Genomic DNA, 54,500 nt, shown 5'->3' on the forward strand with positions numbered 1-54,500 from the left:
AAAAAAAAAAAAAACCCACAATCGGCGGTGGCAGTTCAGCTGCAGGTCCTTCACTCCTAGAGGGAGTGAGGGACCTGCCGCCCCCAAATTGCCGCACATGCCGCCCCTCTCCCTTGGCCGCCCCAAGCATCTGCTTGTTAAGCTGGTGCCTGGAGCCGGCCCTGTTCATGCCAGACTCTAGTCTCCAGACCCCCAACCACCACCTCCTCCACCAAGCACATCTACCTGGCTCTGCATTCGGTTCTAGATGAGGGCTATTATCTGGTTAACAGGGTGAGAAGGTGGCAATGGATGAAGCTCATGCTGTCTGACTCTGGTTGTTCCAGCAAGGTGCCCTATGCAGCACAATCCCAATTAGACTAGCAGCCAGTGGAACTGGGACCAGTTTATTCATGCTGACAGATGAAGAAGTTAAACTTGTGTTATCCTACACATGAAAGGGATACAGACCCCACCGTAGAAATGGGGTTGGACAGTGGAAAGCTCCCTGTAGGAAGGGGGCTGTAGGTTGAGAGACAAACCCCAGAGAGACTCCTTAGGAACGGGTAGATTGAGGGAAAGACCGCCTCAGAATGGTGTGTACTTGCAGGAAGGTACCCCCAGGAACAATAGTGGATAGTGGAGATTCCCCCTTAGGAACAGTGCCACATAGTGGGAGAGACCTAGGAATTGGGGCAGACCCTCTAGGAATTGTGCCAAATAGGGGGGACAGACCCGCTAGGAATGGTGCCAAATTAGAGGACAAACCCCCTAGGAATGGTGCCAAATGGAGGGACAGACCCCCTAGGAATGGTGCCAAATTGGGGGACAGAACTCCTAGGAATTGTGCCAAATAGAGGGATCAGACTCCCTAGGAATGGTGCTATACAGTGGGAAAGATGGCCTTTAGTGGGGGTGGAGGAAGCCCATTTATCGGGAAATAGGACTAGTATTTTACCCATCAAGGTACCCCTGGAATGGGAGGAGGAGGAGAGCTGCTCTCTGAAGCAGTCTGCATGCCAAGCTCTTGCACCACACACAGACTCAGTTTCACGGGCCCCATCGACTGCCGGAACTCCTGTACGTATGGAAAATGGAAGAAACCCAAGAGCCCAGCCACGGAGTGTTTCAATCCCTCTTTTCTTCCCACACGAGCAGCCTGCCAGCCAGCAGTGTGCCTAGGTGGCGATGCGCAGTCTGGCTCAGAGCAGGACTGTACCCTCTTTGTCTGGAGCGCCGGGATTCCTCATTAGGGCTGAAGCTATAAATAACGCCCCCCTTCCTGCAGCTCTGTTCTGTATGTATGTCTGAGCCAGGGCTATGGATGCTGTCAGGCCTGCTACAAGTAACCCAGAGGTCTCCTGTGATAATTAGTCTGGGGACGCCCCCGCCAAAGGCCCAGTTTGGACAGGCTGTCTGCAGGGGCAGCAAATCTAGATCACAATGGCCAGCAGGCACCAATTTCACAGCTTTGCAAGGGCCTGGGCATGCCTGTAAGGGGACCTCTGATCTTCCACTCTTACTTGGATTATAGTAGCACCAGCCAAGAGCACGGCCCCGTTGCGCTAGGTGCTGTACATACGGGCAGTGACGGTCCTTGTCCCACAAAGCTGACAGTCTAAATACACCAGACAGAGAAAGAATGGGAAGTGTTATTCCTATCCTCATTTCCAGATAGGGAACTGAGGCCCAGAGCGAGATAAGGTGACGCAGGAAGACTGTGGCAGAGGTGGGAGTTGAAGCCCGGTCTCTTACATCCCAGGCCAGTGCTGTAAGCACAAGGGCAGCCTTCTCCCTCCGCAGAGCAGACCTTAACAATAAGTTGGACTCACACCATGCTCAGAGTAGCTGGAACCCTCTGGGAGCAGCCCCCTCTCCATCCTGCTGGTCACTCTATGACAATAAGGCCAGGCCGTTGAATGCTGATCAAGCGCTTTCTGGTACATACTGGAAGATGCCTCAGTCAGCAGGGTCATTATCCCCTCCCTTCAGGAAAGAGTGTAAGCCACTGTGTGGGTGGTTATACGGCCCTCATGGCCATGGTGTGCCAAAACCTACTGTCATTAATGGGAAGGTAGGGTAGTATTATTGAGGTAGGGCTTATTTAGTCTGCAAAAGAGAAGAGTGAGGGGGGATTTGATAGCAGCCTTTAACTACCTGAAGGGGGGTTCAAATAGGATGGAGCTCGGCTGTTCTCAGTGGTGGCAGATGACAGAACAAGGGGCAATGGTCTCAAGTTGCAGTAGGGGAGGTCTAGGTTGGATATTAGGAAACACTATTTCACTAGGAGGGTGGTGAAGCACTGGAACTGGTTACCTAGTGAGGTGGTGGAATCTCCATCCTTAGAGGTTTTTAAGGCCCAGCTCGACAAAGCCCTGGCTGGGATGTTTTAGTGGGGGTTTGTCCTGCTTTGAGCAGGGCGTTGGACTAGATGACCTCCTGAGGTCTCTTCCAACCCTAATCTTCTATGATTCTATTAATCCCATTGTACAGATGTGGAATTGAGGCGTGGGGTAGATTAAGTCACTTGCCCAAGTCACGAAAGACGTCTGTGACAAAGCCAGGAATGGAAGCCAGGTTTCCTGAGTCCCAATCCAAAACCCTCTCCAACAGGCCTCCTCCCCAGCCAACAGCTTTTGTCTCATTGCATCCAGGTGCCAGGGTCTGTGACTGCAGCCTGATGAAATATTAACAGCAACGATTTCATGTCACTAATTTAGCCCCTTTTCTTCTGCTTGCAAATTATCCATGAATAGACTTTGATCTTTATAAATGTGTTTGCTATGCAAAAGTCGATGATGAATGGTTACTTCAGCCTCTGGGTTTCATCTTGACTATTTGTCACTTCAAACAATTGCTATTCATGGGGTCTAACTGGTCACTTAAGTCACAAGGTATTGTTTCTGCTTCCTTATTGGGTGACACCTAAAGAGCTTCCAAGCAATCACTCATAATGCAAATCTTTATACAGGTCCATGTGCATTAAATATATTTGCAATGTCAGGAATCTTGGGTTCTCTTCTCAGCTTGTCACTGACCTGCTGTCTCTGTCTCTCCTCCATCCTGTGTACTTCTTGTCTATATATATTTGGAGTAGGAACTCTTACAATGTACAGCTCCTAGCACAATGGGGCTCCAATCTCATTTGTAGCATCTATAGACAGTACTGTAATAATAAAATTATTAATTATTTATTAGTATTAATTATTATTATTATTCATAATAAATAAGTTATCATGATCAAAATGTCACTGGCATGAATGTTCACAAAAAGCAAATGAAAGGATGGTGAATTGGATCCAGCTCTCTCTATTACTGCAACTCAAGGGCCACCTCCCTCAATGGTATGATAACAATACCTAGCTCTTCTATAGCACTTTTCATTAGCAGACCTCAAAGCACGTGACAAAGGAGGTCAGTGTCATTATCCCCATTTTAAAAATGGGGAAACTGAGACAAAAAAAGAAGGGAAGTTACTTGTCCAAGGTCACCCAGAAAACCAGTGACAGAGTCAGGAATAGAACCCAGGTCTCCTGATTCCCTCTCCAACGCTCTAGGCTCCATGCCTCCCCATGATAAACTCCCTCCTGCTTCCTATTTCTAGTCACTTGTGCCTGACCTAAAGTTGCTCATATTTTTCCCACTTCCATACAGGTTCCATGAGGTTCTGCACAATGCACTGGGCTTCTGTCCTGATAGTAGCTGGGCTGTGTGGGGTCTCCCTGGGCCAGTATGAAGATGAAGAAGATATGTACTGGTTGCATCAGTACCTTCGCAGCCAGGCGTCGTCCTATAACTACATGCCATACTACGAGGATGAGGTCCCCCATTACCCTTATGTCCCACCTGGGTCCCCCTTTGTGGAGCCCATCCTTGAGCCCGTTTCCCGGGAATGCCCCCAGGAGTGCGACTGCCCCCCCAACTTCTCCACGGCGTTGTACTGCGACAGCCGCAACCTGAGGTACCTTCCCTTTGTGCCTTCCAGGATGAAGTACGTCTACTTCCAGAACAACCAGATCACCACCGTCCAAGAGGGGGCTTTCGACAACGCCACAACGCTGGAATGGATTGCGCTGCATGGCAACCAGATAACCAGTGAGAAGATGGGCAAGAGGGTCTTTGCCAAGCTCAAGAACCTGGAGAGGTTGTATCTGGATAACAACAACCTGACCAAGATGCCCAGCCCCCTGCCCCGGTCCCTGAGAGAACTCCACCTGGCTTACAATCAGATCACCAGGATCCCATCCAACGCTCTGGAGGGTTTGGAGAACCTTACTGCCCTGTATCTCAGCCACAACCAGATCCATGATATAGGAGCATCTTTCAAAGGGTTAAAGTCCTTGATCCTTGTTGACCTGAGCTACAATCACCTCAGGAAGGTCCCCGATGGCCTCCCAAGCTCTTTGGAGCAGCTCTACCTAGAGCACAACTACATCTACACCATCCCTGATGAGTATTTCAAAGTGTCCCCCAAGCTGCTCTATATCAGGCTGTCCCACAACAGCCTGACCAATGATGGGCTCTCCTCCAACACCTTCAACACCAGCAGCATCCTAGAGCTGGATCTGTCTTATAACAGGCTCCAGAAGATCCCCCGGGTTAGCACCAACCTCGAGAACCTCTACCTCCAAGGGAACCAAATCAATGGTGAGCAGCCTCCCAACAGCACCCTCTTGATGCTAGGGGATCCTAGTGTCAAATGGTCAGGACAAGGGGTAGGGAGATGGGGAGCCAGGTTCTGGCACTGTTTGTTGGAAGCAGCCTGGTCTAATGGCCTGAGCAGAGGGGCTGGGATTCAGAAAACCTAAATTCCATTGCTGTCTCTACCACTGATTTCTTGTGTGGCCTTAGGACAGTCACTTCCCTACTCTGTGTCCCAGTTTGCCCCATCTACATGGTACTTTTGTAAAGTGCTTTGAGATGCTGGGATGCACGGTGCTCTGGTAGGTGCAAGGTGTTATCCTTTTGCTCAGTGGAAGGCTTTCTCGTGTCTGTGAGATTATCTTTTTAAATTCTGCAAGCTGAGGTAGAACTCCACAGAGAATTTAAAGGCGAAGAAATCTCGAGATTGAGATATATTAATCAATAAAAAAATACTAGCTGAATTAAATGGTCAGAGGTCAGATGACAAAGGTCATCTTAGGCACAAGTGATGTGGCTGCACTGAGAATGGGGGATGCCACTGAGAAAAGAAGACATAAGAAAGCATAGTGTATAAGAATAAGATAGTATCCCTTTAAATATTTTGAGAACACTGTCGTGGTGCTCACTATATTAGAAGCCAGTCAGAGCAGCAGCGTGTAGGTGGCTAGGTCTGGTGTGTTTGTGTACATCGAGTAAACACAGTTATTTGGAACCCAGCTGTGCGCCCATGTGGTTTCTTTATATAAACTTTTGTTGTGTAAAGAGCAAAAAAGCACAACAAAAAAGGTGTGAAAAGAACAGAAAGAAACTCATCCTTTGCATGACAGGCGAAAGACAATATTCTGCTCCCCCTCACGCTGGTGCACAGCTGAATAATCCTAGAGACGTACATTTGGTTCCCTCCACCGGGATGTAAACTGTGGTGCAAGTGATGCACCTGATTCCGTTCTCACTTACGTGGGTGTAAATGGGGAGTGACTCCGCTGAAGTCAATGGTGTGGGTGGGAGCAGAGTTGGGTCCAGATGACACAGGGTTAGTCCGGAAGGAGGGGTAAGTGGCAAAGTGGAGTAACTTACGCCACTCTTTGGCACTCAGTGGGCGTGCAAGTCTGTGGGGCCCCGATTCAGACCTGAATAGTGAGCACAACTCCTATTAAACCGAATGGGGATTGTGTCTGCTTACACCAGACCTGAAGCTAACTCTGGGAATATGGGTAATGGTGTAGGTGCACCTTCCCATTTACGTGCATGGGCAAAGGCTGCTTTCTGAATGCCAGATCAGCGCAAGGTTTGCTACTTTGCCACTTACATGCACCTCGTAACATATGCTGTCATTTTACACCAAGACTGATTTGACTCATGGGAGTTGTACCAGTTCACTCCAGCTTGAATTTGGCCCATGAAGTGCACTTGTGTCTATGCATTTGGGCTTCTGCCTAACTTAATCCTGTATCCATTCCTGGGCTGGAGCACTGGCTGCTTGACATTACTGGCCCGGAGGCCAAAAATAGTGACACTCCCCTCTCTGGGGGGCTAAAGTGCCACAGTGCATCTCTTCCACCCTACTGCTCCCAGCATGCATCATCGTTACAGACAATTAGTGAGAGCGGTTGCCTGGCCTTTCCGGCAGCCTCCTCGGCACAGGAACTAAATCCATCTGCACTGGCCCAGAAACTCCAGTGTGGATTTAGCTGGGGTGTCCTGGGTGATAGTGACACTAAAGCCTGAGCAAATGTCTGATGGAGGGTCTCCATCAGGGTGGGATGATGGGGTTTGTGCTGGGGTCAGATGGGGCCGGGGGTAACAGGGTCTGTGCTGTCACAGGGGTTCTTATATCTGCTCACGTTGGAACAGTTAGCAAATGCTTTTCACTTGTGGCAGTCCCTGAGCCATCCCAGATCAGAGATTTGGGCACAGGATAAATAGTCTTTCTTGATCAGCGGTTCTCCATCAGGACTGGCATCTCCAGGCTTCGATGACTGCTGCTGTAGGCTCCCCCTGCCCTACTCAATGCTGAGCTTCTGTCTGCTTCCTCTTTACCGGTGCACATTACATTCGAAGGCAGGGGTTCTCAACCTTTTTCTTTCTGAGGCCCCCTCAACATGCTATAAAAATTCCATGGCCCGTTTGTGCCACAACAACTGTTTTTCTGCACATAAAAGCCAGGGCCGGCATTAGGGGGTAGCAAGCAGGGCAATTGCCCGGGGCCCCACACCACAGGGGGCCCTGTGAAGCTAAGTTGCTCAGGCTTTGGCTTCAGCCCCAGGCGGTGGGGCTTCGGCTTTCTGCCCTGGGCCCCAGCAAGTCTAATGCCGGCCCTGCTTGGTGGACCCCCTGAAACCTGCTCGTGGCCCGCCAGGGCCACTGTTCTAAGGGGCTATGGAGTTTCCAGACACCTGTGCAATGTAGCGTCCACACAGCTGAATGGAAAGCAACAGAGCCAAGGAATTAGTCTGGCTCAGTGGGACAGTAGTGTACCATGTCGCAAGAGACACCAGGAGCTGTGTGAGGTCTCATTCAGAGGACTCCCTCGCACATGCTGTCTGTGACTTTGATATGGCCGTTACACCACTTGTCACTAGCCACGGCAGAAGTCCCATCTGTAGGGGCAGCATCTCCTGGTTGAAAAGTCTTTGTGGCCCATCTCTCTTTTTCCATTCCTAAGGTCACTTATTGGTTCCCAGAAACCAGCTGCCATCAATGGAAGCTCTGCAGGCCCAGACTGGAGAGGGGATGCAACCCTAAACTGTAGCTTGCGTGCTGGCTACTTAGTTAATAACATCTCCATCTATTTCCAATACTGTCATAACTATAAAGGGAAGGGTAACAGCCCTCCTGTGTACAATACTATAAAATCCCTCCTGGCCAGAGACTCCAAAATCCTTTTACCTGTAAAGGGTTAAGAAGCTCAGGTAACCTGGCTGATACCTGACCCAAAGGACCAATAAGGGGACAAGATACTTTCAAATCTTGGGGGGGGGAGGCTTTTGTTTGTGCTCTTTGTTTTGGGGGGTTGTTCGCTCTTGGGACTGAGAGGGACCAGACATCAATCCAGGCTCTCCACATCTTTCTGAACAAGTCTCTCGTATTTCAAACTTGTAAGTAAACAGCCAGGCAAGGCGTGTTAGGTTTATCTTTGTTTTCTCAACTTGTAAATGTACCTTTTACTAGGGTGTTTACCTCTGTTTGCTGTAACTTTGAACCTAAGGCTAGAGGGGGTTCCTCTGGGCTCTTTAAGTTTGATTACCCTGTGAAGTTATTTTCCATCCTGATTTTACAGAGATGATTTTTACCTTTTTCTTTAATTAAAAGCCTTCTTTTTAAGAACCTGATTGATTTTTCCTTGTTTTTAGATCCAAGGGGGTTGGATCTTGATCCACCAGGAGTTGGTGGGAGAAAGGAGGGAGGATGGTTAATTTCTCCTTGTTTTAAGATCCAAGGGGTTTGGATCTGTATTCACCAGGGAATTGGTGAAGAGTTTCTCAAGGCTACCCAGGGAAGGGAATTAGCACATTGGGAGTGGTGGCAGCGGACCAGATCTAAGCTGGTAGTTAAGCTTAGAAGTTTTCATGCAGGCCCCCACATCTGTACCCTAAAGTTCAGAGTGGGGAAGGAGCCTTGACAAATACACATGGAACAAATACAGGAAGGAGGAAGCCTTCAGTCCGTGACAGCATGTAACTGAAGCAACCCATATCGTGGGCTCCAGTAACCAGTACACAAAGGTTACTGAGTTCCATAGATGACTCTTCATTCAGAGGATCCCAAGAAGACACATGCAAAGAAGAAAAGATGCTTGGTTTTGTCTGGTCCTTTCTGTCTGCCTCGCTCTCTATCCCTCCTTACTGGGATCCACTAAACTTTTACCATCAGCATCTCTTTAAAATTTCTCCAATTTGGCACCATCAGGGAATTCTGCTTTGGACCCGTTTATTCTAAAACCTTGGATCACCCAAAGCAGCTTGGATGTCATGGGCAGCTTCTTTCACATCGGAAAGTCTCATGTCAGCGTCTAGATTTCTCTCCAAAACATCCAAGTCACAGGAGCAACATTCCTGTTCAACATTTGGTTCCCCCCTCAAAGGCAAATGGAAAAATCTTGTTTGAGATTCTAAATGTGCTATTTTGGGGGGTTTGGGAACCTTTCGCCTGACAGTCACCACTTCAAATCCAGACTGGGTCCATTGCTGACCATAAGTCATTAATGTTATTTTCTGAAGGATGTTCAGTACCCTGAAGGGGTTTCATCTTATTATTTATTATTGTCTTGCTTGTAGACTCAACCGAGATCGGGACCTTAGTGTGCTAGGGGCTGCATAGACTCATGGTAAGAGAGCACTGCCCCAAAGAGCTTGCATGCAGATCCTCAAAGGTATTTAGGTGCCTAACTCCTATTTATTTCAGTTTACCTCCAAAGTGGATTATGCTCATTCAGAATAAGGCATTCCTATTCTGGAATAAGAACATCCACACATGGAGTGAATCAGGAGTAGTTAATCTGCTTTAAATTCACATCCTACCTTTTTCTGGATTATTTTTCCTGTGCCAACAAACCCTTGGTCTCTTTTGCCTTGCTTTGCCATCTGTACAATGCAGATAAGAGCACTGCCCACCAGTGTTGGGAGGGTAAATCCATTTTTTTAAAAATGTGGGGTGCTCAGTTACTATAGTTATGGGGGCCATATAAGCACTTAAGACAGACACCCCTAAAGGGGCCCCTCCAGGTTAGTGGAAGCATCATGTGTGGGAAGCTTGCCCTGTCATTTCCTGTGCTGCCCAGGTTCTGTGGTTAAACAGAAGCCTTTCATCTCCAGAATCAACCTGGCATCTTTCACCAGGGCGAAATTCACTGAAATAAGAAAACAAACAGAACTTTTTTTTTTAAGCTGAATGCCTGGAAAAATCCATTCCTGCTTCGCTCCCCTGACAAGCCCTGCGATCAGGATGCTCTGTAATATCAGAGAAACCTGAGCAACAAGCTGTGCTGCCTGCATCACTTACTTAAATTAAGTGTTAGTGATGCCATCAATTGTTTTAGGGGAAACGCATAGACCTGCACTGGGAAGTGACAGACATGCAAAACGAGAACAGACTCCCAAATGTTTGCTTTCAACATGTGCAACTGTTGAGTCTGCGCCTAGATGGCGTTAAATCATGCTGGCGCTCAACCCCTTGTGTTTATTTGGTCATGCATTTTTACGGCTGTTTTTGCAGCTGAGCTTGAAAGAATTCAATGGGGTTCTCTGTAGAGCTTTATTTCCCTGTAGTGAATGAGGAATGCTGCAGTTCGACAGAATCGAGAGGCAGTGTTTTGTTTTAACACAGACCTGGAGCCTCTGCTGAGCTTTTAAGATAATGATGTTGTGAACTCCTGGACGGAAAACATTCTCCCTGTGACTCGTCTCCGATGGACAATACCACTTTGTCTTTAGTGTCTTCATCCAAGGATCTCAAAGAACTTTACAAATCCTAATGACTGAAGCGGAGGCAGTGTGGACCAGCGGATGGGGCATTGAACTAGGTTTGGGGAGAGATTGGTTTGACCCCTGGCTTTGCCACTAACGAGCTGTGTGACTTTGGGGCAAGTCATTTAACCTTCTCACCCACTCACTGTCTTGTCTTCTGAAGCTCTTTAGGGCAAGGGCTGTCTCTCACTATATGTATGGACAGTACTTTGCACAATGGGGCTTGGATCTTGGTTGGAGCCTTTAGATACTACTGCATGTTCCCATGTAGGTAAGTAGGTTCAGGTACTCTACAGACTAGTATTTAAGTACTTTAAATGTTCTGTACTTAGTACTTGACTTTAAGTACATTTTAAAGGTACTTAAAGAATAAATAACTTTTTTTATCTGCAAATACTTTTTCAAAATAGCTGTAGGAAACCATCACGTCCCTCCCAACTGTCCCAGAGTCTGGCTGGCCCCCGGAACCCACTGTCCCAGCTTAGGGTTTCAAGCCCTGAGTTCCAGCTGCCAGGGCTTTTTTCTGGCCCTGCTGTCGCACTAGTCAGGGAGGGTGGCGGCCTTGCCCCCCCACCTTCGTTTCTGATTGGTCAATGCAACCGGCAGCAGGAGACCTGCTCCCCGGCCCAGCTGCAATGGGGAGACTTGTTCACAGCACCTGGGGAAAGCCCAGAATACAAGGCCCCTTTGTATGGATACTTTTCTGTAGCAACAACTCCGTGACGGGCCAGTGTCCAAAGGAAAAAACAGATCAGCTATTGTAAGAATTAGCTTAATTTTTATAATACGGGGGTTGAAAGAACTTGTACGTGTATTTATAAATACATCAGTTCTATTTCCACAGCATACTTGTACTTCAAAGTTCTCTGTAATGGTGTACTTGGCACTTATACGGAAGTCCATTTTATCAGTACATACGGCAACACTGTGCTGCTGTCATAGAAATAACAGGGAAATGGAGGCAGTGAGAGATGAAGTGACTTGACCAAAGACACGTAGTGAAACAGTAGCAGAGGCAGGAATAGCATTCACGTTTCCCTGCTCTTACCATTAGTCAGGGCTACTCCCCCTGTGAAAGAGCTACAGAGGGCCAGGGGGAGGCTCAATGCCTATTCTCTGCCCCGCTGTCCCCGTGTGGTGCTGGTTAAATGGAGTCTCACTGTTCTCCCGAGTCTGCATGTGAGCAGCGCAGTCACCTCCCCAGCTTTAAACAAGGAACATCTGTGCTAAGGAATTCTCTCTCCCCGGCTAGGTATTTTTTAAGTCTCCGCCAAGTCCTGGAGCTTTGCTGCCCCCTGGTTGCTCTCTTCCTTTCCAAAGGCTGCTCGGAAAGCTGGAGCGTGCCCCTCTCCAAAACACACCCTCTCCCGCAATACAACAGGGGGCTTTCAAGGTTTGCTGTGGCTCTGTAGTGGCTCAGCTGGGATCACAGCAGCCCCCTTCACTGCTAGCAGAGAGATCTTGCTAGAAGTAAGGAAAACTGACCCAGCCCTGCTCTGCAATCTACTCCCCTTCCCAAGGTTAACAGGAGGGCAGGGTCTGACTCCTCCCTCAGCCACACGAGTGTAACTCCATTGACTTCAGTGGGGTGACTCCTGATTTACACAGGAATAAATGAGAGGAGAATCAGGGCCGGGGCATTTTCTGCCCTTTCAGACATGGCTAGTGATTTTGGTAGCCTCCGTTTGTTGGGTGCCCAACTTTAAGGGTCCTGATTTGCAGAGAGCAGGCAGTCAGCACTGTCTGAAAATCAGGCCTCCTGAAGGTTGTCTCAAAATCGTTACTCAGTTCTGAAAGCCTTGGCCCTGGTTCAAAGTACTACATGTTCCAAACCCCACTGAGATAGCCCAAGTGCGGTTTTCAGTTATGGGAGGGATTTTTGGAGGGGTGGGGGGGGCAAAGGGGGCAGAATGGTTCTCAACTGAATTTCAAAGGCCCTGTGTCTGCACTATGGAGCAAGACATTGCGCTGTCCAAAAAAGTATATTACCAGAGTGCCTAGGCATTCTAGTCATGTCCGCTGTTATGACTATTACTACCCATGGTGCTGTTAGTCCGGATCCATCCTAGGCACGGCTCTTTTCCGGCAGGATTGTATGAACACTAGCTAGCGAGTCGTGGGCTCTGTCTCTTAGCGCTCTGTCTCCTTTTCTCCCTGCAGAATTCTCCATCAGCAGCTTCTGCACAGTCGTCGACGTCATGAACTTTTCCAAGCTCCAGGTCTTGCGGCTGGATGGGAACGAGATCCAACGGAACGCGGTGCCCCCGGATGCCCCCCTCTGCCTGAGGCGTGCTGCCGTCATTGAGATTTAACCCCCCCCCTTCCACCCGTGCTCTCCTCCAGTCCTCAGGGCAGCACCACACCCGCTCCAGTAATCCAGGCTGGGGGGGAGGTTCACTCTCGTTTTAACGCGGCTTGATGGTTTGTTTGGCTTCTGCAGTAGCGTAATATGGGTGGCACAATAGTAACCTGTGCAGGGTTCCCTGCCAGAGTAGGAGGGATGTGTCATTAATTCCACCCACTAGATGCTACCCCTTTTAGCCTATTAGGTCACACCAGTATGGAGGCAGGTCTCTGCTTTGTCCTATAAAAACCCTACGGTTCTCTCTCTAACCAGCCAATCAGTTCTCTTGATGATTCCCCACCATTGTCTTGCGGCACGCGTGTCCATGCGGCTCCCACCAGCATGGGTGGATTGCCCAGAGGGGATTCAAGTTGTCTCTATTCAAATGCATTGGATTTGAAAGTTTGATGCCAGCTGGGATGGTTTTGGAGTTCATGTTCTGTGTAGGAGGAACTGTGGTAAAGGGATCAGAGACGAGGGAGGAGGAGAATTCAAGTTTTTCAAAGGTAGTGTGGAAAAACAGAACAGGCCATGGGACAGGATGGGGATCATTTGAAGAGAGACTGTGGAAGAGAGGAGCAGAGAGGAAGGGTGAGAGGAAAATTCTAATGGAAAAATAGCTAAAATCTATGGGTCAGAACTTCACCAGGTGTAAATGGGTGTAGCCACATTGACTTCAGGCAGCAGGTTTAAAACAAACAAAAGGAAATATTTTTTCACACAACGCAGTCAACCTGTGGAACTCCTTGCCAGAGGATGTTGTGAAGGCCAAGACTATAACAGGGTTCAAAAAAGAACTAGGTAAATTCACGGAGGATAGGTCCATCAATGGCTATTAGCCAGAATGGACAAGGATGGTGTCCCTAGCCTCTGTTTGCCAGAAGCTGGGAATGGGTGACAGGGGATGGATCACTTGATGATTCCCTGTTCTGTTCATTCCCTCTGGGGCACCTGGCATTGGCCACTGTCGGAAGACAGGATACTGGGCTAGATGGACCTTTGGTCTGACCCAGTATGGCCGTTCTTATGTGCTTATGAATGATGCTGATTTACACGAGCTGAGGATCTGCAACTTTACATCCTGTATTTACTGGTCTCCTCTTACTTGAGACTGCTGAACTTTCAGGGGACTATCCTCCTAAAACACACTGCAGGCTTCTATGTAGCTAGCAAGATGTAGGAGCTGGTTTATAAAGGGGAATTGCCTGGGGGAGATTTGTGTGGTTCAAAGGTTTGCAGACTAGTTTTTCGAGCCCCACACTTCCCCTCCCTCCTCAGAATGTTGGCAAACCAACAGAGCCTATTGGCCGATGATGTGGTCAGGTGTCACCCTCTAGCTGGAACCTGCCAGTAGGATGTTTCAAGCTGAATTGGTAAAAAAAAAAAAAAGCCAATTGTTATATAAAACCTGATTCCCATTTATCCTACGGCCCTTTTGAACTGCAAGAGCGTGGCAGAGCGGCTTTAGCATGAGTGCAATTATCTTGAGTGCAAGCGAGACTCCATACCGTGGGTTTTTTAATTGATAGACCGTGGGCCAGTTTCTGATCTCTGTAACAGTGGTGTCAAACCCGGAACAACTGCATTAGATCAACTATAAGGGTTATAAACCCTCTTGCTTTTGGTACCAGCTAACCAGTAACTGCTGGAGTTAGGGTGAAACTACTGCTAAGGGAAGCTCGTCCAAGAATTGTCCATGAAGGAAATTTCTTGAAGGTTGCTCTGAAGCAGCTGGTACTGGTCACTGTCAGAGACAAGATACCAGAGAGATGGGCTCCTGGTCTGAGCTAGTATGACCATTCCTATTGTATCCTATCCTTCATCTTTCTCTATAACCTTTATAGAGTGCCTGCCACCAAAGTGGCTGCCAATGGAAGTCAGTGAGGTGTTACTCTGCATTTTTGCCGGAGATCCAAATCTAACCTCTCCTCTTTATATTAACTCTTAATTCATAGACACAAACTCCCTCAGTGGGCAAAGCGAAAGGAGCATATGTGGCTGAGCAACAGGGATGGATCGACGGGCGCCTGAAACAAAGTTAGCCATGTGAACATGAAACATTTACCAGGCACAAGTTAGCCATGTGAACGTGAAGCATTTACCAGGCAGCAGCACTCACAGATGGAGGGTGCGGAGGGGGGGTTGTCCCTGACCTGTCAGCCAGCCAAGCCAAAGTACCAATAGGTGCTGGAACTAGGAGTGCATGGAGGTGCTGGAAATCCTAAATATACAGGATTTACAGTTTAAAATTCCACCTTTTCCTGCAGGGTGTTTGCACTGGATAACTGAGTTCCTGCCGAACTTTGTCCCCTTCGGGTGGGACGAGTGGAATTTCAAGGCTGCGGGAGCATTACGTTTCCCAGTTGCACTGAGTTGAAAGTTATAAGCTTCTGGCACAACGTAGCAACCTTTTACAGTCCAGGTAGCAGAAGGGCAGATCTTGGGTGGCAGCTTCCTTGGGGTAGTATCAGTCTCTGAGCGTCCTTGCCTGCGTAAGCGCCACCAAATGAATTTACAGGTGACCAGCAGGTACCAGGAGGAGACAGTGCAGCAGCCATAGCCAGAGAGGAAAAGCGTTCTTGTTACTTTCAACTCCTGTGGAATCCAGCTTTACTATCACTGCTCGTAATGTATGGATCATACCTTTTTTTCCATGTGCTGCTTGGCTGCAGGTGAAGAATGCTACAGTTTAACGAAGTGGCATTCAGAGCCAGTTGTAACTATAATGCGACCCACCTTGACATTATAATACCAGGCAGGATTCACTCTGCTTCAGTGAGCTTTTGCTCTAAGGCAGACAATCTGGTTCTGGAAAGCTGGTTTCATGGTTGTGTGTGAGCCCAGTCAGATGTCGCACTCAAATGAAAGGAGCTGCCTAGACTGGCCCTTATCGCAAATTCCTACTGTGCCTTCCCGTTGTGGTTAATTGCATTTGTTAAGTGTGGCACTCTCTGCCTGTACAATCGTTTGCTCTTTTCTCTTGAGGAACTCACAGGGTAGCAACGCTCAGTCCGCTCTAAGCATCAATCCCCTTGAATTGTTTTGGTTTGAAACAATTTCCCCAGCCCAGATTGGGGTCCCATTTTAAAAAAAATCTTGGCGGTGAATTTGAATTCCACAAAAGCCAAAATACCAGCTGGGTTCATTGGACAAGGCAGAGAACAAGGGTCAGGTGAGCTTCTGGGGGACTTGGGAAGCTCAAAAGGCCATCTAAACCCTCCACATTTAAACTGCATGCTAACGATATAAAGGAATCTGTACTCTCACCAAAGCATGAACTGTAGATATCATACCAATCAATAAAACCCTTTTTATAATTGCATGGAACGTGTTTCAGGAATGCAAAAAAGGGAGGCCAAGTTCTGAATGTCTAGATGGCAATTAGAGATGGGCCTGAAACAAACACTCCAGAATTTTCTAAAGGTTTAAGCCTAAATTTTCAAAAGTGACTAGTGATTTTGGGTACTGAACATGAGATGTTAACCTTAAAGGGGCGTGTTTTTTAAGAGGGCAAGACCCTCAACATTTGCTGAAAATCGGGAAGTCTCTTAAGAGTCTCAGATTGGGCATCGAACAACGGAGGCGACCAAGATCACTAGTCATTTTTGGAAAGGTAGACCATAGATCCTAATTTTACAATCAATACCATGCTCCAAACATACCTGAGCTTCGGGAATTTTGAACATGCATCTCTAGATCCTAATTTTGCAGCTTGGATCCCTCTTCAGTGGTGACTGGCAAGCTCTCGTCTAAATTCTTTTCTATTCGGAAAGGTTCTGGAAGGGGGCTTCTGGGTGGAGGGGGTTGTTACTTTAAACAAACAAACCAGCAGCTACCCAAAATTACGAGAAGCCTGCTGACACAATCACACAAGGTACCAGATCTGCCACTGGGCTAAACGGTCAGATAGTCAATTGATGCAAATCATGTAGCTCCACTGACCTGTCTGGAAAGTGAGCCATGGACAGTGTCCTGGTAAAAGCTTTCTGCCAAAAGCCCCATTAGCCAGTAATTTTACTACAATAGCTCTTAGAGCAATTGCTCTTGGTGTTTTGTGCCCATATAGTAAACAGAGTCCTTGCTCTAAAGAGTTTAGGGGGGTGGCGTCACCCTCTCGGGATACTGCTAAAACATCCCTGCACCCAGGGCTTAAATTCAGCCAGAACTGTCTGGAGCAGAGCTCTGGTAAATAGTTTCAAACCCATGAGGCAGAAGCCCCGAGCCCTGGCAAGCCCCGTGGGGCTGAAGCCCTGAGACCCCGCCCCGCAGCTGAAGCCCCGAATGGGACAGGGGCATGCGGGGGAGGGGGTGCTGGGAAATACTGTATGAGAATGTAAGCTCTGCCTGCATCCCTTACTATAGCCAAAGGCTGGGGGATGTTGCTTTTCAAGCAAAGCATCACAGGATAAGGCCCACCTCGATTTTAAATGCGTATTTACTGTGTTGAGTAAAATCTTTTTAGGCACCACTGTATTTCTGACGCTAGGTGTCAGTGCTGCACGTCAGTTGCATTCAACTTGCTCTGTTTTTAAAGCCTGAGCTGGGATAGGAATGTTTTGCCCAAGCTTTTCGGCCTCCAGATACCCACTCATCTGCCACATCTTCGAAGCCCCGATGAAGAACATCGTCTGCACCCCGCAGGATGGGGTAGGTTAAGGCCAGACCCGTGGGAGCTGAGTCTGCAGTCTGAAGTTCCTCCAACTCAACAAGAAGTCGATGGCAGAGCAGTGACTGGTGGGCACAAAACCTCAGCTGATTGCTCCATGCTCGGGAGGGTTGGACTGGGCTAAAACAGGAGGGACATCAAGCACTCAGGAGGAGGAGAAAGGAAGAAAGCTGTATCTAGTAGAATCTAGTCTTGGGACAAGGCACCTGTCTCCAGGGATTCCCCAAAATATTCATGAATCCAGGCTCCCTGACAGCCTTCATCGGCCCCATCCCAGGGGAAGGCAGGAGGCAGATAGGACATACTAGGGGATCCGAGGCACAGCCACAGTCAGTGCTTGTTAAAATGAAAAAGGACCTTGGACCCTGGAAGGTTAGAACAGATCAGAGGCTAGCTACGAGCTACAAGCCCATGAGCAATACAGGGATCTAGGGATATACACAGCTCCTCTCTTCTCAGAGGAGAAGCGGATGGGTGAAATGAATGGTGCTTCAGACCAGGCTCACCTAAGAAACAGGCTCTTCCTAGGGGGGATAGGACGAACCTGAGATAAAGAGTCAATAGATTCCCAGAGATTTCTAGGTTGGTCTCCCTAATGTACAGCCCCTGGCTGGCACACCACTATCTGGATCAGCTGCCTCCAGATGGGATGCCTTTCCATGCCCGTTATCTCTCCATCCTTCCTACCTGCACCCAAAATCCATTGCCTTCAGGTAGGGGCCCACACTGCCTCTTCACGTGGCTTCCCAGTGCCAGCTAGAGATGAGGCCCACAGGCACTTAGGTACACCCCACTCTGCTCTTGGTAACTGCTAGCACTTTGAGCTAACCCGCATGGTATTCCAGCAACCGCTCGGGAGGAACGGAAGCCTGTGGAGGTGGAAAATGATGGGGTAGGGAGGGGGATGAGAAGTGAGTCTCACCCACCAATGGGACCATTGAGCAAACACAATATAAGTACATCAGCAGTCACAAAACCTAAGATAATCCCTTCTACACAGAATCTGGGTGATGCCCAGAGGAGTTAACAGATTTCAGCCAGCGCTGGGAGCAGGCCAGGTGTGGAACGCTCCTCAGCCTGTGGGTACCCAGCGTGGGCCTAGGTATGAGCACAGCTGCTGAGCTGCTGCAGCTGGAATAGTTGGGTCAGCCAGGCAGGAGGCTGCCTGGCAGAGAAACTGGGGCAGCAAAAGCTGTAAGGAGAGGCTGACTACCAGACCTGACCCAATTGCCTTGACACAGGTGCGCAGAGCTGAGGTTACACAAACAGGAGATGGGAGATAATGGCAGTCTCTCTCCTGCAGCTTGCTCCACGAGGGGCTGAAAGCACCCGTTCCATGGTGCAGGAAGAAGGGAACAGCTTGCAGCCTGACCCAGATAAGGAGAGAGACCTTTAAACAGGTCAGTGCCTGAACGCACTGGAGCTCACTACACTCCTCTCTCTCTCTGTCTAGGAGTTGGAAGGAAACATGTATTCATCAGGCAGCACACGTGAAATTCGGGGCTGGGGTTGGCAGCTAATATTCAGAACTTTATGAGCGCCATGTCCAGTGATCCGTGTCCTCCTCATGTCGACTGATGTTTGCTCGCCTTGACTCTCCTTTGCACACCCCGTCACCATATGATTTTCCTCCCCACCAACTACACTGCTCTGTTGCTTCCCTTCTTATCAGCTTGATCATCTACTCTGATTGAATTCCCATCCCAATCTCCAGGCATCTGCTGTTGTCAGGGTCAGATTAAGTCATAGGCACTATAGGCCAGTGCCTAGGGCCCCAGTACTTGGATCAGTGTCGGAATCACAACTTTCATTAAAAACAAAACAAAACATTTCTAGCCTTCATAGTTGCAAAGAACATCCTGAAAATATGAACCCAATGCCTGAGTATGCAGACAGCCTGCAACAATAGCTCTGAGAGGTGTGAACTGCCTCATGCATCTCAGTGGGGTGTTAGCTCCAAGACCCACTGCTCTGGGGGCTTCCCCAACGGAGGACTCACTGCAGTCAAACCAGACCTTATGTTAAATCTCTAGCAAAGAGAAGGTCAGTGTGTGGGAGGAGAAAAGTGCAGCCGGCCTAGACCACCCACACACCTCAGTTGCTGGGGTAAGTACTGAAAGGTCTCTCTGCCTCTCTTGGGTTTGGAGAGGAGTTCCTGGTGCATGCTGCGTGAGTGAATATGCCGTGCAGTGAACCCCTTTCTGATAGGGGGTCGTGCTGGATTATGGAGCTAGCGGAGCCAAAGCAACAAGGGAACCCCACAGCAGGAAGAGTCTGGGAATCCGAAAGGCTCCGATTGTCACTAGCATGGGAGTTTCAGGAGCACACTGGGTGCGGTTAAATGGGATCAGTCCTGGACAGTCCCTCTCCGGCAGATGCAGCCCTACGTGCACAGTTGTTCACATACAGTGACTGCTGAATTTCCAGACAAGTGGGGAGAATCAGTGACTCTCATCAGGTGCATGGTACCTCCTCAGCTGGTGTTAGCCCAATGGGTCTCCCTGCTGACCCTCAACCACGTCTTATAATGCCCACTAAATGCACACATCTGACTTCCCTCGGGATCGTTGGGAAGCAGACGGTTAACAGTGGCTGTGTCCCTGGCTTTGACATGGTTTTGATGTAGGTAAATACCAGCTGCAATGAATGTGTCTGCACTCCCTGGGATTGACTGAAGTCCCAAAGGGCCAGGCTCAGGGCCAGCCCGGAGATGGATTCTTTGTGGAGAGGATCAGGCTCATCATAAGCCCAGGGATGAAGAGTTTGTGAGGAGGGCTCTAGCCTTCTCTCCAGTTGTCCCAGAGACCTAGCCCAGGCATTACAGCACACTCCAGGCTGTGCATATCTGGTCCTGGCGTTCGGCAAGTGACCTGACACCCATCTGCCTTCAGTCTCAAAGCCCTGCCAGAGGCAGCCTGCAACCACCCAGAAACATACCATGGCTCACTACCCGTCCTCCTTCCTCCATAATAGCATCCATTCATCCAGATCAATGGGGGGGGGCTGGTAATGGGAAACACACCCCCTGAAGTAGTGCGGGGAGCCCCACTGTTGTGGGCGGAGCGAGCATTTGTGGGAGTTTTTCTCTTGCAAGGAGGGCTGCAAATTCCTTCCCTTTCAGCTGCTCAGCACCCCCCTCCCCTTCCTGTGCTCGAAAGCTGCCCAAGTGCCCTGTGCACATGGCTCTTTGTTCCCGGGTCAGATTTTTGCCTTGGAGCACTGAGCTACCCTTCCAAAAACAACACTGTCCTATAGGAGCAAAGGAGAGCCAGGCATCCTGGGACGTTTGCATTGGAGGTCTCTGTCTGCTGACCCATCCCACATCCCCAAAGCCATTGAATTTGGCCTGGGGTGAAGAAGAGGGGGAAGAAAACAAAAATTAAGATGCACTGGGATCTGCAGATCCGGTTTTAACAGCAGGGCGAAGTGGTTCTGACACCACTAGGGCTGTGGTTAGACGTGGTTCTCATAGCCAGTGGGGTTGAGTCACAGGCAGGTGGGGAGTCTTTGCATATTCTGCTTTTAGGACCAGATCCTCAGGTGGTGTAGATTGGTACAGCACCACTGAATGCCACAGATTCACACCAGCTGAGAATCTGGCCCGTTAACACCAATGGAGTGATGTTGATTTGCACCAGCTGGGGATCTGACCCACTGATACTAACAGAGCTTTGCAGCTTTATACCAGCTGAGAATCCACTGGAGTTTGGCAGATTTACCCCGGCCAGAGATCTGGCCCGTCGGCTCCAATGGAGTGATGCCAATTTACACCAGCTGGGAAGCTGGCCCTTAATATTCAGCTTCATAAAGGGCTCAAGGACTGGAAGAGGGACAACCCCAACTCCCCTGGATGGCCCATCCCCGAGACAGCCTCAGAAACATCACTGTGCATGTCCAGCTCTATGCATGTTGTCTGGAAAAAAAACACAATGTGGGGGTGGGGGTGGTAAAAGATCCCAGCTTGGCCAGAGCTACTGTCTTGCCTAATCCACCCCGCGTCAGCAAGACTGACAAGAGGGCTTTACTATCCCGCTCCCTTAATAACACGGGATCAGGGCTTGCAAAGCAGGTCAGTGCTTGGAAAACACCCTGCAAACAGACTTCGCCTGGCGGGCAGCCCTGGCGAACACAAGCAGCTGCCAACCCCCCCCCCCCCGCTTTTTCTGTTCCCCCCCCCTCCCCCCCCACCAAAGGCCACGACTGCTTCAAGGAGTGTTGATTTCTAAGGGGCCTCTCCCCACCACCCTCCCCCTACAGTGGGCACCGACCCTTTAACAGCACCCCAAGTCACGCCTCCCCCTTTTATCCCCCAAAGGGGAAGGCCCCCATTGGGCCACCAGACTGCCCAATCAGAGGTCTGTTGTCATGGTGGGGTGGAGCAAGCCCTTGGCGGTGTGGGGAAGATTTTTCACTCTGTTGCTGGGAGAAGGAGGCAGAGGCTGGTACGACAGGCTGCCCTGTGGGGATGGGAGCAGGCAAAGGTCCATCTATCCAGGGCGGGCTGTTCCCACCCACTGCAGGAAGGGGGCAGGGGGAGGCGACCTTTGTCTTTGCCTGGTTTCCTAGATCACCAAAAATAAAAATCCTGTAGTGCTCTCCCCTCCAAAGTGTGCTGGAGGGGTCCGTCTTGGGGCAAACAGCAGGGGGATTGTTAGAGGGCTCAGCAAGACACAGTTTCCCAAGTGACCTCGGGTTTCAGACACCTCCCTTTTAGGGCGCTCACTTTAAGCCTGGTTTTTCAAAGGTGCTGATCCCCTTCACCCTGAGCAGTGCTGCAGCTACTCCACTCCCTTGCAAATCAGCCCCTCAGAACCAGATTTTCAGAAGCACCCACTGCTGAAGCCAGATTTTCAGAGGAGCTCAACCCCCCGTGTAGGTTTTGCAAAGTTCTCAGCACCCAGCAAGTCCCCCTGTGACACAGAGGGGCTGATTTTTCACAAGAACTCAGCACCCAACATGCATCTCCTGTGCTGAGCTCCTGGTGAAAATCTGTGAAATATCTTAAAAGCTGGACTCCCTAAAAATCAGTGCTTATGTCTCAAAATCTTGACCTAGACGCTCAGCTGTTTTATTCTGGTTTTAAACATCCCCCCATTACAACTTTAGACATCTCCTGGGTTCTCAAGGTTATTGGGATTTGTTGTTTCAGCACATGCAATTTTTTTGTTTATATCTATATCTATATTTCCCCCCAAGAAAAGTACAAAAGGCACAAGGAAAACCACAATGTAATGAGTAATCCATTTAAGATGATTAACACTACTGCTGTGATAGAAAAAATCAGAGAGAGAGAGAGAGAGTCTCTGTTTATTTATCTAAGGCCTTGATTCCACAAACTTATTGCGAGACTATTCACATAACTTTAAGCATATGTGTAAATGTTTGCATAATCAGAGTCTGAGTCATAACAAAGGGAAGTGTACACACACACACACTGTCTATTGCTTTGTGTTTTTCCCTTCTCAGTTGGGTTTCTCCCTGGTTGAAGTTATCATACATATTCGTCACTTCTATCAGCCACAGGCAAAATTCTGCTCTTTGTTATGTTGGTGACTCTACTGAGGGGAGTTTATTTGGACGGATATTTGTGTAGCTAAGATCAAATTTTGCAAACACGCAGGCCTGCCATCTGTAAAACTGGGAAAATAACCCTCACCTCACAAGGGTATTGTGAGGCTTAGTTCCTTACTCTTTGCAAAAGGCTCTGAGATCTTCAGCGGGAAGGTGCTAGAGATGAGCAAATTATTAATTGTTTATTATTATTAATAAGCTGTCGGTTGTTTGAATGTTGGGTGCCAGCAGTTCCTGTAGTTCTGGAAGAGGTAACAAACAGCGCAGAAGACTTCCCTTAATAACAAGGAAATAAATAATAAATAGTTTGCTCTGGTGCTGCGCTTTTCATTTAAGGCCTTCGAAGTTCTTCACCAACTTTCTCTCATTTTCGCAACACTTCTGGGAGGTAGGGGAAATATTATCCCCATTTTACAGAAGGGGAAGCTGAGGCATGGAGAAAGTAGATTATTTATCCTAGGTCACCCAGCTGAGTCAGGAAACGAACACAGGAATACTGATTCCCAGTCCCCTGCTCTGTTATATCCCGACCCTAAGACAGGAATAAAATCCAGGAGCCCTGACTCCCAGTGATCTAACCATTAGACAACCCAGCCTCACCAGTGTATTTTGAGGCTGCACCTATACCTCCCTACTCCTTCCTGTACATAAATGAGTCTTCAACCAGTATTTTTGGCGTGTAGGGAGGCCGAAGGAAGGGGGAAGGAAATTCCCAATCTGTTCAGCTCTCTTTCTTGTCTCCCCTTTTGTTTAACCTGCCATCTGTCTCGCAGTACAGTACGCCCCGCACCATTCTACGGTAACAGCGCGCATGCCATAAATATCAAGACTGGCTTTGTTTCTGCTTCAAAGACACATCAAGACCCTCGCTACTGAGCCGTGCCGTGGGACCAAAGCGTTTCCCAAACGGGGGCTGCCATGTAGGAAGGCATGGTGGCCCGCAGGGCTTGCTGGGCCGTTCTGGCTTTCCCCTGTCTGTGCTTGCGTTGGAGAGGTCAGGAATCGGGTGGGTAGGGTTTGCTTTTCATTGTTTCCTCTTTCTAACCTGGCAGTGTTTCACTCTGACCCCAGACGCAAGGTAGTCACTCACTGTGTGTCCCTGCTCCAGCCTGGGGTTTTGTCCTCTCCATGATACTAGCCCTGCTGCTGCCTTGCTGCGGGAGAACTGTATTCAGGGAAGGGGGGGCAGGGAGTCCTGCTGCCTGGAAGTGTGTGTGTGTGTGTGTGTGCGTGTGTGTGTTGCCCCTGGAGATGGTGCTCCAGCTAACATCTGCCATGCCATGCTTGCAGAGTTCAGGAGGAGAACGAGAGCCGCAGAAAGATCTTCTTTCCCTTTTGTCTCTGCTGCAAACAGAAATGTAAATAAAACAGAGGGGTCCTGCTCCCCCAGCGAGCACCAGAGAAAGGTTCCTGTAACCCCCATTCCAAAGGGCTCATCCTCAAGGCAGGCAAAGGGTATTGTAGAGATAAAGGAAACTTTAGGGTTTTTCTCCTTGCACCTTTCATCCGAGGATCTCAAAGCACCTAACAAACAATGAATTAAGCTTCAAAATCCCCTTGTGAAGTAGGGAAATATTATCCCCCACTTTACAGATGGGAAAACTCAGGCAGAGAGAGAGTCAATGAGTTGCCGAAGGTCATACAGCAAGTCAGTGGCAAAGAACCCAGGAGGCCTGACTCTAACCACCAGTCCACACTCCCCTTCCCAGCAAGCCTTTGAAAAGATCAGGGAGCAAGAAGGGGCATCTTGCCCCAGGCTCTGGTTGCCCCTGGTGGTAGCTCCTAGAGCAGCTACCATGGTGCCTTTCACATGCTAGGGGTGGGCATAAGGGGCAAAGAATGGATAGCGGCCCCAAAATCACTGCTCTGAGAGTCCAATCCCTGAGTGCCGGGAGGAGGAGAAAGCACTAGCCAGAAGGACCTGGGAGGCTGGGGATGTGGTAGAGATGTGGCTGGCTCTCTGCTGCCGAGCAAGCTCTCAGGATGGGAGGATTTGCTGAATATGACATGATGGCCCCTGAGCTGCTGACCCCAATATGGTGGCACTGTTGCCGCTTAAGGCAGGAGAGGAAAAGTATATGCTGGAGCTCAGTGGGATAATCCAGGACAGAGGGACATGGGGGAATAAATGGGGACCAAGAAGGTAGGAGGTAGTGTGCTCCAGAGAGTGCAACCTGACCTGCAGTGCAACCTTAGGTAAGTCACTTCACTTTTCTGTGCCTGTTCCCCCTCGCGTCCTTTGTCTGTTTTGACGAGAAGCTCTTCTGGGAGTTTCTCACGTATGCACAAGGCTTAGCACAACAGGTCCCGACCTTGGGTACTCGTGGTGCTATGGTAAAGCAAAGGCCTGTAAAGCGAATAGATGCTGAGGTCACAGGGACACAGAGACAGGTAGCTTGGGAGACCCCTAGACATGGGAGCAGCAGGCTAACTGGTTGCTGCTGTCTGACGGTCCTTCTGTTCCAGCACTTAGACGCTCCATGGTGTGATGGATTCTGCACATGTCCTCTCTCCTCCTGAATGGCCCTCGCTTCAGTAAGCTGTGCAAATAGACCCTTTATTGCGGAGAAGGTAAATTCCTATTGAAATAACAGCCTCCAGCTCACCCAGGGCATTCACTGGAGCTTTGATCCTGGCTCCTCTGTGCCAACCGGTGTCAGGGATGCTCTGGACTGGCTGCAGGGCTCCTAGTTGCACAGTTTCATTTAAAATGCAGGAAGGAGGCATTAAGTCAGCTAGCATGGGGCTTTGAGTAAACAGAGAGGGGACCAGACCTTGCCATCCAGATCCAGGATTTGGAGCCCTGCAACATTCAGGGGTGTTCAGCTCAGGGGGGGTTGGTTCAGGTGCATCTCTTAAAAAAAAGAAAGCGATGGGGTGGGAACAAGATCTTCCTTCCTAACTGCTTCTCCCACAGCCGTGCGTCTTGTTTCCCTCTACCACCTGCAGTTATGTCACCGCTCCAGTCTCCTTGGCTCCCAGCTTATCTTTTCCTCTCTTTCACCAGGGAGCTCCAACCCACCAGAGGAGAATCAGATCTCAAATTATCCTCTCTGTCAGAACAGGGCAGTGAGGAGTCTGCAAGCAGCCAATTGCAGGGCTTGCGCGTAAGGGATCAGTTACACAGTGAAAGTGACAGAATTGTAATGGGGTCCTGTCCACCTAGGAGTTCCAACTGGGTTATAATACCATTTCCCAGCGCGGTTTGCTGTGTACCGCCATACGCTGGCCTTCCTCTCTTGTGCTTATCTGTTGTTTTCTCCTTTTTTTCTTTCTTACTTATCCCAATTGCCCTGTTTTCCTGCTTCTCCCCTTAGTAGTCTCAATCGCTAGACCAGTACGTGCTGGAGGACAGTCCTGCAAGCCAACGCGTTATTATAGTTTATACCGACAGTGCGCTCAGCTTAGTACAATACACAAAACAAAGACAACTTCTGCCCCGGAGAGTTTAGAGGTTCAAGGATAGACACACAGGGGATGTCGTAGTATCTGAGCACCAGGGAACAGACAGCTTAGATCTGGGAGGGGCATTTATTTGGCTTTCCCTCACTACTTATAAGTCATGTGTGAACAGCAAAGATGAGGTCAAGGCAATAGCAGCTCTAAGCTCAGGGCAGCATCTCAGCTTTTGAGAGAGAAAAAAAAAAGAGGTTCCTCTTTTAGAGAGGTTGCATGGCCCAGTGGATGGGACCGCAGAGAAGAACACAGGAGACCTAGGGTCTATTTCCAGCTCTACCACTGATCTTGGGGAAGTCACTTCCCTCCTCTGTTCTCCCTTCAACCTTTGGTCTCCCTTGTCTGTTTAGATTGTAAGTTCTTTAGGGCAGGGACTGTCTCGCACTCTTGTTCTGATCCAAAGCCCATTGAAAGACTCCCATTGACTCCAATCGGCTTCAGAGCTGACTTATATGTTTGTATACAACGGTGTGTCTAGAGTCTATTGTAATACTACCAATAATAGTTTCTGATATCACTGAAAATTAGTGTCACTGGTCATCAGCCTTTGAGTGCCAAACGTCCAAGCCACCAGGTAGCAAATACCATAGCACTTCATACTAGTGATTATATAATGAGTAAGAGGGAGCATGATACAGTAGTCAGAGTGTGGGAATGGGAATCAAGTGTCTTGCTGTGTGACCTTGGATAAATCACTTCAACTCTTCATGCCTCAGTTTCTCCATCTTTAAAATGGAGATAATGCTGCAGCAGGTTTGGGAGGGTTGATTAATCAATGATTGCAGAGCGCTTTGACATCCTTAGGTGAAAGATGCTCTAGAAGTGCAACATACCAGTAAAGAAAGGGGGCCAAACAGTATTTCTAACAAGCTATGATTCCAGTGGGTTTTTGCAAATGAGCCCCCAGCTGCAGAACCCAGAGGTTAATACAAGGTGTATGCATGCTGTTTCACACCAAATCGAAATGCAACCTCAGCACTTCTGCCCCACAGGTCCCACTCACACAATCAAAGGCCTGAAGGTAGAAAGTGTGTGTTTGCTTTGGCTGTCTGCACTGCACAAATAAAGGGATATTCTGAATACACCCACCCACGAGGGCGTGGGGTTTTATTTTTGCTGGCAACAGATCCCTTCTTAGAATCAATGCCCGCCCCCACCTTTCCTCCAAAAATGCCATTTATTCCTCCCCCTGCCAAAAAAATCACCTGATGTGATGTGCATCATACGCCAGCCTCTGTCAGACACACTTTGTTGCATGAAGCATGGTGACTGTAGACAGTACACCCCATCTAATGAGTCATGTCCTGACCTGATCTGTTATGTCCTAACGTGAGCTAGCATTCTAACATTCTAACTCTGCATGTCCGGACCTGATGCCCTATAAAACATACTGTACTAACATGTTCCAGCATACCCTAAGATTTCCCAGTTTGAGATATCAGCTGAGTTGTTTAAAGCTTGTTCTCTCTGGGTGATAAGTGTATGTGAGTGTGTGGGCTGGACAGCTTATTCCAATCCTTCTCCTATTTAAAATTACCCTGGACGTTTTTGTTGGCTTCTACCCAACCTAGAGGAGAAGCGAGCTTGTGAGAAGACTGGTACAAGGAGGATGCTCTCTCAACTGGTCAGAAGACCAGCTCAGAGCTCAGTTGGGGAAGATTTGTTTCTGACAGCTAATCCCCTCCTCTTCCTTCTGTGTGTGTGTGTGTGTGTGTGTGTGTGTGTGTGTGTGAGAGTGTGTGTGAGAGAGAGAGAGAGAGAGAGAGAGAGAGAGGTGTCACAGGCAGGGATGTGGGGGACAGGAGATTGGATGTTCTAGGAATTCCACAGAAAACAGTGTTTGCCAATCATTTGTAAAGGAAAAACAAACAATCTGTGAACTAACAGCTGAATGACTGAAATCAGTATTAGTCAATCAGATGGGTGGGTGGCACTCAGGTACTACGTTGATGGCGGCCATACAAGTATCTAGACAGAAAGACCTTTATTTCACCATTTCTGCTGTTAATAATAAATACTTTCAATATCAGCAGCACCTTCAACCGGAGGATTTCAATGCACTTTTCGAACATTAATAAATTAAACCTCAAATGGGTAGACAGGGGAAAAGTTAACCCTGTTTTACAGATGGATAAACTGAGGACCAGAGCGCGTGAGTAACTAGCATGTGTGTGGTAGAGTTAAGAATAGAACCCAAGCATTTTGAACGCCGGTCACCTACTATAACCACTAGGTCAGTGCTTCATCTCAGAGAAAACTTCAACAAAACTTTGTTCACAATCACACTGGGTCAAATTCAAGCTAATCCCATTGAAGATTTTCCCTGTTGGAACAGGAGGAAATTGGCCCTTACTCTTTTGAATAAGCAAGGTAGCCTATTTTCTGGCTCAACCAAAGCCTATTAATTAACAATGCCGTGAATGAATCAGTAAGGCCAGCTGCTCTGCTTTAGTTTAGTGCTTTCACTTTTTTATTTAATTGTTTGATATAATAGAAATCAACTTCTGGGGAAAAGAGCATTGTCGGAGGAGAAATGTTCCCAGCACTAAAATAAAAACATCTCAGCTGTGCCTTAGCCTTTATCTGCCAGCTGGAGATGCCCTGGGACGTAATACGGGTTTGTTGACATTGTTGCATATTAAATATCCCCAGGAACACGTTTTCTAGACGTCCCTAAAGGAGCGTTTGTACTCATACAATAGAAAAGCCAAAGGGAGCCTCGGTCCCTACAGATCTGAGTTATTACAGTGCTGGGCACCAGCGTAAGCACAAAGAGGACTGGCATTAGCACAAGTTTGTTGGACTCTTACCTCCAGGACATTTTTAAACAGCCGGGCTGGGTGTTCTGGGCATCAGGAATGGACTGCAAAGGCTATTGCCTCCAGGGCGTCCGTTCAAACCTTAGCAGTGACCCGAGAGTTGTTTCCACCTGGTGGCTTGCCTATGAAGAATGAATGGCTGGATCGTGGTCCCATTCCTTGCCCACAGGTGCGGGAATCACAAAATCCACCACCATGTTTGCACCCACCAGAGATGTTAAGGAGTCAATGGCGCTTGAACTCCAATGTCAACCTTACGGTCCACCGCATTGTATATAGATGAAAAGGGCCTGTCTGTTGGGTACCTCTGAGTAGTGTGAGCATGGAGGAGGGGATAGTACCCAGACATGACGTGCAGAGAGATCTCAGGCAGCCGCCTGAACGCTGAATTCTCTGGTTTTGCTCAGCCTGCGTATGTGAATTCTAGATGTTCTCTAGCTGAAGCCCCTGTTCACTCCCTGTCCGTCTGCCACACCTTAGCCTGCTCTCCTAAGCAATCAGCATAGACCACGACATTCATGTCTGCCTGTTGGGGGAAACCTGAACCACTCCTTTGCCTTTCCAGAAGGATGGGACACCAACAGTGACACTGCGTACAGGGCAAATTGGGAACCTTATCTTCTCAAAGAGGCCCATGCTAAGCTGTGAGGAATGCTCAGGGTAGCAAGGCCAATGTATTCTTAGTCACAGCCTTCTCCAGAGGCTGCAGACAAGCTGGGTGTAGCCCCAGAGTGGTAACTGTTTCATGATGAGTAGGACAGGAGGAAAAAGTCCTTGCCACCATGATGTACATAGCACTCAGCATCCCCATCTTGAGTCCAAGCTCCTGAGGTGTGTGGCTATGAATACCCAGCACCTGGTTCATTCATCTCAGTCCCAGGCAATTTGTCTGTCCAGTTCTTAGCCTGAAACACTCAACTACTCAACTCACTGGAACAGCAGATCAGGGCTGGCCAGGGATGGGCCCAGAGCGGTGGCTCAGTAGAGCCTGACTGGCTAAGGGCCCGACAGCCACACCTCAGAGTGCAAAAACTAGGCAAGAAACAAAAAAACAATTCCCATGAGATTGACAGTCCACTTGACACCCGTCTCATACAGGAGCACCATTGTAAGAGAGGCAGATCTAGAACACCCTGTGGGGTGAAACTGAATGCAGGCTACTTATGCTTCAGCCACTTCCTCTCCACTACCACCACTGGCCAACCCACCTTTGAGCTCTCTGAGTGATTAGCTGCGCCTGTGACCCCGCACAGCCCAGGGGAATGAAAGCCGTGGGCTGATCTGTGCAGGTCTCCTGTACGTCCTGTCCCCTTGACATTCCCCACGAGGAGAGAAAGCAGCCAGCATGATCAGGGCTGGTCTAGTCCAGCAATGCAGCTGTTTGGGCTACATTTCTCCCCTTCCCCCATCCTATCCCACTCCCTCCCAACCACGAAAGAGGGCAAGGCCGGGTGTGTGTGTGTGCGTGTGTGTGTGTGGAGGAATAACTCCATAAACACAGCACTCCTCATGGGAGGGGAGGTGCAGAGTCCATCCATCATTTGCAGCCCCCACAGCCGCAATCACTGCAGGAAAGAGACGGAGATAGGATCAGAGAGCTGCTTTCCCTGCTATCAGGCTGGCTCAGCGTGGGACATGCCCGGACTACTCCCTCTCCCACAGAGGGCTATTTGGGGTAGGGTACGGGGTGGGTGTGGGTGGGGGGTTGCCATTAGGTTGTTCAGCTTTGACAGATTCCTCCGAATAGGGAATCAGCATGCAAATCCCCCCGGCTAGAGATGCAAGTTCTGCCCTGACCTGTGTAATGAACAAACAAAGAGAGGCCACTTTTCTCCCAAGCTCCCCCAGCCCCGTGAGAAACAAAAGGTGCAAGCTTAGCATTGCCTGAAAGGAGACACAAAACATAACCTCCCCCTCCCCACCACCGCCACCCTTCCCAGCTCCCCCCACCCCTCGCAACATCCCCCACTAGACAGATGGCAACAGTTGCCCCCGAGCACTGGTTGCGTGCCGCCGCGAACGAGCCCCTTTTATCCCACAACAGGTCATAAATGAGAATGCCGCAGACGGGCCCCGGAGGAGCGCTTGGGGAGGGGGAGCGGGAATTGTGCTGTCAGGGCACTCAGAGGGAGACAAAAAAGCAACTGAGAGTCACTCCCAAGGGAGCCCATCTGTTGGTCTCTTGGGACTCCCGTGACCACGCGCTCACGGCCTTCGTGCGCTCTGCCAGCGCACGCCCGTCACCCTTTGAACGTTCTACGGAGAACACTCTGGGCCTATCCAAGTGTTTCTTTTCCATGGACCTCAAATACTCACTTTACAGGATCTCCCGCACACCTACACATGCCTATTTTTTGGTGGCGAATAGAAGAATTATTGTTTATTATGTGTATTACGGTAGCACTAAGAGACCCCAGCTGAGATCAGGGCCCCATTGAGCAAGGCGCCGTACAGACACATAGGGAGAGACAGTCCCTGACCCAAAGAGCTTACAATCCAAACAGGAAAAAAGAGTGGGAAGGGAAAGAGACATTCTCATATATGATATGGGTGTGTGTCACCAGCCTCTATTGTCTATATTAGAGAGGCCCGAGCCGAGATCGGGCACTAGGCGCTTTATGTACACAAAGTGAGAGATGCTTTCTGCCCCAAAGAGCCCTCCTAGCCTGAGCAGGAACGCTGCTCTCTGAGCCCAGCCCTGGCCCACCACTGAGCCAGGTTTGTCATCAGCTTTTTGAGTGTGTCCTTCTGTTCGGAGGGGGAATGTCACTTGGTGCCATTCTGCCTCCTTCACACGGGCCGAGGCATCGAGTGACGCAAGGGAGAAGGACGCCTCCCGGCTTCATTGTTCTCTGTGGGAAGTGCCCGTGTTTCAGGAAGCGTAATGGAGACAGTTGCCTACTTTCTTCCGACCCGGGGACATTTATTATATTTTTTCCTCCCCGTTTTTAATTTTTTTTTTTTAATAAACAAGAGAGAGCTTGCACATCTCAGAGCCTCCGGCCACAGTGCATGTTGTGTGCTCTCCACCCCGTGTGGCTGTGTGAAAGGAAGTGAGCAGACAATGAGCTGAAGGAAGGTGCTGTGCTGTTCAGTGGCTGGAAGGTTTTGCGGTTGTTCACGGGGGACTTTTTGTTAGCATTAAACAACGCTTCAGTCTGCTCAGTTCTGGTCTTGGAATTCTTCCAGCTAGACCAAGCCCAAGGAAAGAACCGAGAAAGAACACAAAGCATTTACATTAGCATTAGCATGAAGAAGAGAACGGGGTGCGTGGGTGTGCATCTCTGGTGTGTATGTGTACACATATGCTTGTATCTGCATAAATATAGCTGACCCTCTTAAAGTCATAGTTTCCACAGCTCAACTTCACTCATAGCAAGGTTTCTCTAGAGCCAAAACTAAAAACTTGAAACAAATTAGTTATTTTGCGTGTCACGGTAGCACCGAGCAGCCCTAGTCATGGGCCGGGACCCCACTGTGCTAGGAGCTGTACAAACACAGAACAAAATGACGGTCCCTGCCCCAAAGAACTTACACTCTGGGTTGGCCATTTGGCTTTGACCTACTCAAGCTCACTGTGTGTACGCACACTAGAGTAGACACCCAGCCGCTAGCTTACAAAATGGCACTGAATGGAGGATCACTTAGGGAGAGGTGCAGTGGGAGACTGGGGCCAAGGGAGCCTTTATAAGGACTGTAAAACTCTAAGAATTTGTAAGAATAGACATGACCCCAAGTGCCAAGTCAACACCTGGATCTGGCCTTCTGTCAACGTTCAAGTGAGTGAGGGGTTTGGTTAGGTCCATTATAGATAGAGAACCAGATGCAAAGTCTGGGTCACAGTCCAAGCTTGTTCCAACTGTGATGAAATTTGGTTCAGGACCCATCTCTACCAGTCATGGGGGGGCATCAATTTGCACGCTCTCAATGCTGAGCATATTTGGGCCCCTCAAGGAAACTGGGGGAAGCCAGCACTATTGGTATGCATTGTACAGGAACTACCTGGTGGTCTGTGACGTTCAGGAGGCCAGGCTAGCTGATCCCTTCCCACCTTGAACTCTATGACCACAACACAGTCCTTGACTGCCCTTGGCATTTGCCCTGATTCCAGTCACCTCCTACTGGAACTAGACAAAGCTGCTACATGCACCAGAGCAGTCGACACCTCCGTTTCCAGTCGGAGGAAGCTCTCTCGGTGCAAACAGGGGCTTTGCCCACCCGCACTAGTGGCCCAAGGCATAGCGTACGCACTGGGATTCTGCTGATCTGCCTCCCTATCTGATTCTGGAATCTATTCTCGAGGAGACAGGCAGTTAGGGTGACCAGATGTCCCGATTTTATAGGGACAGTCCCGATTTTGGGGTCTTTTTCGTATATAGGTTCCTATTACCCCCCACCCCCGTCCTGATTTTTCACACTTGCTGTCTGGTCACCCTACAGGCAGTGTGATTCATGCACTTTTCTGATCCTGGAATCTCCCGGTAAAACACCACCCACTCCTGAGCGCCTGTGGGCAAATGAGGAGCGCTGAGCCTGCACCAGGCTTCCTCTCCTCTCCGCCTCCATGGCTTGGGGAGGCAGGTGTTGCAAGTCGGCTTCAGGCCGCAGCCACGTCTCCCCAGATACAAGAGCTCACAGCTTCACCCACGCTGCTGCCTGATTGGCCTCTGCAGCGCCAAAATAGAGAGCTCCCTTCCCCCCCAAGCCCAATCAGAAAACAAAGACAGTGGAGGAAGCACCTGGAGGCTGAGTGCCTTCTCCGGGAAACAGCCCGGCTAGGGCACAGGGCCCTGCAGCTCTTAGTTTCACTTCTGTCCCCCGCCAGCTGCTGGAGGGGAAAAAACAGAACAAAACAGCTGACGCCTTCACCAGCAGCCTGCCTGGGAGGATTAAACCCCCAGCAACAACGGCAAAACATTCCCAGCCCAAACGTGCCAGAAGCCGGGCTATGCGCCCAACCGGAACCCGCCACTAGGCCAATACTGCAGCGATGGGGAAAAGCTTGTAACTGCACGACCTCCCCAAGGACGGCCAGATCTGCAACTCTTTCACTCCCTGCATTCATAGCCCAGAAGGGTCCTATTCAGTTCTTAATCTTTCCAAAGGAGCAGAGCGGTGGAGGAAAGATAGTCTTGTGGTTAAGGCATTGGACTGCAGACTTGAGAGATCTACGTTTAGTTCCTTGCTTTACCACAAGCTCCCTCTGCGTGACCTTGGGCAAGTCACTTATGCCCATTTTACAGATGGGGAATTGAGGTACAAAGAGGTTGTTTCCCTTCCTCACGGGAGGATTTATGAGACTAAACGAATTGCTGTTTTGTGAGGCACTCAGATACTATACATTGTGCATGGACAGTGTGTTAGAGCAATGGGATCCTGAATGCAGCTGCTAAGTGCTACTGTAGTATAAATAAATCATGGAAGCCACAAAGATACATAGATATTAATAAAATCTTAAAATCTACATTAAAAGCCCATTACGAGAGAGAGAGAAGGAATTTACCCTTGAGCTTTTGTATGCTAGTTTTATCTTCCTCATTGTGTGCTAGCTGCTGTCCTCCACACCAGAGGTGGCTGCACTTCAGCAGCGAAGTGACTCCTACATGGAGATCACACAGAGAGAGCGCCTCTATGTTTGAGCCCTGAATTTGTCCTGAAGCGCATAACCTTAACCCCCTCTCTGCTCAGCTGAGAGATGCCAGGGAATTAGCAGCATGAACCCAGCTAGCGAGAGTTATGAACTGGCCTTCCTCATTGGAGGAGGAAGTTTACAGCCAGGTTTATGGGGCAAAGGGCTTAGCTCTCAGATGTCAACGCAGAGGCGGGCATACACCCTTGTTTATGGACAAATCCCTCTGTACAAAAAACAAAATAGACCCCAGATGCATTATTGTGGATTTACAATGACACCCACCCCAAAAAGCTTCGGTAAAAACTGAGTCCAGATTTCTGCAGGGAAAAGGTTGCCCCGATTAAATAGTGCTTTTCTTATTGACTTAAGATCTTTTATACAGTCTGCTTCAATCTGGCAGGGGAGGAGAGAGCTGGTTAACGAGCCCTGTTGGTGTTATTGTAAGATGTGCAAAAAGCACTGTTCCAGCTGAGATAGGCTCAACGCAGCTCCTGACAGCTCTTTTTGTCTCACCGGATAGAGCTATATGGCCTGCATCGGCCGTGTGGGTGCTTGTTAGGGTGACCAGACAGCAAATGTGAAAAATCGGGACGGGGGGGGGGGGTAATAGGAGCCTATATAAGAAAAAGACCCAAAATCAGGACTGTCCCTATAAAATCGGGACATCTGGTCACCCTAGTGCTTGTTCAAGCCTTGTCTATAGATACAAACCGCATCCAGCCAAGCAGAAAAACAGGGAGACTCCCACAATAGTTTAGTCTGGCAAACTTCTGCTATAGAATGGGCAAAATTCTCTTCTCAGATCTCCTCAGTCCATCTTGTGTCTGTCTTCCTAACCGCAAGGATCTCTCAATAGCATCAATGAAAAAATAAGAGTAATATTTATTCCATTTAAAAGAAACTCCACATCAAAGGGGGACATACATTTAAACACACTTCAGTTAGCACTTACACGCGGCTTTTCAGCCACAGACCTAACAGGGCGCTACAAAGGTGAGTTGTAGAGAGAGGTTAAGTCACTGAAATGAACCCAAATTTCCTGACTCGCAGTGCCGTTCCCTATCCCTGGGACATGAAAGAATTCTGTTAATGAGGGAGACAGGTTTGGCCTAGTAGATATGGAAACCTGGGTTCAATTCCTAGCTCTGCCCCTGGTTTGCTAGTGACCTGGAAAAGTCACTTCACTTCTCTGTGCCTTGGTTTCCCCATCTGTAAAATGGGGGTCATTATACTGACCTTGTCAAGTGCTTTGAGATCTCCTGATGGAAAGCTCTGTATAAGAGGTGGTATTATAATGGGACCGAAATGCTTTCCTGAGTTTCAAAAGGCCCTGGGGTAGGTGAATGCATACATAGTTCATCTTTGCCCAAGTTCAGATTCAGTTGCTAAACTCCATCAAAACATCCGCTGTATGGTCCCAGTTTTAATGACTCTACCAAAAAGAGAACTGCAAAGCAGATACAAATATTTTAGATTCATATACTGGCTTATTAAAGGGCAAGTGATCCCATGTGAAGTCAGGCTGCTGTGGGGGTACAGTACCATTCACTGCTTACTAACACTCTGCAGCATAAAGCTGTATTTTTATCTTGATTGCAACATAAAATGGAGTGAGTCACCGTGTCACCTGAAAACTCAGAATACAACCTTGTATAATGGTGATGAATGTAGTTAGGTCATTAAGAGGGCGGACATCTCACTCTAAATAGAACCCTTGAACCTACATACTCTTAAGTAATCAGCAACTGAACAGGGCTGCCGTTCCTTTTTAAAACCCGTTTCATAAGCAGTGGGCAATTAAAGGTCTAGTCTACACTTAAAACTTACATCAACATAGCTACAGCACTGGGGGTGTGTGTGTGAAAATGTCACACCTGTGCATGCCCTACCTATACTGACCTAACCCCCAGTATAGACACAGCTAGGTTGACTAAAGAATTCTTCCCTTGACCTAGCGACTCAATCAGGAAGAGGGAGTGCCTACAACCATGGAAAAACACCGTTGTAGTCTGGGCCTAGGCTAGGGTGACAGATGTCCTGATTTTATAGGGACAGTCCCGATTTTGGGGTCTTTTTCTTATATAGGCTCCTATTACCCCCCCACGCCCTGTCCCGATTTTTCACACTTGCTGTCTGGTCATCCTAGCCTAGGCTCCACGGTTACAGCAGCAAAGCTATGGCACAACAGTGCCTATTGTGTAGATATGGCGTGTTTATTGAAGGGGGACTTCCAAGTGAAACAGTGTGTCATAGCACCTATGCTGACCTAACTCTTGGCATCCATGACACAGAAGTTATCTCCTTGTGTGTTGGTCCTTTGTCATTACCTTAGATTTTAAGGGCAACAATGATCTTTTGATCTGTTTGTACACCTAGCACAATGGGGTGGGGGTTCATGACCTGTAATCCTAGGTGTTACCACAATACGAGTGATGACCGGATCCCTTTCAAAGCCCATTGATGTTCGAGACTTCAGTGGGTTGGAGATCAAAGTCAATGGGAGTGTCTTAATTGATTTCAATGGGCTTCAGATTCAGTCCTAAAACAGGGGCAATTTTAACCACACCACAAACAGCCTCTTCAACATTCCAGCTTGACTCTCCTCCCTAAATACAGTTTACAGTTCCTTGCAGGAGCCATTCCTTGGGAATGATGCACTGAAGAACCACCTCTCAAAAGGTGAATGAATGGACAGTATATATTGGAGAGAAGTCAGACCAAGGTAGCCTTAGGCACTGAATCAACTCTAGCTGCTATTTTCATTACAGCTGCAGATCCTTCGATGGACTGGACCAATGATCTCTCTCTGGGACTTCTGTCAGAAAGCGTCTACTGGCTTGTCCATTTGGAAGGATGACAGAGAGCTTTAGGGATACTGGTTTATGGAACATTGTTTACTGGGATTGCTCAGATGCTCTGTGGGCACCATGTAGTTGGGATCCTCCATTGCAATGCTAACAAAGGGCCATCATTAGACATTTCACAGTGGCAGGGGGACAGACTTAAGAGGACACCTCATTTCATTCTATAATTCCATATTTTTAACCACAGTGCAAGTATCAAAACAGAGGTTCAGGAAGCTATTCCACCTCCATGTTCTTTATGACCCCTTTCCGCCAGCAATGGAAGGACACCCAGTTGGCAACACAGCGCACTCTGGATGGGAACTGGTGCCCAATTCAAAACCTCGCCGATATCTTTTCACTGACTTCAACAGGCTGTGGGTCAGCCCTGGTCCTTTTTCCTAGGAGATTTTTTATAGTTTGGTTTTATTAAGATCATTGAGTGTGACGCTCTTTTGATCCAGATCTTTTTCAAGTATGGATTTTAAGGTCGTGCACACAGTCTTTGGAGCTCAATATTTAGGGGAGACCATAATGCCCTTTTGCGAACAATCCACCAGCACAGATGAGTTTCTCAGCACAACGTAGTTCTTTTGAATTGCTACATTTTTATTAAAGTAACAAAAGTGTACATTTGTCAGTGTATCTGTACATTTTGTATATAAAAACACTACTGTACAATTAGTATTATTCCCTCCCCTTTCCCAAAAAATAGCTTACAAACTTCCTACCATTTTCACCAAATACAAAGCAGGTCCCGCTCAACAGTCCAGCTCAGTTTAAAAAAAAAAAAAAATGAAAGAGGAGGAAACCCAACAGACTCTAAGATACAATTCTTCAGCTCTGCAACAGGCTTGAGAAGGCAACAGAGAACACGCTTCAATTCACAGCTTTTACATGTAACAAGCTACAAAAAAATGATTCTGTCTGAATTTGGTTGGTTTTAAAGCAAACAAAACTTAATACTAATCCCTGGCACAGAGTTAACAGCATGAAATTTGGTAGGATTTTCTTTAATTAAAAAGGAATAGAAAAGAAGGGGCATGATTGGAACAATGGTAGTGTAGGAATTTGGTTTTTTCAAAAGCACTATTTTTAGTAGGAGGGAGGGAGTGGCGCATATAAAGATAAGATTTGCATTCATCACACCACATTGATGAACAAACCAAGTACCAGTATTTGGGAAATTCCAAGTACAGGGAGTGTAGAAAAGCGAACGTTGTTTGTTCTGGGAACTTTATAGTTCTCACTCATATGTTTTCATCAAGACATCAGATAAGAAAGAAGGATCCCACACAGCACTTTGAACTGAGACTTTTCTTGGAAGGGAAATTTACAGTACAGAAGCTTCCATGTATTTCCCTTCATTGTGATACAAAATATTGCACAATTCAGCTCACAAAAGGCTCTAGAGCGCTTCATTCTAACTTCTGCTTTGCTGACGGAGAAGTTACAGCTGGTGTGATGTAACTTCAGCTTTACAAGTCAGATCTCTTTAGTGATGATTAAACTGTGTGGGGGATAAGCACAGGCCATTGGGCCCTTTAAATGATATGCCCAGTATGAAGGGAAGTTTTCCAGTTCAGGAGTTCAAATGCTGGTAAAATCCCTACAAAAGCCTGAACCCAAGTTTGCACATGGGAAGTGATCAAAAATAGTTAATTATCTTATTTTTAAAAGGTTGGGGTGGGGGGAAAAAGAACTGTGGCAAAGAGGAATCCCCTTCCTTCTCCAGAGTGCCCAAGATCTGGAAATATATTGCACAGTGTCTGAGAACTTGAGTCATGAAAGGCTGGGAAGGAACAGCTCTAGTTATGCAAATCACTTGCCAGTTCAAAACAGGAAGGCAAAAAAACCCAATGTGCTTTGAAACTAATCTGAGGAAGTTTCATTAAAAATAAAGAGTCTTAAGTGCCTTGTGTTTTTAATCACCTCTTAAAGGGTCACTGGCAGGGGCGACAATTGGTCAGTAAAAAGGCAGTGAACAGACAAAGTCCTGGTAAAGACGTGTTCCCCAGCAGGTAGATCAATTCACATTGGTCTGGCACTTCGGCGAATTACAAATGTGCGTTGGGAACTACCAACCAGTTTCAGGGCCAAATCCTGAACATTGGGCTCAGTCAAAACTGATTAAGGATCAGAAACTTTAGGCCACAAATTGCTCAGGCTTGTTGGGGGAAATGGGGGCAGAGAGGTGATGAAATTGCAACCCCTTATCAGTGTAATGGAGTAGGCGATTTTTTTTTTTTAATAAAAACAATCAAGGCCAGAATAGACTTCTCAGTGGGTCATGACACTCCAGTCAACTATCTTTAAAAGCCCCACTCGCTAGGTATTCTAGCCTTTTCATTCACAGTTGCTCAGCGCTTACGCCATAGTTAAAAATACTCTTTAGAAATGCTGTATTTCCCCCTACCCCCTTCGGCTCCTCCACCCCAAGCTGCCCAGACAGGCAAGCCTGCCCGCCCAAATTGTCATTCAACACTAACTAGGTAGATATTGGCTTCATAATAAAAACTCATAAGCTTGCAACAGCTTTAAAAAAGAAAAAAAGGCACCTAACACTGCTTCGCTACAGAGCAGTGTCTGATATTTAAATTTCATTTGGGATTTTCTTGCTTTTTTTAAAAAATATAAATAGCTCTTCATTTAAAAATAGATCCTCCAGTGAGGTATACAGTAGCCCATGTCTTAGTGGTGTAAGAACAATAGGAGCATTTAGCTGGAGACAGTCATCATGTAGTTTTTGGAAGGGCTCGTGCGACCCAACATCATCTGGTTTTTACAGGTGAGCATCCCATAGGAGCTCACAGGTGTTGCCGCAGCTGCTTCATACAAAACACAGATGGAGCCATCTTCACCGATCCGGTAAGACACCTCATACGGGTCCACCCAGAGCGTGAGTTCACTGGGCAGGAGCTGATAGAGCTGCTGGAGGTTGAGTCCGATCTGGCTAGCTGCTTTGCTGATAATGGGGTCCATTTTGTGATTGATTCGGATGCAGCGATACCCAGAACCTTTGAAGGGTTTCTCGGGAAACCAATGATGTTTGTAATGCTCTGTAAGAAGAGAAGAAATTTCTAAGTGGACATTCACACCCTGCTGGAGCTAACTGGATAACAAGCACTTGCACAACACCCTTCCTATATAATAGTCTCCCCAAAAAACATGGAGGCCCATCTTAAGTACCTCACATGTTTATACATGAGCTGTTTGCGCTTACATTTAGAGCTAGGATTCTCCAGGTATCAGTAGAATGATCTTATTTTAACCTTAACTATACCAATCCTGTCAGTCTGCTCTAATACTATAGGGAATGAAACTACGACTGACTACACAAAACAGGACCCAGCAGATATTGTGATTGTGTGGCAGTACAGCAACTGCCTGCCTTGGAGGCCAGTCCATATGCATGCAAAGCTTTGGCTTGGTAGGGCTGGGGCAGCATTACCAAACTCAAACACCAGGGTACATGAGCAATGTTTAGGGTTTGGGTTTTTTCTTTGTTTTTTGTTTGTTTGTTTTCCTGGTTCCTCCATGAATTTAGTTTTGATAAACCCCAAAGCCAGCTCCCATGTCAGGATAATAAACACAAACCCACATGTCTTACTCCAGGAGATATCATCTAATCCAACATCATCAGTGTGCAACAAAGACTAGAGGGGAACAAACTTCTGTAGGGGGTGGTTAGCAACAAGTTGAAGACACATCGATATTCAACTGGAAATAGATGTCTCATAGCCCAGAGCAAAGTGAGGAAATGTCTCCCCTCCCCACAAAGTTGGCCTGATCCAAAGCCCACTCAAATCAAAGGGTCCCTTTCAGTTTACTACAGCGGACTTCAGAGCAAACCCAATATAACTAAACAAGATGCTAGACCCCAGTGGCTGAAACAAAGGGGCTCCAACTCCCAGCAGCAGAAAGATCAAGAGCCTGTTTCCATCTGATCCCCTTACCCCAGTCCCAGCAAAGCAAGGAGCCACTTCCAGACCTGCCTTCTCCTGATGTAAGGATGCAGCTTCCCCCCCTCCCAACCAAAGAAGTTTCTTGTGTTATAGAGACACAGATGGTGGGGAGAAGGATTGTGCTTTGTGTTAAGAACTGTATTTGTGCCGAGGTGACGACACCCACGTAACAGAGGAGTTTAACTGTTCCGGGTTAGGACACTCATTAATTTCTCTCAAAAAGAGGTAGCAGCAGTAATCCCTGTACTGTTACACCTTTACACAGGCTGAAAGGGGGGAAAGGGAGGGGTGTGAAGAAGCAAATGGCCATTCAATTCCTACAGCACTGTAAGCTTACGTGGCACAGAATGAACACCCACAAAAGCTTATGCTCAAATAAATGTGTTAGTCTCTAAGGTGCCACAAGTACTCCTCGTTCTTTTTGCTGATACAGACTAACACGGCTACCACTCTGAAACCAGGGAGAATGGGGCCCTAAAGGTTGGAGATATGGTGGATAAGCCCCCACCCCACTAGGGTACAAGGTCCCCACACACACACACACACACACACACACTAGGGCACAAGAGGGGGAGCCCCAAGCACCCAATAGGGGGAGCCCTCTAGGGCACAAGAGGGGGCACCCCAAGCACCCAATAGGCTACCCCCCACTGTCTCTAGGGGTGCAACATGCGTGTATCCCCCCCCCCCACCTCACCTGTGAGCGCCTCCTGCAGGGCCCCGCTGAAGACCTGCAGCTGATGCTCGCTCACACAGCCCCGGGTCCGGAGCAGGCTGGACACGAAGCCCACGGCGGCGGCGATCTCGGGCACCATGTCCGCCCGGCTGCTGACTCCGCTCCAGCGTTGGCTCATGGTTGGGCTCTGAGGGCGGCGCGGCCCCTTTAAGGCTCTGGTGTAGGAGGGGAGCGATTCACCGGCCGCTCTCGGGCTCTGGGCTGATTTTAGAGGGGAAGCAGCGAAGCCGGATCCTTTATACCCCTTCCCCGACAGGCGTCAGCAGCTGCCAGGCCTCTGATTGGCTGGGGCTCTGCTTTGCTATGCTAATATGGTGTGACCTCAGCAGGGTGGAAGGAGTGACGTGGGTGCTGGGAAAGTCAGGCTCTCTGCGAGAGCAGCTGGGATGGGGGAGCTCCAGGGGGGCTATTTTTAGGGTCTGTCCTGGTAGGGGGGCTGCAAGAGAAGGGAAAAGAATGGCACGTGGAATGCCTTGGCACCGCAGCGTCACGCCGCTGGCGTTTGCATTGTTATTAAGCCCTTTCTAGTTATACTAGCGGCTCTCACCCTCTCCAGACGACTGCACCCCTTCCAGCAGTCCGATTTGTCTTGTGTACCCCCAAGTTACACTTCAAAACCAGACATAAAACAAAAGTGCCACAGCACACTAGTACTGCAACATAGCTGGCGTTCTCTTTTTACCCTATAATGACAAAATAAATCAGTTGGAATATAAATATTGTACTTACATTTCAGTGTGTATAGTATACAGAACAGGATAAACAAGTCATTGGTTGTATGAAATTTTAGTTTGTATTTTTTATGTAGGGCTTTTTATGTAGCCTGTTGTAAAACTAGGCAACTATCTAGATGAGTTGCTTTACCTCCAGAAGACCTCTGTGTTCCCCCAGGGGTATGTGTACCCCTGGTACACACACCAGGTATGTGTACCCCTGGTTGAGAATCACTGCTTTATACAAGGTACCATTATATGAAATTGACTCCCAGTCTTCTGTACTAGCAACTCTAAAGGCTTTTTTTCTGAGTTGTTGGACTTGCTGGTAGTGGATTATTTCGCTCTGGACTCCTGAACTGTGCTTATTAATTTTCAACTAATGTCAAGGATGCCAGGAGCATATGGACAGAGGTGCTTTTTAGTATTTGCATATATTTAAATAAATGATAATCCTCTCCATGGGGAAAGGCATTTAGATGTTACAGAGATGGCTGTGATACACAGCTTGGGCAAAAGCAGCGTTTTCTGGGCGGGTCTCAGAGCATTTAACAAATATTCTTCATTCAACTAAGCTTCTCAGACATCCCTGTGAGGTACCTGGTGTTATGCACTATGGGTGGATTGGGCTGGCATATGTGAAGAGTTTGGTCTTTTCCCCAATGACTGCTCCAGAATCTAAACTTGCATTAAGAATAATATTAAATCCAACATTTTCAACCGTGACTAGTTATTTGGGGTTTCATTTTTTTTAGGAACCCAGCCTAATACAACTTCAGGCCTTCTCTCCTTCGTTGCCTGCTTTGATCAGCCACTGAGAGTTAACAAATTGACTGATATTTCAAAGGCTCCAGAGTAAATACTCCATTGAGTCAAGTTCCTTGTGTGTAAGTATCACATCAGACATTATTATCCCTAACACCTCGTATTGGCATTCTCAGCAGAGAGGATTTGAGGCACCAGGTGGGGCAATTCAAAAGTGTTTTTATATTTTTCTTGTTAAAATTGATGTAAAAAAACCAACACATTTTCTATGTAATCAGATCTGCATGAGGCCTCCACTGCAGAATGTGTGCGTGTTTGTGTGGAATCAGACCATTATAGGATCAGGAGATACGTTCTTTGCCTGCCACTGAAATGCAGCCATTTCTGAAGTGTAACACTACGATAATTAAACAGCACACAGCAACATTCACACAACAAATCAGGATGGGGGGAACGTTTTAAAATCTTGTTTCTGTTTAGAACAAGTTTATTTTAAAAAATTGATCTCCTGTAGTTTTGTACAAACCCAAGTTTGGTGCTTGCCCTAGCTTCAGAAAGCTTTGGGATCCTCGTAAAAATTATCAGTGTTCACCCAATTGAGTGTCAAGCTAGCCTGAAGGTGGAACAAAGTAATAGCAGCGTCCTACCCTCCCCCACCCATCTGCCATTGCATTCATCAGTGGGTACAAGGAATCAGGCAAATCTCTTGCTACAAACCAGATTTGTCCTTGTAGGCTTTGAAATAAACCAAGAGATTAAAGTCATTTAAAGGACTATTTTTTTTAATCAGTGACGCTTAGAGAAGCACATGGATGCAAGTGAGATAGGAGTAAGGATAGCGCGGGATGAGGTTATTTATATTACTGCAATGCCTAGAGGCCCCCACGAGGATCAGGTTCAGGACCCCCTTTGTGACTGTATAGCCTAACACCCACACAATGTAAGGGCACACCTATACTAGAGAGTTTTGCTGCTTTAACTATATTGGTGTAGTTAAAGCAGCAACGTCCTCTCTCCTCCCTCCCTCCCTCCTATCCCCCAAGTGGACGTAGTTATATCAATATAAAAAGTGCCTATAGTTTATTCCAGTTTGGAAAGCAAAATAAGCTATACCAGTATAAGGCACCTTTATACCAATATAACGGCAATCCCACTAGGGCTTATACTGGTATAAATATATTGGATAAAAAAAATCATATTCCTAACTGGCATCATTTTACTAATGTAACTTTTCTAGTGTAGACCAGCCCTGCAAGACAGTTCCTGCTGCACAGTTTACAAAGTAACTAGACAAAAAAAAGACAAAGGTTGGGAGAAAGGAAATATTTAAAACCCACATTTTAGATAAGGACTTTTCTCTGTGGTATTTGTGGTGTTCAAAAACATTGAAAGCTATCTTGATGGTGTCTTCACCATTGGCTGTCTTCAGTGCTGGGCTCCGTTGCTCTTTACCATGGGAAGAGCAATAGGTCTTGCACTCAAAACTCAACCCACCGTGGGATCAGAACTGTACTAGTGACAAATGTATGTTTTAATAAAGTTGGTGCTAACTGTGGTCTTACAACTGTTTCCCTGATCATGGTGGACAAGTTTTGGGTTTTGTCCTCCCGCTTCCTCACCAAATAGCCAAACTATGTGATGACACCGTTTCTCAGTTCAGACCTGCTAAACCTTCTCTGCTATATCCCTCCTTAATCCTCAGCTCTTCCAGCAACCTTCCTGCCTCTCTCATCAGCAATACTCCTGCACCGTCTCAGGCACATGCTATTGTCCAGTGTGTCACCTTGTGGGTTGGCCTTATCTAACTAAGGCCTGATCAACACCTAAAATATAGGTCACTCTAGCTGCATCACTCAGGGCAGTGAAATATTTTGCACCCTCAACACCATAGTTAGGTCAACTTTTTTCTCCAGTCGAGCCGCCGCTAAATTGCTGGAAGGATTCTTCTGTTGACCTAGCTACCGCCAGGTGAATTACCTACAATCAGCAGAGAAACTCCTTCCATTGATTTAGGAAGAGTCTATACTCCAGTGGCACACGAACCCTAACACCATCGCAAATTCCCACTGATACCAATGGGAATCTGTGTGGGAACAGGAGTCTGGCCCCCCCTCTGACTCAGTTTCAGGATGCTCACCTTAGATTATAACCTGTTCAGGGCAGTGTCCTACATGTTTGCCAAACGTACAGCAAAAATGACATTATTTTAAAATAATAATTGAAATCAGAAGTTTTAATTTGGTTTCAAAACCATTCCAGCTAAACCAGTTTCAGATGTGGGTTTGGCTGGAAAATAGGTTAGGTTATTTAATAAATACATTTTTAAAAACGGGGTTTGTACACATCAATTAGTCAAACTAGATTTAAAACCAGTCTGGCAGGAAACAAGTTCAGACTTGTGTTTTCAGACAGTGTGTGGCTCTGCTTATCCCAGCCAGTCAAATCAGATTTCAAACCAGTTTTGCTGGAACCATGTTTAAATAAAGATTAACAATTGGTTTTCAAACCACAGTCAAAGCCCAGCCTCAACAGGCCAAGGTACCTACACAGGCTGACCACCTACATGTAAAGGAAATCAAATACACTTTTTCCATAGTTCTTTAAAGGGACAGCAACCCACCATGTATTATGTTGTCACTTTGTATCAGCACATAATCTTCTGTACTATTGTTGCTTGGAAACAGACCTTATCTCATTTTTATCTGCCCCAGACAATCTGGCCCACTTCAAGCCCTAGTGTTTAGGCCTGCTCAGAACTGGTCTGTCCATGATGGTTATAATACCAGCAGCAACTTGTTGGCTGCCAACGATAAGGACAAATCAATGCACATTTCTGGGTGTGGGGGGGACCTAGGTGGGCAAGACCACTATGTTTAAACACAGCTGTAGGTAATGAGCCAGTTGAGATTCTGAACACCAGAGACAGAGGTCACAACAAAGCTCTGCCTATGCTGCAAACATAAAACCTTTTAAAAGCACATGGTTGTGAAACATCATAGCTGTCACCTAACTGTGATAAAGGCAAGGAAAATAGTGGGGATGGAAAACAAAGCATATCATTATCTAGCAGCTAGGGCCAGATTTTCAAGTACTCGGCCTCCCCGTAGCTCCCACTGTGACCCTTGTGGCCACGTTTTCCAAGAGTTCAGAACGCACCATGCATCCAATGTGCTGAGCTCCTCTGAAGATCTAGCCGCTGGCTCTGGTGCCTAAATAGAAGCTCTTTCTGAAAAGCGGGTCCTTTGTGCTGTTGGTTTACTTAGGCTGCAATGATTTCGGAACATGATTCCATCACAGAGTTTGTGGTGTGGATAAGACATTTTAGAACATGTATTTCTAGGCACAGCACCAGCACAGTTAGACTTGGAATACAGGCCCTTAAAACATGATTACACCACCCAGGCAAGAATGCATTTATATACAGTTGGGTGGCAGCCATATTTCACAACTGTGTTTGGACACGGTTGTTTTTGTAGTGCAAACAACATTCCCAGGGGAGCAACTTCCCAGGGTTGCCCCTCTGAACTCCACTTTTCTTAGCACAGGGAATTTTTCCCTTTGTAAAACATACCTGACTTTTCGTGAATGAGGGTCTATGCGGAGATACTTTAAGCAATTGACATCACCTTCTTACTGTACTCAGTGGAACAGTGGTGGTGATGGGGAACTGAATGAATTTTCTTCTAATTTCCTTAAGACTTCTGGCCTGATTTTCAAAGATGTTGAGCATCCCACAACTCCAGCTAACTTCAGGGAGAAAGAATTGTGAGTGAAAAATCAGGTCCCATGTGCTGATGGTGCTCTCCCTCACCTCTTTACAGTAACTTATCTTAGAAAAAGCTGGGTGTTCAAAGAGTGACACTACCAGTAGGAGAACAAGCCCAGGCAGAAACACCCCCATGCAGAAATCTTGCCAGAGAAGGTGAGCTGGTGATCTCACTATCTATTTCGGAGCTGGTTTCCTGTTCCTCGCATCTGGTTAAAGTTTTTCCACATCCTCTTTATAGAATGCAGCTCCCCCCACCCCACCTTGCTTGTGTCAGTGATTCGCATTGCAGAGCAAAACCCAAGGAGGTGGCATGGGCAGAAACAAACCAGAGATCAGCCTAAGCAGCAAAATTTGGATCCAGAGCCAAACATCCCTGAGTTTGGGGTTTTTCAGATGTGGGGTTTTAGTTCAGCCCATTATAGAGAAAGCAGCCAGCTGCAAAGCCTGGACCTAGATTAATGACTCAGGAGATGAGGGGTGTTCAGATCCAGAGTCCTGGTGGAGGCCTTTCTCTAACAGAAGAGAAGCAAGCAAGAATTAGCAGGAGAGAGCTGGATGTAGCACTGGATGGAACAGAGGGAGGGCCAGGGGAGCAGAGAGAGAAAGGAAGCGCTGGGGAGATAGGTGAAGCAGAGAGCAATTCAACAAGACATGCTCCTCAACACTATTTCACCATCATGCTTGACAATCTCTGCAAATCAATATCTTGCTCTCAAAAACATCTTCCCATGGTCCCAGCCTCCTGCAAGCAAGATAAACAGCACGTTTCAAAACACAGACACATGCAAAAGGCCAGCAGTCCCCCAGGCAACTCTACCTTATTACAGTCATACTGGGGCTTGCCACGTCAGCTGGCCTGCTCCTTTCCTCTTTCTGTAGAAAAGTCCCCTAATAAATAAATATTAGTGGCAACTCCAACTAGAGCACAAGCTCCAATTTCCCCTACCTACCCACCCCCCACAAAAAATTGGGGGACATTTGGATCCAGTACCCAACTTTGTCATTATTAGTATGACAGCGGTGCCAGCATCAGGGTCCCATTGTGCTAGGCACTATAAAGGCAGTCCCTGTCCTAAAGAGTTTACAGTCTCAATAGAAAAGGCAGAGAACAGGTGGGAGGGGAAACTGAGGCACGCAGCAGTGAAGTGGCTTGTCCAAAGTCTCACAGCAGCACTAGGAACAGAACCTAGATCTCCTGACTCGTAGGACAGGTCCCTATCCACGGAATAACACTGCCCCATTATTTCAACCCAGCTTTAAAATGGGCTGAAGCAGAACACCCTTCAATTTTGTAAGAGTTCAGAGTCTGAATCCAAACCTTCCCACTCAGGTCCATCTCTTGTTTATATACTGACTGATGGCACCTTTCCTTCTAAGGGATGGCCGAACGCTATATATAGGAACCACTTCACACTTCCCTGAAACAAAGCCAGGCTACCTAAAGGTTGTTCTTTTCTTAGAAAAAGAGAAGTTAAGAAAAAAAGAAGAAGAAGAAGAAGAAGAAGAAGAAGAAGAACGCCTCCAACTGAAACTACAGGAGGGGAATTTGTAGGTGGTTAGAATGTAACTACCTCCCCCGATCTGGAACGTGGCCAGAGGACACCAGCGCGACAGAAGCTGCCAAAGCAGAACACCAGCAGTAAACATTGCTGCAGGATTCAGAGTATTAACGTGGAATCACATGTCGCTCAGCACCATAGCAACTCAATTGTCAGTGAAGAATAGAATAGCAGGAGTCACTGTAGCGCAGTTGAGCGACTTTACCAACCAGCTCAGAACTGTCTGACACCCTGATTGGAATAGGGTGGCTCCTGAGCGGGACACATTTTAATGCCATCTTTTCTTTAAGGCCTGCGACCAATTGCTTCGAGTAGAAGATGAACAATCCATAGGGGCCACTGAGACCCTGCACACCCAAAGAGCCAGCGAGTAGAGCTCTTCAGATTGGATTCTAGGGGACCTGGCTCTTGGAGCCATACGAAATCTGATACTTATGGGGAGGGGATGCCATGCATGGAAAAAAAGGGCAAGTGGGATATTTAATGCAGGATCATGGGATCAGCTGCTGTCTGAGAGTCCGAGCCTGTGCTGCACCTCCAGGAGATTCAATGCACAAGGGGCAGCCCAGGGAAGACGAGAGCAGAAGTGGCCTTAAACCCTCCGAGTTCTGGGCTGCTCCAGGGCTTGAAACCACCCACGGCTGGTTTAACTTATGACAGCTTGGCCCAGGCCAGAATCCTAATAGCACCATGTGCTGTGGGTCTCCTCCCCTAACCCACCCCCATCTTGTCCTGCCCCTGATGTCAGGGCTTGCGATGGATGCAATGGCTGCTATGCTGTTCCTATGCTGTCAGAGGTCTTCCCCCACCCATTGTGGGGGCTTTACTTGCCCCCCGTATGCTGCTGGAGCAGTGTATGCGTGGGGGGAGAATCTACCCCTAGATCAGAGACCATGGTGACAGATGGACAGACGTCAGGGAGAGGAGACGAGAGCCCCAAGAACAAACGGGCTCTGCCCCTCACCGCTGAGAGTGCAGGATGAACCTCCCAACACCCTGCGGAGAGTGAATCACCGCACAGACAGAACAACACTCTGGCATCCAAACCTGGGTGTGACCAGAGGGTTAATCCCAAATTTAGAAAGAGATTCTTCTAGTACCAGAGGGGGTGGGTGGACTTGGAAAGAGGCCCTGAGACTGTTCCCAAGTGCTCCTCACCCTGCCAGGCACTGCCCTGGAATTCTTTGCACCTGGGTGAGGAGGGTGGGGCAAGGGTTGCTGCTTGGATTCCTCCTGCCCTGCAATCGGCGCCTTCTATTGTATGTGAACTTCGGTCCGGCCAATACTCTGCATTAGCTCCCGCCTCATTAATAGCGAACACAAAAATACAGCTGGAAGGCAGCAGCAGACACAGAGTTGGTGTTTTATTAGCCAGATAGGAGCGACGCAGGAAGGCCTGGGGGATCAATCAGACTAAACCCCTCTAACAGCAACTGCTCTCTTAGCAAAATGGCTTGTGTGGGCTGACCCACAGCAACCCAGCTGTGGGGAAGAACAGAACCATTAAACCTAACAGCCATAGCGTGTGACACATCCCCCTGGTTTTCCTCACTGACGCCATTCGCACCGTTGGATTGGAAGGTCTTGGAGGGAAAGCAACGGCGGTTTTTGTCCACTTTTAGCAGATTCTACCCATGGCAGAGCCCCACAAACAGTTGGGGCGCTGTATAAATCAGAGAGGGGCCAGGGTGAAAAAAACATACAGCTTTGGATTCGGAACTCAACCCCGAGTGCAGGGTATTTGGAACATGGGCTGTGATTGGCTCACTGTAAAGGTAGGGGCTATTGGCAAAAACGTCTGGATTTGGGTTCTGAATCTGCACAGAGTTTGGATCCAGGCTTTCAGTTTGGACCCCTCTCTATTACTAACAAAGCACCTCAAACCAGCTTCATCATTAAGGACTGAACGTGCATTTCAGCACAAGCTAGTACATCAGTGTTGTTTCTGAGGGCATTATATTATCCGTATTAGAAGTGGAGTGAGAATGGTGTTTAGTCTGTCATCTCAGAGTGTGTGCGGGGCGGGATGGAGGTGGGAGAGGAGAGAGGGGGAACTTTGAACCATTTTCAATTTTCAAAACCTTGGGACATCTCCAAGGACTTGTTCTATTGCTCAATTCTGCACGTTGCTCCAGTCTCACTTAACTGAAGCCCAGGAGCTTGTTACAGGAGTTATCAGGGAAAGGGCAAGTTTGGAAGTGAAACATATTCAAGTTAAACACGGCTTGCCCTGCCAGCTGCTGGATCATACACAGGAGCAGAACAGCCTGCTCCAGACCTTTCCCTGTGTTTCATCCCTACCCCCACTCCCCTGTAGCTTGCTGCGGGACAATATGTTCCCATAAACAGATGATACTTTGCCAGAGAAGGGGTTAAACGTCTCCCCTCTGAACAGAGAAAATTTGTACCTCCTAGGAGAGCACCACTAGGTTAAAATGGACACAGCTTGCTCAGGAATGTTTGAGGAAGGCATTTGATTTGTTTGCTATATCTCAGCGCCCAATTCTGCAGCACTTTGAAGGAGTCAATAGAATTACTCGTGAGGGTAGAGATGGCTCACATGAGTAAGGACAGCAGGATCAAAGCCTCATCCTCCAGCTAAAGAAATCTGTTTGAGAGGCTTCCTTACAAACACGGTCGGTTTAGTTTATGTTAGGGGGGAATTGATTTGAGGGAACAAGATGAACTCCCTGAAAAATACAGAACCCAGAATCCTCCAGATAGTTTCGAGTCTTGCAGGGGAAGAAAGGGAACAACTTGGCATGCGTCTACACCCTCTTTTCCTCCCCACCCCCACAGGTCTTCCTCAACAACCGTGAACACCCTCCCAGTGCAGAGCTCAAGTGATGAATATAAAAGTTGTCTTCACATTGTTCAGCTGTGTGTATCTGATGCTATCTGCAAGGCCCTCAGTGTCATCCACAAAGCTCCCAAGCTCACAGAGGCACGGAAAGTAGGGGTGTGAGCTGGGGCAGCTCTATGTTTTTTGCCGCCCCAAGCACGGCAGTCAGGCGGCTTTCGGCAGCACGCCTGCGGTCGGTCTGCTGGTCATGCTGATTCGGCGGCATGCCTGCGGGAGGTCCGCCGGTGCCACGCCATTGGCATCCCCACTGCTGAATTGCCACCGAATCCGCGGGACCGGCGGACCTCCCGCAGGCATGCCACCGAAGGCGCCCTCACAGTGACTGAGAGGCCACCCCCCGCGGCTTGCCGCCCCAGGCACTCGCTTGCTGCGCTGGTGCCTGGAGCCGCCCCTGGGTGTGGGGGTGCTGCAGCACCCCCAGGGTTTGTGCCCAGTGTCCCGGCCGCCAGCCCTGCGCCCCTGCCACCCAGGGTCCCGGCCACTGGCCCCGCTGCTGCCCAAGGGCTCTGCTGCCGGCTCTGGGTCCTGCTCAGCCACAGGCCTGGGGTCCCGCTTGGCCGCTGGTCCCAGAAGATCCGCTGCCGGCCCCGGGATCCCACCTGGTTGCCAGCCCCAGAGTTCTGCCGGGTCGCCAGCCCCGGCCCAAGGGCTCCACCACCAGCCCCACATACGGGGTCCCAGCCACTGGCCCTACATCTGGGGCTCCCCACATGCCCCTAGCTGTGGTCTCAGCCTCGACCGCCTTACCCCTGTCCACATCCCCCCTTCCCAGAGCCATGGCCCTGCTCCCGGCCCCAGCTCTAGGGGCCGGTGAGGAGCGCGGACAGGGGTACGAGGGGTGCAGCTCAGCACCCCCGCTCCAAAAACTGTCCCACAGCCACTGCAAGCCTGGGTAGAAGTCAATGCACTGTTTGCCAATCTGCAGTTCCATGCATACCCCTTAGAGTCCGGTTACATCCCCACCACCACCCCACCCAGCAGTAATGGCACTGATGATTTCCACCACCCTGCCCCACACAGAAAGATTTGTCCCTGTGACAATAAGGGGTGAGCAAAACCTTCTGAGCTGCAATATTTCGCTCTAATTCTGGTTGCTGGGCATGGGGTGGAGGTGGCTGGGTTGTGTTTAGGGCCCGTGATATACAGGTCAGACAGATGATCTGGTGGTCCTTTCTGACCTTAAACTCTATGAAACATGCCACTACTGGTGAGCAGACAACGAACAATACCCTGGCTCATGAGCTCTGGGGAGAGAGCTAAGGAACTCGGACTAGGGGTGCGTTTCTTTCTGAGGTGCGGGAGGAACCCTATCTGGGCTGAAGGCAAAGGCAGCACTAAGAAGATGGGGAGCAGGTAGCAGCTGGGAGGGAGGTTGTTACAATCGATACAACAGCTCCCAAGAGCTGGTTGCACGTGGGTATGTGGCTCCTTTGCGTTTGTTTGGCTTCGGTGACATTCGTGTTGTTCCTGACAAGCCTCCCCCTGACTCACGTTCCCCAGGCGGGACGTGACTGTTCAGGAGGAATGCGAGGAACACGCTCTTAAATTCCGAGGCAGGAATCTGGAAAGAGTCAGGCTTGGTCCAAAAGCCTTTGGCAGCCACTGGCTCTGCTGCACTTTCTCTTTATAAAAGAACGGATGTTTTGGAGAAACTTTCCCCTTCCTGTGACGGGTCTTGGCTGAGGCTGCTCGAAGGCTGTTACCGCTCAGCTGCTTTGTCAGGAAGCCCTCATCGCAGCTGGGAAAGAGGAGTCCAGGTTGCCGAATCTGAGACGTCAGTGGCGGCCTCGGGGAGAAAATGGAGATGCCGGGGCACAGACTGAGAGACCTCCTGTGCTGGACCAGAACCCACCCTGTTTCCAGGCACCGCCAGCCCTGCCCTGATTTTGCACCATGAACCCCTCTGACTAAGCACTTAATTTATAAGGATTAGGAGGCCCTTACGCATGCTCACCAAAGGGGCGTGGTCTAGTCCTCTGAGCCCAGGACTGGGAACCAGGCACATTTGCGTTCTTCTGACTAAGGAGTGATTTGCTCAGGGCACGCCACTTGGCCTTGCTGAATGAGACCGATTGAGAGTGGGAAAACAAGTGAATTGCACCCGTATGATGAGAACCAGAACCACAGGGGCTGGGTTTCTGGAGGGATTGATCTGAGGCACTTTTATGAGCCCCATCACCACAGCATCTGAGCACATCACCATCTATGATGTATCTTCACATCACCCCTGTGAAGCAGGGCCAGGCTATTATCCCCATTGCACTGATGGGGAACTGAGTACAGACAGACCGTGGGACTTGCCCAAGGGTCACACAGTGTGATTGGGGAAGAGCAGCAATTGAACTCCAAGTGTCCCAGAGCTCAGGCTGGTGCTCTAACCACTAGCCCATTCTTCCCCTGCTTGGTGTGACCAGGGGCTCAGGAATGCAAGCTGGGGCCAGGCTGCTACATCGCAAACTACAGCCACAGCATGTAACGCTGGCCTCTCAGCATACTTAAAATCTTTCCTACAACTCTGCCTGCTGGCCTGACGCAGCCCTTATTGCTAATGTCGCAGCACCCGCTGGAGAAATGCATCAGTGCTGTTTGACCAGCCTTAAATTTTAAAGGGACAGTGCCACGCCAGGTGGCAGCTCCCAACAATGCAGCTAATTGCTCAGCCGTTCTAGTGACAGCCATGCAAGTTGTGGGTGCCCGTGAGCCCTGGCAGC

At 48.4% G+C, this 54,500-nt stretch overlaps 2 protein-coding genes across 2 annotated transcripts in view; one reads left to right on the forward strand and one right to left on the reverse strand.

Moving 5' to 3' along the window:
• Window positions 1–12,790, forward strand: part of LOC113407128 (fibromodulin-like) — a 16,447-nt gene extending 3,657 nt beyond the window's left edge. The window contains exons 2-3 of the mRNA XM_026655211.1: window positions 3,634–4,626; window positions 12,249–12,790. Coding sequence (XP_026510996.1) covers window positions 3,639–4,626; window positions 12,249–12,400 — 1,140 coding nt within the window. The 5' untranslated portion in view covers window positions 3,634–3,638 and the 3' untranslated portion in view covers window positions 12,401–12,790. The remainder of the gene's footprint in view (window positions 1–3,633; window positions 4,627–12,248) is intronic.
• A 25,240-nt stretch (window positions 12,791–38,030) lies between these two features.
• On the reverse strand, window positions 38,031–42,313 carry LOC112118411 (protein BTG2). The gene is made up of 2 exons (XM_024216701.2): window positions 42,082–42,313; window positions 38,031–40,478 (listed from the first exon to the last, which is right to left on the reverse strand). Exons 1-2 carry the CDS (start codon window positions 42,236–42,238, stop codon window positions 40,138–40,140), a joined length of 498 nt encoding a protein of 165 aa, XP_024072469.1. The 5' UTR covers window positions 42,239–42,313; the 3' UTR covers window positions 38,031–40,137.
• Between the last annotated feature and the right edge of the window lie 12,187 nt (window positions 42,314–54,500).

Source organism: Terrapene carolina, unplaced genomic scaffold, assembly GCF_002925995.2.
Source record: "Terrapene carolina triunguis isolate 2854851 unplaced genomic scaffold, T_m_triunguis-2.0 Scaffold198, whole genome shotgun sequence".
NCBI classification, from domain to species: Eukaryota; Metazoa; Chordata; order Testudines; family Emydidae; genus Terrapene; species Terrapene triunguis.

What these genes read in the sequence shown, in the direction of transcription:
- LOC112118411 (XM_024216701.2), bottom strand. Translation starts at nt 42,238, where the DNA reads ATGAGCCAACGCTGGAGCGGAGTCAGCAGCCGGGCGGACATGGTGCCC. An exon ending in CCTGCAGGAGGCGCTCACAG is followed by an intron (nt 40,479 to 42,081) that starts GTGAGGTGGGGG and finishes CTCTTCTTACAG; the next exon opens with AGCATTACAAACATCATTGG.